Below are 56,225 nucleotides of genomic sequence, written 5' to 3' on the forward strand. Positions count from 1 at the left end.
CTTGGCAGATGTCACGCCGATGACAGGTGAGCGCTGCAGTGCCAGTTGTCACAGGATATCAGCCTGGCAGGTGGCAGCTGTAACCCTAGAGCGAAGTATTACTCTTTGTCTTCCCAGCTAAATCGGGGAGCTGTCGCTCCGCCGCTCCCGGCCCCGGCAGCCCTGCTCACAGCTCACCAGAGATCCTTGCACCGGGATGAACATATCCCTGCAGGCTGATTCTCACGTTCTTCCTCCTTATTTGCTTGTTTTGCCATTGAAAGATGCCCTGTTCAAAGACTATAAAAGTCACCGATGATTTTTTTGAGAAAATCTTACTCAAGGAACAAATTAAAAGCTTCAAATTCTGGAGACAGAATGAAACAGAGTTGAGAGGCAGCTCTGAAAGTATTAGAGACCCTGATAAAATAGACTTTATATTTTAGTTGGCCTAACAGTATTGCTGTTGGTGATGGGGAGGTACGATGTAGCAGAACCGCAGCAGCTAAGCAGCGGCCTTACACTTGCTGGTTCGCAGGATTTAAAATGTCCATGTATATTGACTTTCTTCTCAGACTGAGATAATGAGAGCTGTGAGATGTGATTATAAGATATTTTTGTAAGAAAAAGGTGACAAAAGTGGTCTGCATCCATATGAGGACAGCATAACTTAAGACTCTTCTGCAAACATACAACAGAGGGTTGATATGACAAAGACAAAAAAAAAAATTAACATTAAGCAGAATAGACGATAATTACTCATTGCTTCTCATAATACAAAATTCAGGAAAGCACTCAAGTGCTTTCCAAGGCACTTGAACTATTCAAGGTCATCCAATGGTTCAAAAGCAATGAAAGAAAAGTGTTCCTTCGCTTTGACAGCTCAGCTCATACTGAAATGTATTCAGTCCTGCCTGCTCAGCAGTATCTGTCCCTTGCTTTCTTGGGAATGTCTGAAACACAGCCACTAAATAAACCTCACACACAGAAGTCCTTGTAGTTCTAGTGCTGATCCTGCCAAGTTGCAGCTTTGTTTCATTTGGATGGTGCAGCAAAATGGGTTCTTAGAAACGGATCCTCCTGATACGGGCAGGGTGACTCAAACTGTGCCAAATTTGATGGTGGAATTCATTTCCACAAGGCCTTGTGGAGGCCAGAATCAGAAAGTGTTCAAAAAGGAATTAGGCAATTTAACAGGGGTAGGACTATTAGCGACAATAAAGCACTGTGTCCAGCTCAGGAAAAGCTACGGGCCACTCTCAAGAGACAGGACATGGGCTGAACAGACCTTCAGCTTCATCCAGGATGGCAATTTTATGTTCTTACATGTCCTCTTTACAGACTTCTAGCAGCTTTGAGAAGCCCACTACTGATGTGCTGACTCCTCAACTAATAAAACACAGCTGGAAAATACCTGGCTCACAAACTGGTATCGCAGCCTCAGAGCTTCGCTACACGTAAACCTTCATTTCTCCTTCTGACACCACAAAAACCAATATCACCTGCACCTCACATTGCTGGGAAGGGTTTATCCCGAATGCTGAAACTGCAAGGCTATCTCAAATAGATGGAAAAACAGCAGTGTCTGTTCTTTTACCCCACCCCAGACTCTCAGATACCACCCTGGGCAGCTGGATATGTAAGCTTGCCCACGACTGTGGCAGCAAGCCTTCATGTGCCTGTAATAAAGAAAGCACGGTGGTGGCAGCCAACCAAAACATAAGGGCTGCTGTTAGCTCCTGATCTAATTATACACTGACAGAATTTGGCTGGAGTTGGCATTCACTAAAGAGATGTCAAAGTAAATGATTTCACTCTATTATGCAGCAACGGCAACGTTAACCCAAGGGAAATTCCTGGAGGAGATGAAAACATTCATAATTCATTTAGGATGCTTTGTGAGCTTCTATCCTAAATGAGCAGAGGATAATCCACTACTCTGATGCCTGAATTTTGGAGGCACCTGTCTTTCCTTCTATCCTTTGGCAAAGGCAATAATTTGCCTGATCTGAAAAAGAGTTTGTGGCTAGTTGCCACTGCAGCAAAGAGCTCCAACTGCGTAAGCCCTGCCCGGGTCTCCCCATTGTCACCGCGATGGCATGGTAGGATGCTATATTTAAGACTCCAGGATGGGCACTCAAACATGGGGAACATTCTTTTGGGGAGAGTCATTCTTAGTGTCATCAACAGGGTGAAGGAAACGCTCCTTTGTCCCTTCTCTTTCACGAGGACAGGCGCTCCCACTGTAGTCTTCACGGGGTGAGTTCAGTTTATCTGTAAATGAACTACTGTTTATGGCAAGTTTTATAAGATCTACGTAGCAGCATCAGCTATTTCGTGTGATCCCTTGATCTGAATTGCACTTCAGAAATAGACTCTGCTTAGTGACTGCATCTGCTTTAAAGTGTCATTGCTCTTTTTCCAGTGTTGTTCTTACAAAAATACTGGTTTACTTCATGTTTTCTCACAAGAATCTATGCTGGTTTACTGGTTTGTTTGGAAAAAAATATATACTCGGATTGAAAAGTGTAGGTTTTGGCAGAGAGAACTCTGTATCTTTACAATAAACACTAGATCATAAAGCATTGAAAATTTTCTAGAGAAAAAATTAAAAAATTATATAGCAAAAATTAACTTGGATTCATAACTATTCATGAAAATGGAAACAAAGATCTGATGCCCGGTAGTCATTCTGCAGCTGAAATAGTCCTGAAGAGAGCAGTATTCTATAAAAGTACAAAGATAATTTTTCCATAAAAGCCTGTTTTATTTTCTCTTATACTTGCCAACATTTCTTTGTTCCTTCCAAAGTTAACATCTACTGCGGAAATATTATTGTGATAATTCTGTATCTTCATTTGCACTTTGGGATATTTTGCATTTACCACAACTCTGTTTCTCCATACAACTGTGTTTTTCCATGGACTGTTTTTAAGAAATTTGTTTACATGAACAGAAAATTGTACTACTAGTAAAAGCTGAAGTTTTTGTATTTTGTACCATTTTAGGATTAGAAAACAGTAAAACTAAAATCCAGGTGCAAAATTTGCCACGGGAAAATTTCAATAATGGAATATGAGCTAGGGAAAGATTTACAAGTATGTTCGAACAAATATTATTTAGCAGCAATTACATTTCCAAAGCTGTTCTTATAAAGTAACCTCAGCTCTTAGAACTTGAAAATCCGAACAGTTCAAGGATTGCAGGACAGAATGAGATAAGGAGGGAAACACTTTTAAAATCTACTTTTGTTTAATGTCCACTCGTCAGTCTGTGCCTAAAAGCAGCACGCTGCTTGTTCCTAGAGCAGAGGCTGCAGCAACAGCCTAGTTCTCAGCAGCTAATGCAGGAGATGGATGGGGGCCAAGAGTGCTGATGTTTGCTCCCCCAGTTTCACCTGTACAAGAGGGATCTCTCTGGGAAGGCTTCTCCAGTCTCTCTGGGGAAAATCCTGCTGTTCACTGAGCAGCTCCTTTAAGGCTAATTTTCTGAAGGATGCTGTTTTCTCCATGATTTACCAACCTTTTTCTAAGAAGCAATAACTGATCTCTCAGGATGCACTCAAAGGACTGGATGAAGCATTATCCTCTTAAGCTGTGACTGTTCTGTGAGCAGCCTAGATACGCAGACGGGAACACAGGCTGAAGTGCTCTGTTTCGGCCACGGCAACTGGAACCAGTTAGTTCCAGAAAATGCACTTGGATTTTCCAGCTACCACTGACACCGTGACTCCTGCTCTGCAGCCCGTGTGTTCGGTTCAGCAGTGCTGCCGTATCGAACCGCTGGCACATCCAGGCAGGGGCAGCACATGGTGGGATCACAAACTGGGAGCCAGGTCACAGGCTGTTTGACATCACAGCTACCCCTGCAGTATAGTTTCCAGAATAAAAATCTGCTTCTCTTCTAAATGTTTCCTCTATATCTCACTATATGTCATTCCATACCTTATTTTGTCCCTAATTTTCCATGTCCCTCTGATCTCTCTTTTCATGATGCTCCTCGTTTGTCTGCATGCTATATTGGGGGTCTGATCTAATGGAATTCTCTGGAAGAATATCCACCAGATTTAGAGCACAAGATCAGTCCTAGGAAAACAAATCTACCCACAAAATGCTGCCTACTTACTGTTCTGTTACAGCTTCAGCTGCCTTTAAAGACTTACTGATTTCTTCCTCTGATTCCATTTTTCACAGAAGCATCACGAAACAAACCCCTTTCACAGTCTGAGTGCCAGAAGGTCGTATTATTATAGGGACTTTCATTCGTGGGCCTTGAACGTCAAAGCAAACCAAGCACTTAGTGATAAGTCTGTCAAGGTGTCTTATTTGAAAGCCAGTTTATGTTTTATTCTATTCCAGCAAGAAAGTTCATTTTTGACTTCCCAGCATGGGAACCCGAACCTTCTCCCACCACAGAGAGGAGGAGCAAAAGGAGGAGAGGCAACAGAGCTTGCAAATGACCTCCACAACTAGAAAGAAAAAGTTCAAAACCAGGTAAGCCCCAGAGTTAAGGACAGGCTGAGTAAATCAGGTCCGGACAGGACTTTCTACACTCGGTACTGAGCATTCACAGATTTGTTGGATTTTGAGTTTATGAAATCATGGAACTTTGTCTGGATTCTTTTACATGCGTCTGCCTCTGGAAGTGAGGAAGAAGAGGCTTTCAGCCTTTCAGAGTTATCGATAGCAGCTGCCCTTGCCTTGACCTCCGAAATACCACAGTAAGTCAGAAACCGTTATAACTCAAATACAATCATTCCTTAAAACAAAAAACACCAGATCTCAAGTAAAATGCGGGAAACAAAATTTTATAGCCTTGGTACCTGTGATAATGGGTAATATTGCCCTGCTCCCAAGCAAGGGCTTAAGAGAAACCAGATTTCATAGGAATAAATGGAAAACACAGTCAGATTAATAAATTAATGGTAAGAGATGAAACTCCCTCTTTCCTAAAAAGTCTTGGCAATGATTCTGCCGTCCATCCTTCTGTGATGGCTGAACAACCTAAGTAGTTAGCAACATCCCTCCTCCCTTTAATCCTTCTCCCAGTTCCCTGCCCAAGATTAAAAGCGGTCAAATAGTGGGTTCCCTTCTTGTGCCATGAAAGTGTTATCTCTCATGGTAGCACTGCTGGTTCCTGAGGCATAATTGCCTGACATCCATACCCATATTGCATGCAAGCTTAACCCTTGTTCTGATTAAACAAAAAATATGTGCTATAAAACAACAACAACAAAAAAGAACAAAACAAAATAAAAGCATTACCCTAACTTCTGCTGGCTTTTATCATCCTCTGTTGCAGGGATTACAAGATAAGAAGAGAAGCTGCCATCCTAGAGCTAGAACAGAGGGGGCAAAAGAGAGTTCGGTTTGGGAATGACATGGAAAAGTTGGAGAAGGAGGTTATTAGGAACTGCAGACTGCTGCGTGTGAGAGCTGACCGGAAGGCCCTTCGGAGGAAGGTCAGATCAGACATCTCTCTTGGTAGCAAATGCCAACAGGATTAAAATTGCCAAGACTAACTAGCATTCTGGAGAGGACGCTAAACCTCATCAGGTGTTAGGACACCTTATACTCCTGCCACTGAAGCATTATCACACGTCCCTTTCGTAAAAGGAATTTGTGTAATTAGAACATAATCCCTTTCTACTGCCTTTATTTAGTCTATCCTTGTTGCAGGCTGTAGAAAAGGCACGTATGGAGAAGGAATACATCGAGCTGCGTTCGGGGCGACCGCCTATGTTCTGGATCCCCCTCAGAGTACACGCCGTCTGGGAGAGGATGGAAGTGAAGCTGGCATGTACAGTCCTGGCTTCCCCACCGCCGCAGGTTACGTGGTATGTCAGTCGACAGCAGTGACTCATGCTGCCCGTGGAGCTAACGGCCTCTGTGCGTTTCAGGAAGCAACCCAAGGAGTAACATCTGTGTCCTGCCAGAAGGAAGGAAGGGGCAGGCTCAGAAATCACAGAAAACACTTTCAATTCTCCAGTTCCACTGTCAAAACCAGTAAAGGCATCTAGTATCCAAAAACCAGTAAAGGCATTAAGTATCCAGTGGGCTGTGGAGGCGGTGGACAGCCCTACAGGGCTTCTTTTGGGATAGGACTGACATTCACATAGAGTTCCCTGATTCCCTTGGTGCTGTCCTCTGTTTTGCAGGCAAACTCAGGATTTAAGTCTCAGAAACCAGAATCTATTGCCAGCACAAAATCACTGCACACATACACACCATCAAGGTTTGGCTACCTTGGCTACCAGGCATTAAACTGCCATCGCTTCTACAATTTGTAAAATACAAACCAACTCTTTCATTTACTCACCAAACCACAGGAGAGAAAGTGTTATGGACCAGGCCTGACTGCAGCATTTACCATTAATAACAGCAGGAAATAAATGAAAGATCACCTCAAAAACAATTCGCAAAGTGCACTTTGATCAGTTTGTTAAAGTGATTGACCATTCCTCCCATGGAAGGTTTGAAGTATGCAAACATTTGGATTATTAATGACTTCGTAGGCAGCTCTCTCTGCTACTGTCAGAGCTCCTGAGGTCCTGTGTCCTTCCAGAACAACCTCTTTGAATTATTCAAAGAGCACAGAGAATATGAACCTCCCACAGATTCCCAGTGAACACAAAGAAGCGAGACATCTGCTGCAACTCCCTCACACAGCCTGCAAAGCAGGGAGCATAAACTGAGGAGGAAGGAGCGAGCCGATGCCAAGCTGCCCGTGGGCAGCCTGCAGGCAGCCCTAGGGACGAAGGGCACGCAGGACCACAGGAGGGGATGGATCTAGGTTGGCCGCGAGGCTGTTCTGGATTGATGTGGGAGACCTGTAAAAGAGGGAATTGTGTCTACTCCTCTTTTCTGTTGTGCCTCTGTTGTATTTGGCAAGGTTAATTTTAAAATAAAGTGTTAATTTTACCACTCAACTTCTCTGACTTTTCCTAAGCAGCATGTTTCCTTTGTGTTCCATAGGTACAAAAATGGAGTCCGTATTGATCCTCGCCTAGCCCCAGCAGGAAAGTACAAGATAAAGAACAAGTTTGGGATGCTGACCCTGCACATCAGCAGGTAATGTATGTGCTCTTGTCTGAGTTGTTTTTTCACTCAAATAAGACTTGCTCTGCTGAAACTCCCAGCTTGTGTATGCAAAACAAAAACGATAATTCTTCTGGAATCTGAGCCTGCTTGACATCAGTGTGTTGTGTCTGAGCTAAAGCTTTGCCATTAGGAAGCAATCTCAACAGCAGTTCATGAGGTTTAAAAAAATCTTAAAAAAGAAATTTAGACCCTTATTTGGTTTTGGTCTTTTTAGACATGGCCAAAATGTTCTCATTCAGAGTAAGGCCATGTGCATTAAAAGCATTTCACAAGCAGACATACCAATGTGATTTAAGATGGATTAATGTAACCAGAATTACATTAGTTCAACAGCTCTGTGAATTACGCATGTGATAAAGATACATGCATATCTTCAGTGGAACAAAGTGTTCCACAGGTCTTTTGCTTGTTCATCACTTGAAATGTTCTGCTTCTGTGTATCAAGAGAAAAAACTGACCACTCGGTATAAGAAATCCTTGTAATCGAAAGGAAAAGGAAGTATCTGCTTCTAACTTCTGAGATTAAAGGGGAACTCTTTGAATTTGTCCTGGGAAGTATGAACTGTAACTCAAACCTAAATAGGAGGGGAAATGTTTTTCTTCCAGATGCTCCATGGAAGATTCTGCTGAATATAGTGTTGAAGTTAAGAATCAGTACGGCGAGGCTTATTCATTTGCTACAGTGCTTGTTAGGAGTAAGTAGAAAATGTTCCTTTGATTTTACATTTTCAAATTATTTAGATTCTTCAAAACATTTTCAGTGCTATACATTATATCGTAGGAACATACAAACACTCTGGAAAAACAGAGAAGGAAGTGAGCACTCTGTTAATAAGAGAGGAGAATTTATCTCAGTTACCAGTGAGGGAAAAGCACAACTGGGTAAAATAATCCTTAACTACCACTAACTAATGTGTATATGGCTGATACAACGGCTTCTCTTTCTTAGTCACTTCTGGGCACAGGCAAAATCTTTCAGATTCCATACAGACACAGCTGTCCTTCCACTGTGCTAAAATTGTACTAAATTTAGGTACTTATTTCTTCTGGACTGGTATGAAACAGCCATACAGTTAAATACGTACCAGGCTTAGAAAGAGTCTGCTGCATTTCTAAAGATAAGTAAGAAACTGGTTAACAAGTACTGTGGCTTTCAAGGGGATCTCTCAGCACAATATTGCAGGGAATACCGGATTTCTCTCTCAAATCAGTAGCTACCAAGAGCAAATACAATTTTCTTCTTTGGATCTGTGCTGTTCTTAAAATAACTGGCACAGACTCCGTAGATACACATTCTGCACAAGCCATATGGTGAAGGAAGTAAACTACCAGGACTTAAAAAGGAAAATTATATCAAGCTTTAAGAAATATGCAGTGCAGTCTCATAGGATCATAGTTTAGCTCTTCATATTTCATATATATATATATACACACACATATATATAAAAATAACAATTTTGTCACAAAAAGCCTGAACAGAATAGACTTACAGAACTGTAGATAACTAAATGCTTCAGCAGGACTCACAGAGTCCAGGGAGTAATTCACATGGTAACAGATGAATTGGAAGGGAACAGGTTTGCTTTGGACATCTTCCTAGTCATGAAGAGATGGGTTTCTTCGACTGACTGAATTGCAAACCCAGCTTGAACTACTTTTTTTGCAGACAGAAAGGGTCTTCTTTGGTTTAGATAATATATTTATTGTTAGTGCTTTAATATATTCTTGGCTCTGTCATGGGTTATGTTATTATCATCCTTAGTCTTTGCATGCCGTATTTTGATCCCATCCGAATACCGTTTGGGGATGCATATGCCTACAGAAGAATGTGACTCCAGAATTGTAATAGAAGAGTATCGTTTATGATATCTTTCAGATCTTTTAATCAATCAATGTAAAAATTCAGCATATCTGGAAATATGCAGCACACACTTAGCAATTCTAAAGGGACATGTATAATAGCCCAGAAAACCTTCATTTGCTTCCCAGATTCCTAAATTTCCCTTACTCTAATACAGAAATACAGAAAAAAAGTTACCAGGTGTGTAATGCTTCTCTTCTACAAAGGTTCTTAAAATATGTCCAGAACTCGGGAACTGGGCCTTTGCCATAAAGCAGGAGCAGCTGTCTGAAATAAAAATCCATGGCAATAATCACATACTCCTCCCAATTCCCATCAGAGTCTTTAGGATCAGAGCAGGCACGATGATAGAATAAGGGCTGAGGTATATCACAGCAAACCTCAGATGGAACTGCTCTCTTCACCTCTAAGTGCCTGATTAAACTGTCCTTCATCAAGCCTGACCAGCGTTTCAAACAGCCTGCAAACATCGTTCCTTGTGATGGCGGGTGAGAGGCTCCCACTGTTCCTTCTCCCTTGAGCCTGCCTAATGCCATCCCAGTAACATGATTCTTCCTTTTGCTATTTGCATTTAACATTCTGAAAATAGAGACTACACCAAGGCTTTAATCCTGCCTCCACTGGAAACATTCCTCATCCCCCAGGCAGGCCGATGGCATCTCTTCTCCCAGCCCCACACTGTCTGGAATGCCCTTGATGCCAGGGGAGGGTCTCCAGGATCCGTGGTTCCTACAGCAGAAGTTCAGACATCACTGAGGGTCTCACAGGACCTGGGATGAGGCTGTGCTTTGCCTCTTGTGCTTTCTATTTCTTTCCTCTTCAGCTATTAACAGTCCTCATCTTTTGCTTGTGAGTGAGCTCTGCTATTGTCAAGCTTCATCCATTGAAAAAATAGGCATTATTTTATGGGCATTTCTTGCAGCTTATAAAGGTAACAAAGTGTCTCAATTTCATCCTGTTTTAAGTGCACCAGTTCTTAGATTTCAGCTCCAAAACATTCTATGCTGTGATGCCAGCAGTTCTCACAGGCTGGAGTAGGTGAAGCAGGCCAGCCTTCACGTATGATGCCTCCAAAGAATCCATGGCTGTTGAAGCAAGTGATTTTGTAGGGGACACACCTCCCTTGGCTCCAGGAATCACCTCAATGTCTCAGGACAGATATCCTTTCTTTTGGTTAAAGCTTTAAGTCTTCAAGAATCCCACATAAACCTTTGGGAATGCTGTTTAAACCCAGGGGTTGGGCCAAATTCTGCTTTCAGTAATGTTTATGATGCCAACACTTTTTTCTGTCGTGCTCTGTCTCCCAACAGGGACATAACTGAAGCACTTCAGTGATGGATGATCCCAGATTGTCATGCTTCTAACTTGGACAGTACCATCCTGGTACACTCATGCGACAAAAGTTGCAGCTCGCTGTACGCATGCTTTTATTCAGCATAAATTTCCTCGTGCAGCTTAAAAAGACAGAAGCCAAACTGAAAAAAAAAAAACCAACTTCCTCAGCTATGAATAACTGTGTGCACATGAGCATTCGAAGCAGTATCACTTCTACCACTAGTACAGTCATACACACAATTTCCTGCGTAGACACATCCTCGGTTGGTTGTGAAGGTCACCAGCTGCCGAATGAGTGATGTTTTACCATACGATGAGACTTTGAAGGTTCACATTAAGAGCTGGTTTGAGGGAAAAACATAATTTGCTGAGGATCACTGGTTTTTGAGAAGATAAAAATTGGCATGAGAGTTGCTAAATGTATTTTCTTCTTGTCTTATAGAATATTATGGAAAGGAGTCAGGATTTGATTCAGAAATATACAGAAGTGAGTAAATGACTTGTTATTATTATTTCTTTTATTTTTATAGCCTAAAGCAATTTGATTCTTTTTTTCTGATAGCTTTTCCTATTAGCCTGACTGCACATGAAAAGTGCAAGGCTCAGCTACCACCCTAAATACATGACAGTAAAACTACTACAAAGAGGAAGGCTCTGGGAAGTCTCTTTATCATGCTGACTTTTACTCTTATTTCACAGGGTCCCTTATGGCCAGAGAGGCAGATTTTGCTTTTCCACTGAAACCCTTATTTTCAAGAGAAAAGGAGCCTTTCACCCTCTCCTGTTACTTCTCTTCTGATTTACTCGAACACCAGCGAGACATTACCTGGTTCAGAGATGGTTTGTATGCAACAGATAAGTTTATATACACATACCTATATGAATATACCGTTTGAATTCATAGCTGTGAGCTAACGTTCACAGAAAATAATTAAAATTTAGGATTCTTGAACTGCTCTCAGCTCTTCTCAAGCTACAGATGTTATTATTTAATTTGTATGTTTTCCTAATTTGTAAAAGGATGATACCACTAAAATGTTTTGGAGGTAATGACTTATTTCTGCTCATAAGAACAGTCTAAAAGTCTAAGTTCTACAGAGCGGAAGCTCCAAATGCTTGTTAATTCACCAAAAAGCCAGTGGTTTTCTAGTGAAAAAACCCTTTTGGATATACTGTGCTGTTCTGCGGACAAACAAGAACTTCAATCTTAGCCAAACCAGTAATCTTTCTGAGCTCCTCAGTTTTGGAGAGCAGAAGCAGCACAGTAAGTCTGCTCCTGCCATTCCAGCACTACTGCCAGAGTCAGCTGTGAGGACAGCAGGGCCTAGTGAGTTGCAGTGATTTTAGGAGAATTTGGCTAGAGTGTGGCTCTCAGATCTGATAAAAATACACAAAACTGATTTAATGGCAAGGGCTTTAAACTGAAAGAGGGTAGATTTAGATTGGATATAAGGAAGAATTTTTTCACTCTGAGGGTGGTGAGGCACTGGCACAGGTTGCCCAGAGAAGTTGTGGCTGCCCCATCCCTGGAAGTGTTCAAGGCCAGGTTGGATGAGGCTTTGGGCAACCTGGTGTGGTGGAAGGTGTCCCTGCCCATGGCAGGGGGGTTGGAACTAGATGGTCTTTGAGGTCCCTTCCAACCCAAACCAGTCTGTGATTCTATGATTCTAAAATGCACACCGTGTGCCATGCTGTTTTCTTGGTTTTGAGCGCTGCTGGGACAAAAGCTCCCGCCTGCTGATCAGTAATGTATCCTCAGCTAGAGCTGGCATAATATTTGGCAGGCTATAGAGCATCCAGTTACCTGGTGCGAAGAGAACCTTTCACTCACCGATTCAGCCTCAGAGAGGCAGAGCAACAAAGCAGGATCAGAGTCCGTGACTGTAACTCAGGGGCATAATAACATCAGGAATGTCTTACAGATCCTCGTCCTCGTCTTGCTCTGTGCGTTTTTTTGCATTTGGAAATCTGCCACTCCTGACTCGAGTAGTTCAGGTGGAATTCCTTTACCCCTTCTCATGCTTCGCAGGTGAGTTGCTGCAGAACTCCGAATGTCGGGAACTAAAGTGCCAAGACCGGGAGGCTTCTCTGACCGTGTCACACGCTTACAAAGAAGATGAGGGATTCTACACTATCCGCGTCCCCTCACTGGGTGGATATAAAGAGCAGACCACTTACGTGTTTGTTAGAGGTATAAGCAGGAATCTATCCAACTTAGAACAAAAGCTCCTTTCCTAACACCTTGGCATAAAGGAATTCGCAACTTCATACACAAGAAAAGATCTCCCAATTTTATGCATGGATACAATTATCAAAATGTCCTTATTTTTAGTAGCGATTTAGATATTAGAAAATATGACTTGTATTACTGGCCCTTAGACGCTTAAAATTCAGCCATTGAATGAAAATTTTGGTACGGAGAAGAAAAAGAGCTAACCATTATCACTTGGTGTTTCTATAGATGCTGCAGCAGAAACAGCTGGTGCACCTGGATCCCCTCTCAACGTGCAATGCCATGATGTAAATAAAGACTGCTTGATTCTTTCTTGGGTAGCACCCAGTGATAACGGAGGTAGCCCTATCCTGGGATACTACATTGAAAGGTCTGTGTGTTGATCATCTTTGAGCAAAAAAGGCTCATGACTATGTTGTAGGAAAACCATGAAGGAACTCCATGAGCTATGTTTCATTTCAGGTGTGTTGCTGGGTCAGAGGACTGGGTCCCATGCAATGACAAGCCTGTGAAAACCTGCAGATACCCTGTCTTGGGCCTTGCTGAAGGACAGACGTACCAGTTCCGAGTAAAGGCTGTCAATAAAGCGGGCATCAGCCATCCTTCAAAAACCAGTGATCCAGTTACAACATATGACCCCAGCAAGGACAAGAGAGTGACAGGTTTGTACTAAAAACAGGAAAATTTGCTCCTTAAATACAATGTGAGGTCGCAGGTATAACCGAATGCAGTTTGTCCAGATTCTCCCCATTCTCACAAATGCCATTGCAACACACTGCCATGCTGAGCCTGTGCTGAACCCACCTTAGTACTGCTCTGAAAGGAAAAAGATCAAAACACCAGTTACAACGTTTCCTTGTATGTGTAATGAAATCTATACACTAATGCACATAACGAAATGACACTTTTTTTTTTTAAAGTCCTGAGCATCTTCTCTCAGTGGATAATATTGCCCTGTTTGACATTACAGTTATTCCATACGACGGAGGCAGGACAATTGAAATTTCCAAGGATGACCTGGAAGGTAAGTTCAAATTTATACTGAGCCAGTCTCTCAGACAGGAATGATTGTTCTACAACAATCAGATTTGTAATAACATGACTGCACTTAGGAAAATACATGGTGAAGTATCACTGTAAGCTGCACAAGGATCGAAAAGTATCCTAAACAGCACAAACTTTTATAACAGTCTTGAATTGTCTCTATGTCCCCAAAGGGTTTAAATCTCCTCCTTTATATTGAAGAATCTTACTTTACAGTGGGAAAACATAATCCTTTGTAAAGGAACTTCTTTTTCCTGCCACGTTATGTCTAAAACATAGCCTATTCTAACTTCCCATAGGACACATTAAAATTCCCTTGCCACCCACCAATGTTCATGCAAGTGAGGTCAGAGAAGATTATGTAGCTTTGGCCTGGGACGAACCAGATCCAAGAGGCAGAGAGCCACTGGAATATTATGTGGAAAAGGTAAGAAAATAGTATTGCATAGAAGGGAAATTGCAGAACAGAATCACTTATTTCTCAGATGGTCTGTAGCACAGGCAAGGCTATTCACTGTGTCAGTAACTGGAGAACCACAGCCTCAAAAATGGCTTGCTCAGCCTCTCTCCAGCCCCACAGTGCACTCGAGCTAGGATCCTGACTCCTGACATCAACTCAAGTAGTAGTGATTAACAAAGACTAAACAATTATGGTTTATACCACAGAAGAGCAGCAGTTTGAACAGGAAGACTGTTCCTGCCCTATGGGCCCTTAAGTGTGGAAAAGCTGTGAAGGACTGCACAATAGTTCCCTTTCCTGTTCCCAACTAATCATTCTGATGGTTAATTACCATCTTCTACCAATCTCCTTTCATGCAGACTCCTTGCCCACCCACTGTACCGTTTCTGCTGCAAAGGGGTCCTCTGTTGCCAAGGAAGAAAAGCTTGAGTATATCAACAAGAAATATATAATTTATATTTTTGTTTGGTTTTGTTTGTTTTTAAACTGCTTTCCTGTAAAGATCAGCTTTGTTATTGCTCAGGAGGGTTTTAAGCTTGATTTACAACATGAGTTGTAAATCACCACCTTTTTCTTTACAGTCGATTGTAGGCAGCAACTCCTGGCAAATGGTTAATCTGGATATGCCAGTTAATTCCCCAAGATTTGCACTCTTTGATCTTGTTAAAGGAAAATCATACTGTTTCCGCGTGCGATCTGTTAACAAGTATGGAATCAGTGAGCCATCCCTGCCCAGTGAGCCTGTAACTGCTGGAGCAAAACTGGGTAATTATTTCATTAATATGCTCTACACTAATGATACGGAAGAGGACACATACCATGAAAGTAACATGTGGGTTCCCCTGCCCTCGCTTTCCTTTAAACTTCATGGATATGTTTACACCGCAGTTGCTTTGATATCAGGAAATCTCTTAAAGCCTTAAATCCTCGTTTAATTACTTTGCAGTTGGTCAGTGCAGTGTAAATCTAACCAAGCAACGATGGGGGAATTACATTCAATAAAATGAGGACCAGTTGAAGCCTGTGTTTAATCCAAATACGCTTCCAGCACTGCGTAAGAGAGAGGTTGCACAGCCCAGTGCTGGAAGGAACGGTATGCCAGCTGAAGGAGCCTGTTTCTGGGGCTTCAGCTAGAACAGCAGTCTTGCAGGGCTGACTTGTTTTTTTTCTTCCTGGACTGAGCTGACAACAGTAAGAGATGCAAAGACCCATGCCCATGTTTCCATTATGTAAAGAGATGAGCACTAACTATTTCTTTTATTTTTTTATATTCTCCCATATTAAAGCTGCTCTAGTGTTCATTCATACTGTCCTTTTTTCTCAAGAGTGAAGCAGGTTCTGTTTCACAGTGGAGTCACATGAGAGTTACTGTACGACTCTTGTTTCTCCTCTGCTTCAGAGAAGCTTAAGTAGGTGTAACTGCAGAAAGCGATGGGCTGTAAGGGAGAGGAACATGAGATATGGCAAGCCCAAACACAAAAATACAGGCTGTAGACTGGGACAACATCCAAAGTATTCTGCTCTAATTTGAAAGTGATGCTCTGGAAAAGGTGAATAAATCAAACAGGTCAACAACACTTGTAATTTTTAATTTATGACTTTTTAAAACCTCCTGTTTTTCTCTGTGTTTGTTTGTTTGTTTGTTTTTAGCTACTCTGCCTCCACCATCTCAGGTTTTAGCTTTCAGAGACACCAAGACATCAGTTGCTTTGCAGTGGGATAAGTTAAAGGATGGTCTGGAGCCTCTTGGCTACTACATATATTGTCGGGAGACTGGGACAGAAGAATGGCAAACTGTCAATAATAAGCCCGTGACATGTAACGAGTGAGTTCAGCCATAACACTCCATTGGGAGAACACAGGGTGCCAACTTGGATTCTACTGTTTATGGCTGGAGTCATATTTCAGATAAAAAAAGAACTTCCTTCACTGCACACACAGAGGCACGCACACACACAAACACCTTCTCCTCTTTTAGCATCAAATATTGCTCAAAGTCTCACTTTTACACCCAAAGCCAGACTGACAGCAAAGTCTGCATATATCTTCATAGACTCTGGATCTGCAGATCGTAGATAAACCTTGTGGCACCAGCAGAACCACATTCCATTTTTTTTGCTTGCTTTCCAGTAGAGTAAATTGGTGTCACTCACACATAGGATTTAGAAAACTTCTCTAGCTGTGAGGGTCACATGTAAGCAAAAAAAATCCTTAAAAAAGTCCTATTTACTCTACCAGCAATGCCAGCCAGCAGTGTGACACCTCTCCACCTGCTCCATACTTACTGTCTGATTTATTGGTAGCCATTTCATGTGACACAGTGCACTTTAATTTGTAAAGGCACATAATGATTTTGCAAGTAACAATGGCTTATTAAATGTATTGCTGTCTGCTCAAAAGACTGGTTATCTGTACTTTGCACAGTCAAACACAAACATATTAATTCTCTCTCCTAGGTTTACTGTTCCTGGCCTGCAGCCTGGAAAAGAATATGTCTTTTGTGTGAAATCTGTCAGTGAGGCAGGACTAAGCGAAAGCTCACCAGAAACAGATCCCATCGTTGTGAGGCCAGCTATTGGTAAGTAACACTTACACGCACGTGCACACAAAAATTACATCTCTCACACCTGTATCTATCGTGCCTAGCTATTATTACATGTAGTGGTACACCACATGAGCAGATAAGCAAAGCAAAGCAACAGGGAACTGATTTTCTTGCACCCTGCAGCTTATAGTCATCAATTATACTTGTCAAGGATGGACACGGTTAATTAGCATTTTGACTTAGCAGTGTGTTACATTTTCAGCATTTGTTTGGCACTGGCACAAGTGGCCATTTTAAGTGCTCAATTATCCCGGTATCTTGAAATCAGCACTGTGAATTTCTCCAGGGCAATTACAAAATCCTGCCAACCACATTAGGCAGTATCTAGCCCTCCATCATTTTATTGACCCACTGCTTCCATCTTTTCTACCAGATAAACTACAAAGCAACATGCAAGAAACACCCTGAGACACATCCATCACTTTTCCTGTGACTTCCAAATAAGAACCTGGTCGTTTCCAAATAATTTTACAGTGCAAAAGTGCTATTAGAGGGCCTTAGAATCACATCTAGTACGAGCACACAGGGATTTCCTCAGCCCAGTTTATCCCATACCTACACCTCTTTCCCTGATCCCTGAATCCCAAACCGGCATTGAACAATCCCCTGTTTTCTCTCTCCCTTCGCTGCGCAGCTCGTCCCTCAGCACCACACGGGTTCGTTCTCCTGAGCTGTGGGAAAGCCGACATGACCATCGGCTGGAAAGCCCCGAAGCGAAAGGGAGGAACGAAGATTCTGGGTTATTTCCTTGACCAGCATGATACATCTGAGCTAGATTGGCACGAAGTCAATATTCAGCCAATTCCTCAACGAGTTTACACGGTATTCATTTCAGACATAATGCTGTCCTAAAGGACATAGTGGGAACCATAGCTGTAACAAGGGTTGAGCTGGTTTTCCTCTACCTCCCCTAGTCCCGAACTCTCTTCCTACCCTCACAAGGCTCCGGCCATGCAGGGCTGTACCAGTAACCTGTTTGCACTTCTGAACCCAAAGGTCAGCAATCTCGAGGAAGGTCACCTGTACAAATTCCGTGCCTGTGCAGTGAACATGGCTGGTGTTGGGGAAGTATCTGAACCCAGTGACTTGTTCAAATGTGAGGAATGGACAATGCCAGAACCAGGTATCTCTCACGTAAAAACAGCCAGAAGAACATTACCAGTTCTAGTTATCTCCTCACTCTTCTGTGAATCCAAGGGCCTTCTGAAAACCATAGGTCTGTATAAGGATGGTCCCTACTATAGAAAAGCACACAAACACTTCTGGGGAAGTTCTGATTCCGACATAGGCTCTTATTTCTGCATTACACAGACACAGCACCCAGGTATTTTTAATAATATTGTTTCCAGAGAATGAAGAATCTGGATCTAATATCTTAATGTCTTTGTATATTACACCAAAGCAATTCACACTAAGCCAGCTGATGTCTGCTTTTTTCTAGGAGTTACCTCTACAGTTAATTAGCAGGGAAAGCATCTCCTATGGCCCCACTATTCACTTGTTATCTTCAAACTCTCTGCTTTCTGTTCTCAGACACAGTGCACTGGGTTGCATTTTCTAATGTTACTGCCTGACAGCCTCCCCTTCTCTGAACAGGCCCTCCTTACGATGTGAAGTGCTCTGAAGTTAGAGACTCATCCCTGAAGCTACACTGGGAAGCGCCATTGTACATCGGAGCAGGCCCAGTTACAGGCTATTACATAGACATGTGTGAAGAAGGGTCAGAGGAATGGAAACAAATAAACAAGCAGTCCATAGCCACCACCCATATGAAGGTCTGTATATGCACTTAGTATCCAAGTGTTGCTTCTCATTTAGTCCTACCTTAATTCCTGTCGTTGTTTCCTGCAGGTTTCAGATCTGGAGACAGGGAAATGCTATATTTTCCGAGTAAGAGCACTGAACAAGGCTGGAATTGGACCTCCTTCACTCCCCTCGGATCCTGTGGTAGCTAAAACCAAACCCGGTATGCATCTGAAAGTGACAAGATTGTGCAAAGTTTGTAAATACTGTGATGATTCCAGTAAAAAACTGCTTTATGAAACATCAGCTACATGTTTCATTGCAAGAAAGAACCTCAGTCAAAATAAAGATTAGCAAATCAAACTGCCCAAATTAATTTACTCTAGCTGTACACTCTGGCTTTTTTTTTTTTAATTATTTTTTTGAGTTAGATGCCCAGAAGCTAAGTCCTGATCTCTTTTGGTAAGGAACGTTTTGTGGATTGTGTTTTTTAAATCATGCAGGCACAAATGAAATTGAACTTGGGGTTGATGAAGAGGGTTTCATTTATATGGCTTTTGAAGCTCCTGAAAAGAATGACTCCTCTGAATTTATCTGGTCAAAGGACTATGAAGGACCACCAGATGCTGACAGAGTTCACATTGAGGAGAAAGGCAATAAGTGAGTAGATAATGCACACCGAGATAATTAATTGTGGACTGTCAAATAAAGAGCATATTTAACACTGAGAAAAAAGTAAAGCCAAATGTTTCCCTCTCCTTCCACTGTTCAGCTAAAATACATACACACAGTTGAACTTCTGCAAATCTCTGTCCCTGATTCTCAGCTCTGGTGTCCATGAAACGCATTCAGTGCAATCTTCAGGTCACAAAAGGGAAGCATCAGCCATCATATTGCTGATGGTTTTGCCTTGCTCCTCAGTGTCACATATAAATGACAACAAGTGCTATATTTGATGTTCCAGGTGATTCAAATGTATTACATTCTGTTACAGAAGGCATAATTTTTGAGGAAAATGCATTTTTTCTTATTATTATTTTTATTTCTAAGATCTAAGCTTATACTGAAAGACCCATCAGAAAAGGATCTGGGTGTATATTCAGTGGAGGTCACGGATGTAGATGACGATATCTCTGCCAGCTGCACTTTAACAAAAGAAGGTAAAAACTAATAATTGACAAGAAGAAAAACCTAATGTGCCATAATTTTCTAATATTAGATGTTTAAAGGAAAGTTTCTCATAGAGGAATAGTAAGTGACTGACATCTCTTCATGAAGAGGCATCATTAGAAAGATGTTTCCCATTCCTTGAAGGCTCAAGGGCAGTTTCTTTTACAGTGCCCTAAGAAAAGATTCCATGCTCCTGGAAGGTCATTTTCCCATTGCAGTTCAGATTTCACACACAGCTACACTATCACAGCGATTTAAAACTTCTTTAACATGTTTCTTGAATTGATACAACCAACTCCTTATTCAGACGTAACTAAGAATTATCTTCATAACCTTTCCCGCTCCTCCCCGCTATTGAATGTTTTGTACTTATTATATTCTTCTTGACATAAATAAAGTTCATTAACAAATTAAATTAAATTGATACGATTAATTTGTTTTGGCCTAGTTGTACTAATCTAAATTCCTTGCTATTCTTTGAATTTCAGATCTGGACAAGTTACTGAAACGCAGCCATGAAATCAGGAACCCACGTAAGTTGAACCAGTGAGAAGCCACACGTGCAGACTGTGAAAGGGGAACCCTGGCATAACCCTGGCTGAGCCAAACTCTGCAGCTTGCCTCTGAATTCCCCTCTGGGCTTCTCTTTGTTTTGCAGTGATCAAGCTGATATCTGGATGGAACATCGATGTTCTGGAGAAAGGAGAAGTGCGGCTGTGGCTGGAGGTTGAAGAGCTGTCACCGAAAGCAGAGCTGCATTTAATCTTCAATGACAAGGAGCTCACAAGCACTCCAGTATGTTTTGGTTTGTTTCGTTTTTCATTCTGACTTACCTTTCGCTTGCTGAACAGGGAGATAGAGCAAATGGGTATGTTCCCAGTTTTCTAAATTCCTATCAGATATTTTGATGCGTGACTTTGGAAGAGTATAGGGCTTCGTTTGCCACTGTGCATAAACAGAAAGCCAACTGATTCTCAGGCTGTCCAGTCTTGGTGTCCAGCAATGCTGCAGCATTGAAGCTGCTAGTTCAAGGCAGCATAATATTCATCTGTATTCCTCGTAATATTCCAGCTTTCCTGTTACCCTCTCACTCCTGAGAGGCTGCCGCCGACAATCTTGCCGCAGCAGAGACTTCCCTTTACTATGGAATTTTCTGACAGCAAACCTCACCCACGTGCAATTCATCCGATACTACAAACACACACACCTGTGCAGGGCTGAGCGCTTTGTCTGGAATGGACAAACTCGACTCATTGCGGCGGATGCCAAAGAAATACCATCTCTCACAATGAGTCCGGATATTTGTCTTCTGCTTTACCAAGCAAAGCTGCAAACTGTCTCTTTGAACTGAATACAGATAAATCTAATGCATTCTAAGAGCGGATGAAAGTGACTTATTTCTCAGTCTGAGGCATTGGAAATAACACTGTATCGTGTTACAGTGCACTCCAGTCTTCTCAGACATTTAAAAAAATGTTCTAGCCTCTTCTTTGTCTTCCCATATCAAGTTAGTATTATAACATTTTAAAAGTATTTGGAATGACAGGACCAGAGGGGAGAACTGTTGAAAATAAAGAACAATATAAATCATTCACCTGTCAGTTAAATGCAGTGTAGCAATGCCAAGATAACAAAAAGGCCAAAGGGACAGGACTAAGCCAAAGAATTTCAGCGCTGTTACTGCCACATTGGGGTTTTTTAAAGCAATGTATAGCAAATTTATTGAAGGCTTTGTCTATTCTAAGAACTGTCTTTTCTACATCGGAGAACTGACATGGTTAAGCACCATCACAAAGTATTTGTCAAGCTGTAACGACAATATTTGCTTAGAGCAAACATGGCAGTAAGGAATAATCATGATATTTATGTTTAAGTGTCTGGCAGGTTTCGGGGTGTATGTATAAAAGGTTCAGTAGTGATTGCATGATGTCAAGAGGGTAGCAATATTACTCATTGTTGCCCAAATATGCAATCACACACCACAGATGTGTAATTAAGTGCAACGTTTCTATTATACTAAAAATCTTACAGATTCTGGTAAGCTGAAAAGTCTAATATCCAACAAGAAAGTATGTATTGTGTTACGTGGTTTGAACAGAAACTTTCTCCCAGAGAGAAGTTCTGCTGTAAGCAATTCTACTATACCTACGTACATCACCAAATAACAGACGAATCTCAGAATACAGAATATCAGAATGCTTTGGCTTCACCACTCCTGTAAGATGAGGGAAGTATATAAGGATACATATATAAAAGAACTGTAATGTCTGAGTGTTGTAGAAGATGCTGTGCCAGGATCTGACCTTGGAACAGTTCTGCTGTGGAAAAACTTCAGTTTATCATATTTCCTTTGTTTTACACAGACACATAAAATAAACTTTGTCAAAGGAAAAGGTCTCGTAGAACTGATAATCCAGAATTTCTGTGATGACGATAAAGGGATGTACACTGCCCAGCTGCAAGACGGAAAAGCTAAAAATCAATTCACCCTACTTCTTGTGGATGAATGTAAGTGGAAATTCAGGATCAAATATAGACTGCCATGCTCAGTGGAAAGTTTTCTAGGCACTTAAGGCCTCAAAGTATTTCCAACAGTTATAATGGCACCCTGGGAATGGGGAGAACAGATAGTTATTTTAGCACACATTTGAAGTCCAGGAATCATGTAAGAAATTATCTGAATTTCTCTTTAACATAAATTGAAGCTTTTGCTCTTATAAATAGGGTTCTTGAAGATAAATATGCCCTGCTAAAGCAAAATATCCAGTGGAATTCTTAGTTATTTTTTTCAAATGTTTCACATATTATCTTGCTGTGGAAACTGTCTGTGACTTGGCAGTAAACTGTACGACGTGTTATTACATGTACTCATTTATCTCAGGACAGGATCAGGTTGAAAATTCAGTGTATTTAACAGCTGGTTAATTGCACTAAACTGAACGCAATAAAGAAACCAGAGTCAGCTGTACTTGAAGACAAGTCCAAGCAACAAAGTAAGCTGAACGTGGAACATACAGGGTCGTTGTTTATGCTAGTACAGAGCCTGTTTAATTAATTAAAAATAGGAAGTAACAAAATTCTCATCCAAATACTTCCCCATAGAGTGTCTATCTCCATTTTCAAGTTTGCTTTCAAGTGACCTTCTGAAGCGTCCAAACTTTTTGAATGGGAAAAAAGTCTATAAAATGTCAAGTCTACTTGACTCCCTTTACAACCGGAGCAGAGAAACAGGCAGTCTTCCAGAGTGATTTGGCACATGATACATTCAGGATAGAAGAGCAGTTTCGTGAATTGTGCTCTAAAAGTTCCCATTTTTCCTCACTGATAATGAAGGAAGCAGAGATAACTGAAGTTACATGCGGTTGTCTAAAACAGAGGTAAATTCTATGCTCTCTGCCTTCTTCTGTGATTCTTACCTTTTAAACATTTTCACTTCAGGGTTTCTAGTCTGTCTTTTTGTATGGTCAAAACTCCTATTTCATTTCCTAAATACATAACAGTCAGGTCTTCAAAGACTCTTTTGCTTCAATGAAAATAAACGTTAGGTTCTGAGCAACCAGCACAATGAAAGAACGAAGGGTTCTCAGCAGGGACCAGAGGTAACCCATCCACTAGAGATGTCTTATAAACAAATATCACAGCTCTAATAATACCTTTGGTGATCAAAAATTTCTCAAGCGCTACACTGACTTTGACCATTGCTGTTCTCACAGGTTTTGCTAAAGTTGCAGAGGAGGCTGATGCAAAACGGAGAGAATGGAAGAAAAAGCAGGGTAAGATGAGCCGAAGGTTAATGACTTGCCGGAACTATGCCAACAGGGCAGCAAAACCTGAGCAAAGCTACTTCACTGACTGCTCTAAATAATTTTCTTTATCATCTTTTTAAAGTGAGCTATTTAAGCTGATTAACACACTAGGATGATTCCTTATTTTAAGATACTCTGCCCTGCTCTTAAAAATAAAAATAATTTACTTAAATATTTTAGCCATGCTAGCCACAATCCCCAGTACAGATCTTCTGCATCAGTGCTGTAGCACTGAACATTTTTGAATTCTGAAAATTTTCCAACCTGAATATAATTAAGATCCACTTGCCTTCCTTGTAGAAAACAGGATTCTCTCTGTAAGTTTAAAAAGAACCATGCATTCCACTTTCATTCTATCTCCCATCTTACACTCATGAAAAAAGAAGTTTATAAAACAGTTTCAGAGGAAAAATACTAGAGTTGGAAAGGTGATCTCCTTCTAGCAGGGATCAAAATATTCACTTAATACCAAATGTGATACCACACTGTAGGTCCAGTCTCCTGTCTTCAGAGATGCTTAGCACAAGGTGGAAGTGTATATAACATGATGTGTCCCCCAGTTTACCCTCCCGGAATCAGGAAGAAAATGAGGATGTACATGGCATTTCTATCCTATTGCAATTCACTTGGGAAATAAATATCTGTCAGCTCCTACACCGACTGGATGCAAAGCAGAGACACAAAGGGCTGATTAGGCAGCATCATTAACTACATTTTGAGATAGGATTCCTCAACAAGGAATTCCTCAACCTAAGGACATTACAAAACCAGCAATAATTATATGCTCTAAACTGCGGTGCTTATTACATGCAAAACTCGGCAGCGCGAAGCGTTCCCTGCAGCCCGCACTGCTGGGATGCACCAGTAGATGGAGGCACGTCTGTGGGTAACACTTGGGAGCTACGGAAATGCATGGAGAAAGACATTTCTTTTCTTTTACAGGTCCACATTTCATAGAGAGTTTGAAATGGAAGGTTACTGAGAACTGTGAAGTGCTCCTCACCTGCAAGGTACATACGGCTATGTGATGCAACTGCACAGTCTGAATCCCTTTAGCATTAAATTTGAGATGTGAATTTTAAGGGAAGAGTATGAGCAGTGCTCATCCAAATGCTTATTTACAGACCAATGAAAGTTAAGAGATAATTTATCTTGGACAGAAATTTTAAAAAAGAAGGAAGTTTCTAAGATTCTGCAGCAAACCTCTAATGCAAGTGATGTTTCATATTAGAAGGACATCAAGGCATTGAGAAATAAAATGCATTTGGGACCCTGACTTCTAAATGTTGACTTCAAACAGGCAACAAACCTGAGAAAGGACACCAGCTTCCAATGGTTCTTCAATAAGAAAGCACGAGCAGGTGGTGTGTTTGATCCACAGACTGGGATAGGAACTCTTCGTCTTAAAAAGGTGAAAATCACAAAGCAGAGGTTTTGGTGATCACATGAAAATGCAAAAAATATGGATGTGTTTTGGGTAGTCCCAGTAAATGACAGAAATTGAGCAAATGCTGAGAAAGGCAAAAAAGCAGAAATGATTTAACATTATAGTCCGATAGATCCGAATTAGAAATAGGATGTTTTTAACAGCGAGTGGCTGTTAAAGGTTTAAGGTGTCCTGAGCAGCTAAAAAGAAAAGCGTGGGCTTTTCAGATTTTCTCATCAGGCCTGGTTTGCCTATGCTGCAAATGAATTTTAGTAACAAAAAAAAAAAAAAAAGTTACTGAGTTCATTACAGAAGTGAATGAAATTTTCTGGCTTGACCTACAGAGATGGCCAAACGAGCCAACATAACAGCCCTTGTAATCCTAACTGTGCCTCAGAGAAGATACAGCTGAGGAAAGGAAGTTTGATGGTGCAGTCAGAGTTCTCGTGCAATCTCTGCGTGACTAATTCAAATCTTGTTTGGATTTAATTGTTCATCTTAATTTCAAACAGCTGAATCACCTATAGCAAACAAGTAGCTAAATGCATGTGAACAGGAACTCTGCTCACCCAGGTCTGAGGACCAACAGGAGCAGTGCAGGCTGGAAGTCAAGAGCATTGGCAAAAGCAACACAAGGAAAATTTATGGAGCAGTAGGCATCCGTCGCCACTGAGTTCCAGACGTACCTGTACCTTACACCACCAAGGGCACACAGCGGTACAGGGTGACTGAGGGCAAAAGCCGAGACGCTGGCTCCCTATGACTGACACCATACCAGTTTGTAACGAACCAGTGTCTGTCTATGACTGACACCATACCAGTTTGTAATGAACCAGTGTCTGTCTATGACTGACACCATACCAGTTTGTAATGAACCAGTGTCTGTCTATGACTGACACCATACCAGTTTGTAACGAACCAGTGTCTGTTCTAACCTTTCAAAGGAGGTTTGGGGCAAATTGTGCCCAAAAACTCTGCCCTCCTTTCTCATCATCCAACCAAATTCATAGAGAGGGAAGGAGAATATCTCAGCTGATCTCCTTTTTCCAAATCCTGCCCTATTTCAGTGATATATGAAATTTCTGTTGGGGGGGTGTTTGGGTTTGGAGTTTTGTTTGGTGATTTTTTTTTTTTATATATTACAAATGTACATATGTATTTGCTAGTTAACCAAAGCAGATGAGGGCCAATACAAAGCAGCTGTTTCAGATGACCGAGGAGAGGATTACACCCAACTTGATCTCACAAAAGGAGGTAAGAGAACCTTGTATCAGGCAGTAATGCACATTCACACCCCTGCCTGGGATTAATTTTGGATTTAAAAACAAATTTCATAAGTTTCTACCACATTGTTAATTACCATAGGACCTACATGCTTTTATAGGGATTAAAACCTGCATAAAAAGTTAATAGTCAAATTTAAAAGTTTCCTGATCTACTATAGCATGTATATATTTGCTGATCATTTTAAAAATCACAAATATTTCATGCGAGATCAGAGTCACAAAATGCACTACGTAAAACAGTCTTGTATTCTGCAAGAGCTACACAGAGCCCAAAGAACAGAATAAAAGTCTCCTTTGTATCTGATTTCAGAGCTTTTCTTTCCATCTGTCCATACTGCACTTTATGTGATAATCCACAGACAACTTTTCACTCCTGGAAGTTCAGCCAGTCCTCCAAAGCATCAGGAGAACAAAATTCCCTTTCCACTTTGCATCCCCCATAAGCGAAAAAAATTCCAGGCTGAATTACGACGACAGAATAGTTGTTAAATCGAGTGGAAAAACAATCACACGTTACTGCAGATTCCTGCTTCACTTTTCAGTGTTCTGAATATGCTCTGGAAACTGAAAAATAAATGGGTAGTTCTGACATTCTAATGTCATTTACATATATAGTCATTTATCAAGCTATGACCGCATGATAAATTCTGTCAAGGACCACAGCTAAAAGCTCAGTAATGTTTCAGTCACTTCAACTCAGCATCAGTCAGAAGATTCTGTTTCCCAGGATTAAACCCTACCCTGACATCTGGAATCTATCATTTAAACCTGCTACACAAATCTGCTATCTGTGAGGCAGCCTGTTGCACACGTTGAATGCTAAGGAAGACAGAAGCATCTAAATTTAGTAAGAAATGCCCAGCATCTAAAAATAAATGAGTCAGTGGTAAAAACTCCATTCCAAGTAAGCTTGGCAATAGAAAAAGACCATAACTACCAGATAGAATACATTCTAAACATAATGAAATTAAGTCGGTAGCTCAGATGTGATTTGCTAAATATTGTATTTACAGACACTTAAATCTTTATGTCTTTGCAGCCTTTGAAGACGTTCTCAAGGAGCTGTGTAGGATTAGTGGTACGTCATTTTCTTATCAGCTGATGGTAGTAACGAAGGGGAGTAAGGTGGGGTGCCACGATCAGAGCAGACCGCTCAGGAGCTGTCCCTAGGTTTGGATCAAGTACATGCCACTCAATTACTATTCCTTTAGTGTTAGAAGCACCTCCAAATTGTCAAGGAGGATGGGCAGTAAATGAACCCAGGGGCATAAAACCCTCTGCATTTACAAATTAATTCTGTAACCTTCACAGGCCGGCAGCCCGCTCCTTCTCACATCACTTGTTATCTGAACTTGGCCAAGTTATACTATTTCCATCCAGGAAACGTGTATTCCAGCCCCAGGGCTCTAGAAGAGATGCTGACATTCTTCTACCAGCTGTAAATAGATCCAGGGTCTTCAAGAGCTAAAATGCCATTCTCCTTGCAGCTAGCCACATTCTCCAGAGAGAAGTGTTAGCAGGTTGCTTGGGATTTTGTTTGCATAACATGTAAAAATTAAGCATTTTTGAACGTCCTCCTCAATTTCAGTCTTTCAATTATACCATTAGCTCTTTCTGCTACACCTCTGAAAATTCAGCCTACTGAAGAAGGCATCAAGATCTACACAGATGTGAAGTACTACACAGACTACATGAAGACAACTTGGTATCACAAGTAAGTCCCCAAAAGATATTTGCAAGGCTTCTGGAGTGCTGTTGCTTGTAACTGTTTATCATCAAAATTAAACATGCTGGGCCAGAGCCCGCAGCTTTTTAAGACAATGGTGGATATGTTTGAGTAAGGGCTAAAAAACACAACTCACTCTGCGTCCTGAAACATGTCTGGGAATTCCAAAATAAGCAGTCATGTTATTTTTACCTTAGCATTGAAGAAATATTTATAAGTGATCATGTTTACTAGAATAATAATGATGCATTTAAGGTACTGCTCAGTTACAGCCACCTTGGTTACAGACAGGAAAAGAAGTTGTTGTTTTTTTCAAATTCTTTATTTCTACTACTTTGTACTTTCCTACACCACTCTGTTGTCCTACTCTGAATAACAAATATTCCCAAACATTACAAAATTCTTTCCAAACACTAGCTAATTTAGCCTCATAAATTCTCCATAAAATAGAGGAATGGTGTTTTATTAGATACCACCTACACACATATATAAGGAGGCCAATTTTTAATAATGTTTAAGGGCTAAACGCTTACAAATATTCAACATCTAAATCCTATTTAATCTCCTAAATGAGAACTAAGGGGTCTTTTGTTGAGTTCGTAGAGCTTTGGCAGACTGCCTAAAAGCACAGCTAGATGCCCCCTGAGATTTTCAAAAGTGACCAAGTATGTAACTCCGTAAAATTAACAGTGAGGTCCTGCCTCCTGCTCCTTATTCTAACCAGTATAGGTCTAAAAAAAAGTTAGTGCTCTAATTTATACAGCTCTATACTAATTTATACAGCCAAATGCTACTGAAATGATATAATTTGTTTACACAGGGAGAAACAACTGGAAAGCCGTGACAGACTGAAAGCTGGGAGCACAATGAATCAGATCTGGCTTCACATTCTGAACCCAACAGATGCAGATAAGGGAAAATACACCCTGGAGTTATTTGATGGGAACAACTCTCGCAAACTGTCAACTGACTTGTCTGGACAAGGTAAGCTGAGTCAAACAATACCATCACAGGAATGAGGTAACTGGAGCTGCTTTCCAAGACTCCTTCAAATCATGGGCAGTGATTCCTCTCTCCCTTATCTGAGCTGGAGCCGCAGTGCCATGGCAGCACACGATGAAACTGGCTTAAGAAGGACAGTGAAGTGCTCCCAGAAGTCAAAGGAAACACAAGAAGAGAACTGTGCAGCAGAAAGCACCGGAGCCTTTAGGGAGCCTTGCAGCCACAGCATAATGTGCTCCTGGTTTCCCCAGGAAAACCAGGTTTCCCCTGGTTTTCCCCAGGATGAGTGGGAGGGCAGCTGCTTCCTCCACAGGCCAACAGAGCTTACAGGCAGCATCTTACAAAAGAGAAGGTGGCTTCAGGTTTACAAAGACTTTTCCAAACTGTTCAAAGTTGGGTTTTTTCCCTCCCCTGGACTCCTCTTTGGAAAGAGAATATTAGACCCCACTCAATTTCAGTAGTATAAAAATAGATTCACATCTCCTCAAGGCAGCTACAGATACTGTCTAGATGATAATTATACACATCTATGTGCACAAACACCTGTAATTCCAACATGGATGCATTATGTTGAATCTACTAAGTCAAATGAAAGAAATGGCAACTTTCCCTAAAACCTTTTCATTCCTTGCAGCCTTTGAAGATGCCCTGGCTGAGCACAGAAGGCTGAAGTAAGTTCTTGCCTAAATATTTTTGCAGCAAAGTCTATTTTGAGTGTCATATTCTCTATTGACAATACAATGCCTAATACACAAAACCACTACAATTTTCTCTCTCTCACTTTCAGGGAAGCAGCAGTAGCAGAAAAGCGTAAGTAAATTAATTTCCTTCCTTCTGTGCAACAAGTCAAGTGGCACGCTGATAAGGAAAACTAAATGATCATCTTTTTTCATTCCCAGGTCGTGCCAGAGTTGTTCAAGGTCTGCCAGATGTTGCCACCATCATGGAGGACAAGGTAATACTGAGTAAATGTTCGAATAATTGGCCCTTGCACAGGCACAGAAGAATAACTGCTGTGGAGAAAACTACTTGTTTTCCCCTCCTGTATGTTCCCAGGAGCTTTCCTGAGCCACTGCAGTTGCTGGAGGTGTGAAGTGGTACCCTCCACAATACTTGTATCAGCCCCCTATATCGTTGATGGTGCTTCCAAACATGCACGTGCTTCTGCACATACAGGTGCTCTTTGTAGCACAGAACCTCTTTCTTGCAGATTCCGGGTATTACTGCTTCCTAGATCTGTTTCACAGCCAGACCCTTTCTGTTGTCTTCCTATTTCATAGGATTGGACTAAGGCCTTTAAGTCCTGGACCGGATTTTCCCATCATATCAGCGTGCTGCTTACATTTCTGAGTCACGTTCCCCTTTACTAGTACATAGGGAGAATAAAAATCCTGTAAAGTAATTGCAACCTCACCACGTGCCTATTGAAGTGTCACTTCTACAGTGTAAGAAAGTTATAAAAAGACAGTATCACAAATATGAGTCAGGCCCAGTGAATTCAGCCAGGTTAATCCTGATTATATTGGAGGATATCAGGAAAAGGCATGGACAGTCTTGGAATCTCACCTGTTGAAAATTTAAGAGAATTGATTTTTATTTTTCTTAATTTCTCAACAACTGAATTTCCTTGCTCATTTATATCTTCACAATCTATTTCTGCTGTCTGTTTTACAACAGACCCTGTGCTTAACTTGCTGTGTATCTGGAGACCCTTACCCAGAAATCACCTGGTACAAAAACGAGAAGGTTATCGTCTTCAAAGATCGTTACAAAATGGATGTCAAGGGGACAGTTGTCACGATTACCATAGAGAAAGTCTGCAATGAAGACACAGGGAAATACAGCATCTACGTCAAGAACAAGTATGGTTCTGAAACAGGGCAGGTTACTATCAGTGTCTATAAGCATGGAGAGATACCGATAGGAATGGAAGAAGAGGAAGTCCCGGGTGGGATTAAAATGAAATAATGAAATTGAATTGCTCAATTATGTCTCATAAAAGGAATTTAACTCCTTCATACTCCTTTCAGTGTCTCTGCCCTAAAATTCAGGCTTGTGTCTCTATTTTTATTTTAGTACTATTGTATTATTTTTATTTTGGTGGTTGTTAGAAAACGATTCTCGAATGTGTGTGTGTACAAGTGCATGTTCACCTTACAGAGAAACTCTTTCCTAGTAAATCCTCTGGGAAATACCAGAGGATTCACATATGACAGCCAGGCTTTCAGTGGAGTTTTTTTGTATTGAATCACTACACGTTAGTGATTATCTTGAAGCTGACAAATGCTTGTGCGTGTGTACTATTAAACTTGTACCCTTGGTGACACCTCAGCACTGTTGTCAAGTACGTTCATCTTGAAATCAGTTGTCCTGCATGTGGGAAGTCGGGAATTTTCCTAAGTGCTGTGCTGAATCAGGGCCTTGAAACCTATGCCATATGGGAAGAAAACAAGGCAGTGACATTTTCCAGGCTTGGTTCTTTAGAGAGGAACACATCCAGCTTCTGTATTTTCTGACACACAGTAACACATTTACACAAAAGGACCAAGTGAACGTCTGCAGAGGTGGACCCAGAGCCTTCCATCCTGCTGAACACCTATTTTCTTTAGAATCAGAGAGATCTTTAGGTTTATCAGTTATGTTAGATTACTCTGGATGTAGAAAGAAGTGTGGCCTCTCAACTGCTCTGAAGCCACAGCTACACTCCCAGCTTCTACCAGTAACACTGTATCAGTGAGAGATAAAAAAGTGATTGTATTCCTAATAGAGTCATCCAGCTAAATGCATTTATTCAGCAAAATAGCATCTTACCTTGCTCCACAAGCTAGTATAAACTGTCCTCACAATAGCAGTATCTTTCCCCATTATTTGAGGGACACTGGTGTTCCAGTGCCAACATAAAAGAGCACAGCAATCCTGTACAGGATTGCCAATCATTTGACCAAAGGCAGTTACATTTCAGACATTACTTAAATTAAATGTATATAATTTATATTATTAAATTTAAGACTATTAAAAAGTGAGAGCTTAGCTAATTGTCTAGATTTATCTCACAGTGAATGAAGAAAAGCAGATGGCATCACTAACATTACCCTATGGTAAAACAGATGAACCATGTCCCAGAGTAACTCCAGTATAAACATGGACCTTTTAGAGCCATGTGTGTTACACCCCACACATAAACATGGCCTTATTCATTACCAGCACCTCACCCTTGCAACTCAGGTATTATCATATGTACAGGGAACTACAAAACTGGCTCTTTATGTGCAACTTTTTTTTAAATTACACACTAAAAAAGAAGTTGTGAATTTGTAAGAAAAAGTTCAGCATTGGTTTTCTATTTAAATAGAAGAATTACTGACCAGTATGGGGTGATAAAAGTTAACTTAGAAAGGTCACCCACCCCTGGGATACAGGCTCTATTTGAATTAAGCAATGTAATTGCAAGACACACAATCTAATGAATGTATTCCAAAATCAACAGTCAGGCTTGCACAGACAGTAAGGAATATCACTCCATAGCTATAACAAGTGAGGAATTCTTGGTGCAATCAGTGAGAAGAAAAATAACACATCCCATTTACTTCTTTCATTTCAGTATCAAGCAATGTTCCATGTTTCATTTTACCTTTAATCTTCTATTTATGCAGTGATCATTAAAAAAAAAAAAACAACAGACCAACTGAATTTAATGCAGATTGAGATGCACATTACTGACATCTACTGGATAAAGTCATAACTGCCTGTCCCACTCCAACACGATTTTCCCTGTCCTCAAGCAACCGAAGGCCCACAATTTTGGCAGAAAGAGCTGTGATTTATTCCCTTGGATAAGGTCCAAGTGTCCATAGAAGAGAATATTGTGATAATTAGGAAGTTCCTGCTGCAAGATGGTAATTATCTCACATCTATTGTAAGTTATGCCATTTTACCTAAAGAATTCTATCCAAAACACAGAAAAGGCATTAAACATAGAAGCTGTGAACAGAAGAAAACAAATTAATCCATGCAACACTTTACAACGATTATGACTAATTACCTGAGTTCAGTAACCCACAATAAACACAACATCCCAAACCAGGTGGTCAAGGTAAGACTTGCTACAAAGCAGAATGAACTTGAGGTTATGATCATTAAGAATAAATAAACGATTAATAATTGTTGTTTCATGGTTAATAATTAGCCAGTCATCTCACAATTTGGGCTGGCCTTTCCCTTTCCATAAATAGCGTGTGAATGACCAGGGAGAGCCCTCACTTTCCTGCTAGCATCACTGCCCTAAGCTGCGTTACAGCACCCACGATGGCGTTCAGTGGGACCTGGCAGGTCTACGCTCAAGAGAACTATGAACCATTCCTGAAAGCTCTTGGTAAGTGCCTAGTTCCTCCTGAAATAATTTGCTCGGATTGAAACACACACTTTGCCTTACCTTTTTCATTACTCTATTATATTGTTTGTTTGTTTGCATTGCAAACTACCCTCTGCCAGGTAAGGCTGTCATGTCTAATTCGGAAATTAGAAGAAGTTGAAAATCGTACAAATCGATGTAGAAAGGTTAGAGATAACCCCTAAATCCCTATCTTAACATGAGTCCCTCACGAAGAAGAGGTATATCAGAAATCATCTTGTTTTGATTAACACGTAACTTTATAAATACGTTTATCTAGAAACCAGCCATCAGTGACACGTACAGATTCCCAACGCGCTATTAGCAGTGCAGGCACTTTCTACAGCACTGGTGCTTAACGTATGTGATAGCTGCTTAGTAATCCATAAGGAATAGTCTCATTGGTTATGACGTAATAGGTGCCTACATTAATAAAAACGCACTTACCCTCTTGACGATCTTGACAAAACATTCACATCGGGGTTTTTAAGGGTATATAAGAGATATCCAGTAGAATAAAATTCAGTTACAGCTGAAAAGCCTATTCCTACAGCATGACGCCCGACCCAATCCCTCTACTGCTACAGATGACACTCTCAAATCATACCAGAGACACCCCCACAAGGTAGTTTGGGGGTACTTGCACTGTCGCAGCTCTGACTAGACAGATAACCCCCACCTCCAACGGCCCTGGGAACAAGTGAGGGAAACAAAACAGCACACACACGGTTTTCTTCATGAAGAAGTGTTATCACATGGCAAGTCATTACTGAAAATAAACAACACATGTTCTGACTAACAAATATAGTACCAAAATCTTTACAGACTAGATGGAATGGACCAAGATGTCCATAGAGAAGTGAGGAATTCAAAATAGGATTTATCTTTTAACTTGGACATCACTTTCTATGACTGTTTGTATCTTTTGCACCTTTATTAGAGAAAATAATTTGCTATTTCATATCGACACACTACTTCATAAAAGAAAAAGTCTTTTTTTACCTTTTTTACAGCATTGCCAGATGATCTTATCAAAGCCGCCAAAGACATTAAGCCTGTTGTTGAAATACAGCAAAAAGGAGATGACTTTGTTGTGACATCGAAAACACCCAAGCAATCTGTAACTAACTCGTTTACGCTGGGAAAAGAGGCTGAAATCACTACTATGGATGGCAGAAAGCTAAAGGTAAGACTTTTCAGGAACAATTGCATCTCTTTATTCATCCTCAGACTTCAGTTTCTGAAACTTGTTTGGACCATTTTCACTCCCATGCACTTCTACCATTTCAACAAACAGAAATGCTTCTCCTAAAACTCTTACTAAAATGCTGTGGTCTCCAGTTTAAATTAGCAGATGTGATTATGAAGCATTGTATAATTTATTTCCTATTTATTCGAATTGAATTCCAAAATCTAAAATTTTTTACAATTTTTAAATCTGCTTCAACAGTGTACTGTGAACATGGTAAATGGGAAACTTGTGTGCAAATCCGAAAAATTCTCTCATGAGCAAGAAATTAAAGGAGGCGAAATGGTGGAGGTAAGTGCTAGAAAATAATGGCATATTAAGAAAAATGCTGAAGGAAAAGGTGTTCCATGTTAATTAGCTCTTAGTGTAGGCTCAATACCCTACAAAAATCCTGGCCCCCAAATTACTACATTACTTGCAGAATTCCTTACAGGTGCTTAAATCTGCAGACGGAGAATTTCAGTATTTCAAACTAACCACAGTTAGTGGAAACTATTTATGTTTCTTATTAAATCCAACTGCCTTAGCTGACATTCCTTTAAACATTGCTCATATATTTGATGCATCCTGCTCAACAAATCTTTTGTTAATCACTATGCTGGGGCCAATTCCAGGCACTGAGACGTGAACGGCTTTAGCTGCTGAGCATGTGGCAGAAAGACTCCTTGTAAATTCCTCCCGATTAATAGAGCAGTGTTTCCACCCTTAGCTCCAGCCACAGCACTAGCTTTGAAAGGCAAGTCAAGGCTGAGCCAAACCTGGAAATTTACAATACATCTGTTCCACCTACAAATCTTCAAAGTTCTTTAGTTAGTTCTAAATCGTTCAGTACTGACAAAGAGCTTTTCTCTACAGAGTTGAGCTCATTAGGCTTCTAAGAAGTGTCCACTTGTACAAAGACTACAAGAAGGACAGCTAACTACATTAAAGTTATATGTTTTGCACAGACAACTTCCTAAGATCATTTTGAGTACATCAAACTACTTTTCTAACATTAAGTAAGCAAAACAACAGGCAAAAGAATGCATTGCTACATCAGAGAGTGGATTTCTCTTACAAGAAGCACATCTTTCTTGTAGTATCTAGGATAGCCCTCCAAGCAAAGTGATAAAATGTAGTTGATGAGGGCATTTATGTTTAGATTTTCCATCTTCAGAATTAGTTCTGTAAAAAATCTTTCCTTGATATGAATATTATACACATATTTATAGGCAGGTACTGTAAATGTATTTTCTTATGGAATAAGATGGATTTATAAATGAATTACAGAAACTTCTAGCCACTTAGCTATAAGCAGATTTCCTAAAGTCTAAACAAAGTTTACGCATATTTTTCTTCTACAGAAAATGACTTTTGGTGGAGTGACATTTATCAGAAGAAGCAAGAGAGTTTAAAGACAGATCACCATCTTTGTGACATCTTTACACACCTAAAATAAAGTGGTTTCCACAAGATGTGATCTTTGTTACCTGAGAAAATGGTACAGAAGATAATTATGATTTCTATTCTCCTTTCACACACGCACCACTTCCCGTTATTATAAGATGGTTTTACCTGAGTGCATTTATGGATCCTTTCTGTACTCAAAGTGACAGAAGTCTGCCTCTCAGATACCCAATCCGGACATTAACTGGAACATTACAATTTATCATAGCAATCCTTGGGAGCAGACAAAAGCTGATAGAAATGCTTACTGATTTCTTAAATAATGAACATACTCAGCTTTAGTTCTTTCGTCTAGTAAAGTTCGGTCTTCTACTAAAACCCTTTCTCTATAACCTAGCGAGCAAAGAACAATTACACATTTGTTCAGCTGATCTGCACCACGTGTCTGTAACAGGAATAGAAACAGTAATGTTTTAAAAGCTATGAAGTATTTAACAGTCATAAACAATTGCAAAGTAATAACAGGAATGACTGCTTTTAAACTGAAGTGCACAAGAGTACAATTAAACAAAAATGAGGCACTACAAAAGTAAAGGAATTAAATACTCTTCCAATTTGCAATGTACTCCCAATATCTGCTTGTCATGGCTCGAGTTTGTGAAGCTCAAGTACAACTAGACCATTATGTTCAGATTATGTGTGTCTACTGAAGTATAAATGCCCAGTATGAAGTATAAAATACCCTACTTCACTGTTCACTGCTGATCAGATCCTAGTATTCTATTAGCAGTCCTATTTCATACTTATTTAAGTCACTGTAGATTTGTTAGAATTGGTCTTGGCTGTAAGACCTCCACGAAAAACTTGCTGGACTGATTACACCATTTAAAAACCTCATGGGGAGGTTTTATCCCAGTTAAGAGTGCTGAGTCTACATTTCCAATGCTAGAAGGGTGGTTTGTGAGGGGGAAGCTTGTGTTTTAGTAAATAACATTTGCAACATGACATAAGCAAGCTGGGAAGTGTATTCTTACTCTGGGATAAGACTGTCTTCATGGGGAGTTTTACTGGCATAACCGTGCAATCATTATTGTGCTCATTTTGCTTCCCAGGCAGTTCTAATGCTAAGGAGGCTTTGGCAGACTAAATTAAATTCCATGGGAGTTACACATAAATAAGACCAACAGAACAGAAATCAAGATACTGGTAAAACTCAGGAAGAAGGCTGCTCTAAAGCACCCACACTGCAAAAAGCCATATAAGAGCCTGAAACACTTCTGTTTGGAAGTTGCTGGGTAACTGCTGCTAACTACACAATGAAACACTACAAAACAGAGCACAGTTTTCCAACAGCAAACTCACAGAACACTGCAAGTCTTCAGTGACCCAATGCTGTATCTGTAGTTGTAGGATACAAAATATGAGACACTTCAGTTTCATTTCTATACTAACGCAAAGACCGTTCCTTACTCTGAATGCTACACTTCACAGCCTGTGTCCTGGTTTGGGCCGGGACAGAGTTAGGGGCCATATTGTGTGCCACAACCAACGCGGGGCCCGAAGGGTTGAGGTAACCTTGTGGTCTGAGTAGATGCAGTGCTTATCACCCACAGGTCTCTTTCCCTTTTCCCCTTTAATGCTCTTCCTGCAACAAGCACTGCACCTACTCAGACTACGTTATCAAAGCAATGGCAGACTGCCCCGTGCAAATCCTCACTTGGATGTGTCTGCAGTCTTGGAAGCTTGACTACGTTCTCTTACAGGGGTAGGAGGTCGTTAGGAAACAACAATTATTCACTTTGATACATTATGACATAAAATGGGAATGATGTTAAAGCCAAAGGTGTGTATATTTGTTTGCTTTTTAAAAGAAACGAGAAGGTCTTATTTGGGTTCAGTAACTACTCAGATATTGCCAGCTCACGTGACATAATCTGCTCTGCAAACTCGCTTCTTCCCCATTCAACCCCTTATCAAAGTTCAACCTCAATACATGAAAACAGGTATACAAAGGTGGCTTAAGTCATAGCTTGTAGATGACACACACTAAACCCACACTAATCCTATAGAATTTAAACTGATGCTAAACCATTTCAGTTTGAAAGCACTACAAATTCTTAAAAGAATATTTCACCTTACTTACTTCACAACTGCGGCGATTTAGCATTTCCAACAACTGTGCCAACCTTTTCAATCCAACAGCAACATTCTTCTGCCACAGGACATCTCAGATTTAGGTGAAATATTCGGTGCAGTTCCTTACATGAAGCAGTCAAAACCCGAAGGATTTTGATCAGATTGCGAACCTTGCCACATTGCCCGAAGTAATCTATCATTTCTGGATGACAGACTCTTACAGGTTTGTATGATGGCACTGGATCCACTCTTCCACAAAACCAAGTGAATTTTTCTGCAAAAGACTTCATGAGAGTATTTATAATCTTATTTGGATATTGTTCAAAACTGTTCATTTCCAATTCGAAAAGCTCTGCAAGGGTAATCCTGACAGCAAGGAATTCCATCCATCACCAAACTCCATTCTTTGGCGATTCCATTGTTTTTCAGAATGTCTATGGCAGGGATTTTTTCTGCTTTGGCATAGCTGCTTTGTCACACACTCCCACCATAATTTCAGTCTCTGATGTGCTTTCTTGGCTTGATTTTCACATTCTTTTGATGACTTGTGTAAGCGGATCTGTGTATGTATCGCCCAAGGTAACACACTCAACCTGCTGCTAGCATACTTAGTACAGAATAATGTTAACTGTAAATATTAAATGAGAAAAACATTGTCAGAGACTCCCATCTTTTTTCTGCAGAGTCCTGGACGCAGACCACTGAGCACACAACCACCATCATTTTCTTTTTTTCACACGAGCAGCATGTATAGTTGACAAACATCTCCAGTGTCAGTGATTGAACTTCAGCTGTCATTCAAAACCTGTAGAAATGTCAGGCAATTGAGCGCGATATTGCCAGGATACGACGGCAGCATCCACCCACCAGTTCTCATTCATGTTCTGCCATTAAAAAGTGAAAATACACTAGTAACGGGTAGGGCTGCTATAAACTCTTTACATCTTTTTCTCTCATCTGCAGTTCGCTGAACATTCCTCACTCACACCAGCACTGCTCCAGACACCGCTTTATTGAGCTCACCATCAAGTCACTGCAGCCGTTCGCTCACGCATCGGCCATTTACCTGCCTATATACCTCGAGTCACGCATTAAGGCGTTAAGGAATAATCCCTCTCCCCCCCTACAACAAAAAGGGCTGCTCCTTTGCGAACAGTGCTGCTCTACAGCTGCCCAACGGAACTCCCGGGGCACAGCCCCGCTGTCAGTAACGGGGCGCAGAACTGCTCCCTCGGGCCACGGGAAAAGCCCAGACACCCCGGCCAGCCGCCGCGTCAGCCCTCTGTGCTGGCTGACTGCACACGAGCAAGCCGAGGCGCCGAGAGGCGGCTGCGTGAGGCTGGAGACACTCCACTCGCCTCACGGCAGCGTTCCCGCCTCCATCTTGCCCGCGCGCTTCTCCTTCCTTCGGCGGGAAAACGCGGCGGCCGCCGTGGCGGCGCAGCGCGCATGCGCGGGCCGTGCCCGGAGGGCGGGGGGGGGCGCCCCGGCGCGAGCTGCGACAGCGGGCGGCAGAGCTCTGCGCATGCGCACACCCCCAGCGAGCGGAGCGCGCAGGCGCCGTGAGGGCAGGGCCGGTTTTGGCGCCGGCAGCCTTCGCGGAGCCGCGCCGGAAGCCGCTCGGGAAGTCTCGCGAGAGGCGGCGCGCGGGCGGCGGTGGCGCTGCGCGCAGCTCTGGAGGGTCGCTCGCCTCAGCCGCTCGGCTCCCGCAGCGCCTGGGCCCCGCCGCTCGCTCGCTCCCTGCCCCGCCGCCGCCATGTCCCGCTACTTGCGCCCCCCCAACACCTCGCTCTTCGTGCGCAACGTGGCCGACGACACCCGGTGAGTGGGGGCGGGCGCTGGCGGGGCGCGGGGGCCGCGCAGGCTTTGGCGGGCTCGCTAGGCCGCGCGGGCGGCTGCGGCCGGCGGGGCGCGGGGGCCCTCCCGGAGCGGGGGGGGGAAGGAGGGAGGCCGACCTGCTCCCTCCCGCCTTACCTCTCCCCCTGCCTCGCCTTTTGCGCCCTTCTCCTCTCCCGCCTCGCGGTGCTGCTCGGTTTCCCTCCTCGCCGCGAGGATCGGTCTCAAAACAACGTCTCGAAAGAACAAAGCTGGGCCAGAAGAGAGTGGAACTGCCGCTCCCGCGGTTGAGTTCGTCCAGCGGGAAATCCAGGCGGGATTCGCATGTCCGCTCGCGGGATAGCCGCCCGTGCCCCTTAGCAGTGCTCAGCAGCCGCTGGAGTTCGGAATGCTCCTTTGAGACACAGCGGTTGTTATGGAAGGGAGAAAACAGCGCTTTCGCGGGGGCTGTCCCCAAAATTCTTGGCGTAGTTGGTTCCGTTAGTCTGGTAATTGCTACCAGTTCGGGTGGAATGTTATTGCGTTAATTATGTGCTGTGTTCTCTTACGACACTCAGCACAGAGGGGGGAGAACAATGCTTTTTCTCCGATTTAATAATTGTATTGTAGCAAATATTCCATAGGGACTAAATAGTGCAGCAACTTAGTGAAATAATTTTTCGTAGCAGATTAAAATAATTTAAAAGCGTGTGTTGCACAGGTTCTTATTTATTGCTTGGATGTTTTTAGTGAACTGCTAGATTTCTCCGTTTCTGTTTTGCAGTTTATCTTTTTTGTGTTTATTATTAGCCGCGAGACATTTATAGAGCGTGTTAGTATAGAATGCATATGTAAGTTAGAGCACTCATATGTTGTTAATTATTGTAGAATTTGTATGGTATGGAGGTCCCTGTAAAGTCTAGTTGTATCAAATTCAAGCATGAGTTTTCAAACTTGCTGCCTGGGCGACTTGCACCAAATTTGTTCAGTAACTAACAGTACCATGGGCACAATGGAATTAATTAGGAACCTTATCGTGGTCAAAAGCGCAAATGGTTTCAAATTAAAATTTTATTTAATTTTTAGTGAGTTTTCTTTCCTCTTGCTGGTAGTTTATTTTACTGTAAGAACAGTCAGAGAGGACTCTTACTTCCAGACTTTTTAAATGTGGGTCGTATGGAAGTTTTCACCATGAGCTTGTGATTAAATGGTACGTTCTTCTGAGAGGTGGTTTCATTGTGAGATCTTGATGTTGGTTGTTGTGGTTCCCTTCTGCTGTCGTTGACTATATGCGCTGCAGATGCCTTCCCAACGGTTGTGAGAGAGGAGTGAATAGTAGTAACTCTTTTATACCACGTAAATAAGGTATTACGTCAATCTTTCTCATACAGGTCATTGTCCTCAAATGACAAAAATACATGTAAAGAAGCCGATGTGGTAAAGAAACCTCTCTGTTGAGGAGACAGTAGTTGTTCCAAGTATAGTTACAGATCTGTTCGTCAGTTTTGTGCTCAGCTCTCTTAAAGCCACCTCTTTGGAAAAGCTGTCCTAAGGGCGTGAATGGTTGCTCACTCAAGTTTTGTTCTATTTGATGTGGTTGTAAGTATTGATTATTCTATGGAAATGAGTTTATGTGACTGGTTTATTCCTGTACTGTTTCTCTGGATCTTACACTTGATGTTTGCATGTTGCAAAAGCATTGTCAAGTTACATGAGGTACTTGAATAACAATAATTCTTGGATCCTTCTTTTCACTTTCTGCCCACCTTTGCTAGTACATCCTGCGTTGACTTGACTAATGCGTGTCACTTCTCAGTTTACTCTTCTGTTGTGGAGTTTTGCTGAACACTGGTTTCAAAATGCCAGAGTGTATCTTAAGCATCCTGTGTCTGGAGTGTTTCAGAAGAGCCTAGTGTGTTCTTAATGATAAACTGCTCAAACAAACACCGTTTTTCCCCAAAAATGTTTTGCTACATGCATCTTCTGCCAACTGCTTCCAAAAAGATGGGTGGGTCATATTGATGATAGATTTTTTAATTTTTTTTTTTATATTCTTTGGTGGATGTTTTGTAACACCTTAAACAGTAAAGAAACATATAAGATGTTTGTGATGTTCTAGGTCTGAAGACTTGCGCCGTGAATTTGGTCGTTATGGGCCTATAGTTGATGTATACGTTCCACTTGACTTCTACACTCGTCGTCCCAGAGGATTTGCTTATGTTCAATATCCTTTCTTCAGATGGCTGATTAGTGAGGGGTGTTGAAGTTTGCAATTCAAGTTTGTGTCAGAGGTAACAAATCTAAATGAAAAAGCAGTTTACTTGTGTGTTGTATCTAATGAGTGTCTTACTTATTTTGTGGTGTTTCGTTATTTTTTAAAATTAACTTCTCTCAATTGTTCTTTGCCTTTTTGCGAGACTTAAATCAAGTCCAGTAATATAAAAGCTTGCTTATGTCACTGAAATTAATACTATATGATTTAAATGAAAATTTATCGCTGACTCAAAATTGTCTAGCACGTTTTTATTATCACTGGTATGTAAGTAAACTTGTGCTTAGCAAACTGTGGCTGGTATTCATTGTTAATTTAACAAATGGAAAATGGAATCACTTGATCAAAATCAGATTGTATAAAAAAAAAAATGAGGTGAACTTTCTTTAATATTGTCCCCTAATTTACTGTCCTCTGTTGTTGCCTCAGAATGTAAAGCTGTACAGTAATGGCGACCCCAAAGAGAAAGCATGAAAGAACCTTTAGAGTAGAGTTCAACAATTAAGGCAAGTAGACAAGCCAAAGACCTCTTAAGGATCAGGCTTGAAGAGAAGGGAGAGTTTGGGAAAAGAAAAAATAAAGAAAAGCTGGAAGAAGGACAAGCCATAATGGGAGACAAAGCTTCGCTTTATCTACAAAAGGGGGAAAAGGTTGTTATTCAAAGTAAAAGATAAAGCCATCTGTCATTTTTGGCCAAGCATCTCATGACAAGTCCTTCTGACAAGCACTTAAAGAGTTAAAGGTCAAGATGAAGTTGAATGGTGGCCAAGATTAAAGGAGCCATACCTGATGTATCCTACAGAATAACAGTTTCTCTTCTGTTTGTCACGTAAGCAGTGGTTTGATGAATGGTTCTGGTTTGGTCCATTGACAAAACCTGTGATATCTCTCTCGGGAGTGCTGTTGTAACTGTGGTCTGGAATGAAAGTGCATCTGGTCTGGGTTTGTCGAGATATACAACATGATAGCTTAGTTTCTGGAGAGATGCTGCTGATGATGAACTGAGTTCCACAAGGAGAAGGGCAATTCCTGCTTTCGGGTCACCCAGCTGGAAGAAGGTGTGTACGTTACAGCAGTGGTCAGTCTTGCAGATTAAAACTAGTAATGTCTGTGTTACGGAACACCTGACCTGACGGTGCTGTAGGGTTTGATGTATGCTGGTATCTCGGACTGCTGGGGGTCTGTATACCTGGCCATGGCATTACATGATTTAAACTTAAAATCAGTTGGTGGGGAAAAAAAAAAATAAAGGAAAGCCTTATCTCAATTCTAAACTTAATAGGCACGTGTTAATTTTTACTGTCAGTATGCCTAACGTAACTTAAGAATTAGGGCTTAATTTTAGTAAAATCAGTGTAGAGAGAATCAAATGACTATTAACAAAGATATTTTGAAAAGGATACCGTTTGTTTTCCATGCATAAGTACAAGGGGGAGAAAAGTTAGAGCATCACATAGCAGCTGCTTGCTGATGGATAAGTTTATGGTCATATGAGATTTTAATTTTATTGTAGGAGTTCTCAGACAGCTGGTGGTTAATTAAAAAAACCCAACTTACTAGTGTGTACTGTAGCATGAGCAAAGGAACTTAAAAAAACCCAAAACAAAAAAAAAAACCTGTAAAATTAGAAAATAACTGATTTTTTTTTTTTTTATTTTAAATACCAAATCTGTAAACTGCTCAAATTCCCAAGTACCTTAACACTCACCACATTCGAAGATGTCCGTGATGCAGAAGATGCTCTCCATAATTTGGATCGGAAGTGGATTTGTGGTCGGCAAATAGAAATCCAGTTTGCACAGGGGGATCGGAAGAGTAAGTGCCTTGCGTGTGATTGTAGCCTTGGTGTTTAGTGCTGGGTGACATGACGTGGTGTTAATTGTTGTGATGTGTTCTTACTGGTGTGTAAATAGTATGTGGGTGTTGTGCTTTTATCCAGTAACTATTAATGACTCATTTTAATTAGAAACAGATAGCTAAGTCTAACGGTCACTTACCACAGTCTGATTCTTGCTGCTAGCTGGGAATTCTGAAGAGCTCTCTGCGCGGCTCTGTCAAGCTTTCTTTGCAGAAACACACTGTTGGAAATTCTCCCTGCCAAAACGAGTAGCCCAGTTTTAATGTATCGCAATGTTTATGTTGTGTCGAAGCGTATTGGTGATTCTGTGTTGACATTTCCCAGTGCAGTCCATTTTCCAGGGCTGAGATAATGTTTTCATTTGGCTTCAAGATAAAAGTAAATCTCAGTGTGTCTCAATTTAATATGGAACAGAAGTCTTATTTTCTGAACAGATAATTGATAACTTAAAATAACAGATAACATATTTTCTATGTTATTCATATACATATTCTTAATGTAGAGATAGATACAGATATTATATAAAAATAAAATGTGCTGTTGGCAAACCTAGCACGTACTTGTTGATCTAAACCAGGATTATAATACTTGTGCAGCTTGGGAGTAAAAGCACCTTAAAGATCTTTCAAAAATTATCAAAGAAACAACCTAACTGTCCAAGTTTCCCTCAAATTCACACATTTAACTTCTCTTGCAGTCGATGGTAATTATATGCTCTGAAGGACAAGCCTCTGTCCTGTATATAAACATGGGGATTTCTTCTAAGTTTCTGAACAAAAATTAACTAAATCTACCTTTAGTACTGTGAACAGCAGCACTTAAAACACAAAAATTGTAGCCATTTAGTACAGAAAGTGTTCATTACGGTACGATATATCTCAAATACTTTGAGCATGGTCTTTGGGGTTGAATGAGAACGGGATTTAATACAAAGGAAAGAGCTGTGCTGCTTAGAGAAAATACAACAGGAGACTATTAAGTTTCTTCTTCATTATTTTAATAATTGAGCTACAGAATGAATGTGCATTGTTGTACTGGCAGGGGGTTGCTTTTAGAATCAAACTTCTTACTGTGTGGCATCCATTGCTGCTTCTGTGTAAGCTGTATTTTAATCATTAAAGACTGTGGATCAGATGTAGTGTATGGTGCTGTGTGGTCAAGAAAATCGATGTTTAATTAATTCCCTGTTAGCTCTCACTTTTTTTGTAAATTCGGGAATGTTAGAATGTTTCAGTCATGAGTTTAGCCTGTTGTACCAGTTTCCAGGTGGCCTGAAATCACCTTAGCCAGTTCCATGTTCTGGTTTTATGGAGCGTTAGTCCTTTCTTGTTGTTTTTTGGTGTGGTGGTTGGTTGTGTTTTGTGTTTGGGGTTTTTTTTTCCTCTAGATTTATAATGCCTATGAAGCCGCATTAATTTTTGTCCAGTGGTTAAAGCAGCAAAAAGCATACAGCAATCTCGTCTGTCCTTTCCATAAACATGTCTGCTAGATTCATTAATTGGGCTCTCTGCTAAATACCAAATATGTGGATCAGTGGTGTCACTAAAGGGAAAGCAGGACATCTTTTTTAACCTCAAATGTTAAATATTGCTATTTTTTACAGCACCAAATCAGATGAAAGCCAAGGAAGGGAGAAACCTGTACAGTTCTTCTCGTTACGATGACTATGACAGATATAGGCGGTCTAGAAGTCGGAGTTACGAAAGGAGACGATCTAGAAGTCGTTCTTTTGATTACAGCTATAGAAGATCATATAGTCCCAGAAAGTAAGTGTAGTGTGTGTTTGGCTTCAACTGCACAGCGGTCTGTTGGAGGAGAAACACCATATTGACTATCTAATTTTTAAAACTTTGAATAATCTGTTTCTGTACTTGCTTTGTAATTACTTGTGGGAGTTACGTGTCTTGCATGCTACTTCAAATCAGAAATACTGAATGAAATGATTCTGTGCTTCCTTGGAGAATAACTAAAAGCAAGTGCACAGCTTGAAAAATAATTTATTAAGCGTTTGTATGCATACATGGGTATTTGTCACCGTTTACTTTTTCTGATGTACCTTTTTAGCAGTAGACCTACTGGAAGACCTCGTCGTAGCAGAAGCCATTCGGACAATGATAGGTAAAACACTTTTTACACCCTTTAATTTGAAAACTAGATCACTGTATTCTTTTAACTATAGGTTTTAAAAAAGTTTCTCCTGCAAAAACGGTAAACAATTTTTAATGTACTAGATGTCTAAGAATAGTGTTTTTACATTCAAATCTCCTCTCTCCCCTTTATTCTGATAGGTTCAAACACCGCAATCGATCTTTTTCAAGATCTAAGTCCAATTCAAGATCACGATCCAAGTCACAGCCCAAGAAAGAAATGAAGGCTAAATCACGGTCTAGGTCTGCATCTCACACCAAATCTAGAGGCACCTCTAAAACAGATTCTAAAACACACTATAAGTCCAGCTCAAGATATGAAAAGGAGTCGAGAAAAAAAGAACCAGCTAGATCCAAATCACAGTCAAGATCACATTCTAGATCTAGGTCAAAATCCAGATCAAGGTCGTGGACTAGTCCCAAGTCCAGTGGCCACTAACAATGTATCCATGTTGGTTTTAGGCATGTAAGATTCATTTACACACAGTTCAGTTTACTTAAATTATCAGGAATATGATGTTGCAACAGTGCTAAAAAAAAAAAAAAAAAAATTTCTTTGTCAGTTTTCCCTGTAGCCGACAATGGTTAAAATTAAAACAGTGTTGAGAAGCCACTGAGAGAGAGCGAGAGAGAGAATGTCCACTTGGTTAAATGTCATGGGCAGCTACTGATTTGGTTGTGGTGTCTCTATGTATATTTTTGTAAAGATTTGCATTTTTAATGCTTAGATATTGGTGATGACTTGATTGATCGTAACTTGCACCATTGTCCTATTAAAAATGTCATACCCGTAGAGAAATTGGTACCAGTTTGTGCCGAACGGTTAAACCAACTGTTTAACTGGTTCCTGAATGCTAAACTCTTGTGCTAGGACAGAAAACTGGACAGCTGTAGTGCACCACTGGCTGCTGTGAAATGCAGACTGGCAATTTGACGTTTCTGTTGTTCAGAGGCAGGTTTCTGCGTTCTCCGTGCCCACTGGCACAAGTAGGGTGGTCAGTGGAGCTCTGTGGAGAGAGACTTGGGCGATTGCTCTTTAACCCTGCCATCGGAGAGATGGTACTAACATTTTATGTACTACATGGGGAGAGAGTTGGGCTTGGAAGCTCGATCGGAGGTTGTGCAGTGTCGTGACTTGTCAGGATAGAGGCTTCACTGCTTTTGACCTGGCTGCTAGTACTGAATGTGTGAGGAGAAAGAACACCTTGAAATGGGAAATTCAGATTTCAGCAAATGGCAGAACAACTAAATATTAGGTCGTGTGTACATTTTATGCAGTTTTTGTATCTATTCTGAATTTTAGTGAGCAGTTAACCATAAAATTGCTTAGTTTTCCTGCTGTTAGATCCATGTAGATTGTTTCGAGTTGTGTGTGTACAGTATATAAGAACTAAACTTTTATGCCAATGACTCCTGTGGTTAGTTGGTGTATTCGTAGATATAAAACCGTAGCCATCTCTCTTCTTGAGTAACAAAGGCTTGCTTTTACACATCAAAAACTATTTGGCTGAGCAAGTCGGAATCACTTCTTCCTCAGAACCAGTAGTGGTTTGGTTACAAAGTTTCATTTTAGTTAAGAACAAATGTTTGAAGTTGAATATGAACAAGAGCTGCATCTCTAGCAATTTAGTTTATCACTAATGCAGTATATTTAGTAAATTGAATGTGAAAAATAACAAAACCAGTGTGTAATCTTACCAGTATTTCTCTAGAAGGCAAGATACTTTGTTAAGAAAATGGCTTTTGGCATTGTTTTTTCCTATTTACCTTCAAAAGCCAGCATCAAACACCTTGTGTTCCTTGCCCTTGTGTAGTAGCATATAAAGACATCGATTTCAAGAAGTTCCTTTTTAGAGAAATGTTTTAGGTTTGGGGTTTAGTGTTTTCAGCAGGGCCTTTGAAGAAATGCAGATGGCTTTTAAATATTGGCAGTGGAACGTGCTTAGGGGGTTGATTCTAGAATCTTTGTACGTTTGGTAGTATTTCTAACTTTTTCTTTCCTGTTTGCAGTTAATGTTCATGTTCTGCTATGCAATCATTTATATGCACGTTCCTTTAATTTTGTAGACTTTCCTGGATGTATAGTTTAAAAACAGCAAAAAGTCTATTTAAAACTGTAGCAGTAGCGTGCAGCTCTAGCAGAGGAAAGTTGTGGGATTAAACTTTGTATTTCCTTTCTTATAGAGGCTTCTAAAAAGGTATTTTTATATGTTCTTTTTAACAAATATTGTGTACTACCTTTAAAACATCAATGTTTTGATCAAAATAACTAAAGACCCAGCTTATTTTCTGCTTGCTGTAAATTTAGCAAACATGCTGTAATAAAAAAATGAAGGAAATACTGATCCACTGGAATTATTGTAGCTTTAGAATTTGACTCCAGAGCATGGTTAGGAGTAGAGCTATGCATCCCTTATGGAGTAAAATCCTTACTATGGTATTTCAGTCAAGTCAGGAATTTAACCATTCAATGTCTGAATAAATATCATTTCACATTTTAAAGGGGTACTAGACAAAATAAGAATGATAAGCATATGTTTTAGGCTAATATGTTGAAATTTCTTTGCCATTAACTTTCATTATTGCTGGATGGACTTCCCTGCGGTTATAATTCAGATATTGTCAGCCAGGTTATGAGCTACTTAAAATCAGCAACTGGAGATTCATGTAGAACCAAATTTCTAGTGTCATCTTATCGATGTATATTCGGCATACCAAAAATTGCAGCAGTGCACCACCAGCACTGGTTCTTTTTGCTGATGGTATTTGAAATTCGAGCTGCCTCCTGGCACTTGTAGTATTTACAACTTGTTCCTCTTATGCCACTGAATGAAAACAACTCTGAAAAGCACTTAATTGATAAACTCACTTCTACACTTCTGTGTGTTGAGCTGCGAGTATCTTGTAGCTGTCCATAAAAATGGCTTGTAAGGGCAGAAAACCCCACCCTTTTTCAGCTTTCTTAAATGAGTACAGTCTTCAAGACAAAACTCCTACTTCAGTGGTCCACCTGACCGTGTCGTAGGACAGCATGGTGACGATTTTGTCAGCAGCCTGCAAGGGATTGCTGCGTTTGATGTCTGTGTTAGTCCAGCCAGAATTAGAGCTGGACAGGTGGGAAGGAGGGAGGAGAACATCCTTGTGTCCAGGCTAAGGTTCTAATCTGAGACTGCAGAGTAACAGAAACTATACCTTAACTATTTTGTCAGCATGTCCTTATATTGTGTGTCTCAACATTTATGTATAGCACAGTTTAATTTTTGTTTTGAAAATCCAATTCATTGCAAGTATAATGTAGTATCTGACAGTTCTGATGGTTCTTTCTTTCTCTCCCAGAGGTAGGACTAAACTTTGACTTGACTTGTGTATATGAACAAGCCAGAAAAGCCGAACACAAACCCACGATGTTTCAAGAGTGCATGAATAAAGATGTTGTCCTAGTTCTTGCTCCCATGGAAAAATTGTGAAGAAGCTGTTCTGTGGGCCTTTCAGTTGGGGACGAGTTAGCAGGATGTGGCCAAAAGGGCAGGGAATGTTTATGCATTCATGCAAGTCAAGCCACAGCCCATCTAGATAAAACATCTCCCTTCCTTGATGCAGGTGTCCTAGTCCTGCTCCAAAAAACAGCAGTAGCCTGTCTTGTGCAAGCTACCTGCAGGTTATGCACAGCTGGAATGCAAGAACATAACGCAGGCTGCAAAAGATCATGTATAGGCATCTTTCTTTTGGAGTCTCAAGAACGGTGGGAATTATGTTTTTCTGTGGTAAACTAGATTTTGTCATTCCTGCAAAATTTGTAGAATTGAAGTAGTATGTAAAAATTCTGCTGAAAGGAACGGCTGTGCTCCAAAGTATCTGCAGCGTGTTGCTTTATCTCAGCAGTCTTAGAAGGCTCTATTGGAACTTCTTCTTTTTCACCTAAAGTCCATGCACCCAACTGGTAATTAAAAAGCTTAAATTTAGTGGTTAAGTAGCTGGGTGTTTAAATTAGGGACTGTGATAGACTGGTCTCTGAAAGCTAAATGTTATCCTTTCTCTGTCTTCTAAAGATGTTTAAATGTACAGTATAATGGCTTTATTCAAAGTGGAAATTTTCAATTTCAATGTTATTTTGAGCTCTCTTCTTGGAAAGAGCTGCTTTTTTTTTTTTCTCCTTTCTGTTTAGTCTGGGGTAACAGCTTGAAATATGTTCAGAGAAGGGCAATTGGATTGATTTACATTGCAGCACTGCTACTTGATTTTTTTTTTTTTGGCAGGGATGTTGCAGACTAACATTTTGAAGTACAAAGGGATAAACTTACACATTTTTAGGACATAATCACCCATTAATAATTGCTGGTTTTCTCCATTTATCTTGTAACTTGCTTAAAAAGTTTGTAGTCCATTGCTATAATATTTGTCTAAAGATGCTCTTACTGATGAGACTATTCTAGGAAGGGAAGACTCTGTACCCTGTAGTGTGTTTGATCAAAAGATGCTAATGTTTTATTCATACACATCCTTTCTTCTTGAGTTTTGTGTTCCATCTGTGCAAATAACCCTGTGAATTGGGAATAAAATGTACAAGTTTTGACTATAACTCGAGAGCACCTTCTGACTTCCTTAACGCAGCCGTAGTCTGTTGGGATGGAATACCCGAGGAATTTCCCCTAGCCCAGAGCCTTGAGCAGTGAGCCACTGGCAGAGGCTGCAGTGTGGTCTCGGCTGTGCTTGGCCAAGCTTAAGCTGCACCTACTCCGACTGAAGGCTTATCCCACTTAGTCCAGCTTTCCTGGGCAGAGCCGAGGGCTCCGCAGTAGCCTTGGCTCTGGTTTTGTGAGTGATCAGTGTTAATTTGCAAGCCCTGTGTTCACAAATCCCTGGCAAGGCATGAAGGAGAGGGCTGTGGTTGAGGAATCCCCTTGGTGGTGCAGTGATTTCCAGCTTGTTCTGACACTCAGCCTCAAGAGACACACAGAACAGGGCCTGGGCTTCTCAGGCTGCTGACTTTTACCAGATAAGGGTAACCTTTTAATGGTAAACCTGGAGTTTCTCGCCAGTTCAGGATATGAAAGAGGGCGTTTAAATCCATCAATACATTATAGAACTTGAGCTGCCAAAATGGTGTCATTCCAGTACCACCTTAAAATAGACAGATGCTTTTAGGGGGTGAAAAGTTTACTTTATTTAAATTTTTCTTGTTTCCAATTTGTACATATACCATTGGTCATTGACAGTTTGAAGTCAAGTGTACACAATTGTAACTGGGATACAGTTCATACACTGGTGAAGGTCCAGGTGACAAAGATACAAGTTTGAAGCCTGCCAATTCCATCTCATTCTGATCAATAGATTTGTAAACATTGAACCAGCTGCCAATGCCTTTTGAATGTACAGAAAGACACCTCGAAGAACATTTCACTATCTGCAAAACTCCCTTTCAGTTAAAGCACTTTTTTTAGCAATAAGGGTATTTTTAAATAACCTTGGATCCTGTTATCACAGTTCAGCTGTTTGTTACAGGATCAACTGAACGGTGATGGCACTGACAGCTGCCTCTGGCCCCATTCTGAAGATGACATATTCTAGCAAATACTGGGACAAAATAATGTGGATTTTAGAAACAGACACACTGTTGTTAACACCTCAGTTTCATCAACCACCCAAGCTCAGCCATTTGCATTTCTTGTGAAACATCCAATTTGATTTCAAACACCTTAGTTTTAGTGTGTTTTGATGATTACATAACACACTTCTATACATTCAGAACATGAGTATCTTAAACTTGCAGGTTTTTTTAAAGTTTTTTTTTATTTTATTAAAAAATTCTAAATAAGCCTCTTTTGCACTGAGTTTACTTTAAAAATGAGCTCACAACGAAGTCAAACGTGCATATTCACTGTATGTTAAGTGCAAGGGCACAGCCACAAATGTTTTGGTTTTTTAAACAAAATATCTTTTTTTAAATCAGGCCATGTACTCAACATGGTCGTCTTACATTCAGTTTTGTACTAAAAATACTTCTGTGCAGGAAAGCCCAGCATAAATTTACATATGCTACAAAGTTTTACATTTATTTACATGGCTCTGTCTTCCCTAAGAAAACATTTTAATACCTACCACAAGCTACTCTAACTTAAAGCAATTATTACAGGGTAACCAACTTAAGAGCAGTCTAAGTAACTACTCCACGTTTTCCACAATTTAAAAATGTATTTTAGAACTCAACAGTGCAATGGTAACGCAAAGGATTTTTTCACTTTTTTGGCAGTCATCCGGCAATGCAATGTCATTAGTTGGCACAGTCTGCCCTGAGATTCCAACGACGGGGCGCTAGAGCTGCAGAGAGGCAATTACAGATTTGCCCCATGTTTGCTTTCATCCTTTCAACAACGTGCACCAATAACGTTTCCTAGATCTCAGTTTTAGTCACAGGCTTGAAATGCTTCTACACCAACCCACGAGTGCCAAACCAAGCTCACAGGTACAAGCGAGACAATAGTCTGTGGTTTACCTGCTGCCTAGGTGGGGGCTGCCTCTGCTCAGCAAATCTCTACAGAGTTTTGATTTAACCAGCAAATTTTACACAAGTTTGAAAAGCAGTGAAGTACCTGACTAAAGCTTTCAGTGCGTTTTTTTTTTTTCCAGTTAATGCTGCATTAAGTTAGGTAAAAGCTGGTTTTTCAACATGATACCAAAAAGTAATCACAATTCCAATTTTGAGAGACAGCCCCATTTACTTTTAAAGTAAATACAATAAATGGTGACTGTTCAAGACTTGATTGGACTGATTATAGAGAAAATACCTACTTCACAGTGAACACAGCACACAACTTTTGAGGTAAACAGTAGGGGAATGTAAACATCCACCCCTTCTCCAAGTGACTAACTACATGCAGCAAGAACATCTGGTTCTCTCTACCTGTGTATTGGGAGTTACGAATAACAATTCTCAAATTTGAAACCCTGTAAATTTAAATAACTTTAAAAAATATAAAAAGTTACATCTCAAGCCTGGACTTTAAGTAATGTTTTAAGCTGAAATGTCATTATTTCTTTATCAGAAGGTTTAAAAGAAACAGGTACCCAGTGGCTTGGTGGCTTAGGAAGAACACTTGGTGAGGGTGGCTCACTGAATTTTGCTCCAGCGTAGTTCTGATTGGTTTGAGGTGTGAAGAACAGGTTGCGATTCGATAAAGCAGGACTCCAATTTTGATTACTGGGGAAATGAACATTGTTCTTTCCCCCTTTTTGCATGGCCTGCCATGCACCAGATGATGAGTTGCATCCATGTCCTCTTTCTTTCTTCATATAGGTCTTCATCTGCGAATTCTGGTCTTTATTCTTCTGCCTGTTTTTAAGTTGTTGATGGTTCTTGGTGATATTTCTAGATTGGGGAACTGGAATGTTGAATCTTTCTCCACCACCCATTTTCAACTTAAATGTCACCTGTAAAAACAGGGGGAAAAGTTGGTAGAGTTTATTTTTTTTTGTAAACAGAAAATATTTCAGAAAACTTTTAGATTCTAAGCAAGGCAACTGAAATCAATCTAACCAAAACTGAGATCAACTGAAAGTAGTTTTTTCTCCTTTACCGGACGCCACTTCAGTAATACCCAAGAACTTAGCTGACACACTCATGAGAACTGAATTATAGTTCATCATATCTTCTGAGTAGGAAATTACTGACTCTACAATGGCTTAACAACTCTGCTGCTGACCAGCCAGTCATATAGCAATCCATCCTTCAGGAACTGTACCCCAGTCCCCTTATCAACAGTCACAGCTTTGTCTGCCTAGCTATAAAAAAGCTCATCCTGCAGGCAGCCCAGCTATTAAATACACCACTTCTGTTCTCCTCAGCAAAAGGTGTTACTGGAAGAATGTGAAAGACTTGTTACTTGCAAAATACAGTGCAAAATCTAAGGTGTTAGTATTTGATCCTGAAGACATTTAAACCAAGCTTGTTACATCTAAAGATCTGAGCAAAATTTGCACTGATAAAGCCACTGCCCAGTCTTTCTGATAAGTCCAAGAATTACTCTGATAAACCCAAAGTGAACTGAAAACGACCTCAAATGGAAAGCAGCCCTTTGTAACTGAACTTCCAAAGCAGATACTATCTGCCAGCCAGATACTATCACAAAGTACTTGGCACCTTCATAGTGACTCTCCTACAGTATACTATTCCCCTCCCATCCCCATTTACCTTTCAGTTGTCTTCTCAGATTCCACAGTCTCCAACTCTTGCCCCCTTTCTTGTTTCCAAGCCTGAAAAAGTAGGTGCTGCCTTTTGCTGGACTCCTTCCTTTGGCTAGGAATAGAAGTTTTCATGGGCCGATCTGCTGTATTCAGCCAGGTAGCCGAGCCCAACATCAGATTCTCGGCACAGAAGCTCCAAGGGAGAAGTCCCACTGCATAAATGAGAATAAAGTTTGAACTCAGGCTAAGGAAACAATTGTTTCCCTTTCAAATTAAAAAATTATCAAAATAAGATGAAATAATTCAGAGAACTCAAAGTCAGTCGTGTCTCTTACTTGTTAAAGATGACAATCTGCTTCAAACTTAAAGCAAAAACACATTACGGTAATATTTATCTTACTCTAATTATATAAAATTCCCCATCATACTTAATATTTCACAAAGAATAGCACTCTTATTATATATCTTAATAAATAAGGAAAGGCAAGCAAGAACTGTATCTTTTAATAGGAGAAAAAAGTCAAATACAGTGGCACATACTTAAACTCTTAAGCAACCAGCGCTTCAGCGCATCACTGAGCACAAAGGAACCCTCCCTGAAAGCCGCCCCTCGAGAATCGCCCGGCTCTATGGGGCCGCCCGGCATCCCTGCGCACCCCCAAGCTGACCCCGGGGTCCCGACGCTTCCCGTGAAACCGGGCGCACCCTCAAACTCCTCCCCAGCCGCTACAACAGCTTTTCTCATCTGTCAGCTTATTTTTCACCTTCTTTAGCAAAGTAATTCCTTACTAACTGTTACAATAATTTCCTGTTTAGCCCATGACTCATCCTTTTTTTTTTTTTCCCCCCAAGATTTTGATCTTAAAGCACTCCGATCTGTTCACTTCCCCCTAATCGATCTGTCCCTCTGTCAGGGTCACCAGCACTCCCTGTCTCCCCAAAAGCCCCAGGAAAAGCCGCTCATCTTCAATTCCACCTTTCGCCCTGCTGCGACTGACACCAAGGGCCGAGACGCCGTCACCGGCACATCAGCCTGGTGATCATCACGGGCTCGGCGCTCCGGAGCTCCATCTGTTCGCGCTCAAACGTTCTCCCTTCTCCTCTTACCCACAGCCCCTGGTGCCCCGTCCCGCCTGTCGCCGCGGGAATCCCCTTCCCCAACAACGGAGCAGCCCAGCGAGCACAACATGGCGGCGGCAGCGCCCGGCCGTTCCCGCACCGCTCCTCCCTTACCGACTTCCGTCCGTCTCGTTCGCCCACAAGCGCAGACACAGGCGGGCCTTTACGAACCGACTCCTGCTGCTCCTCCGCCGTCACTTTCCGACACCCCCCCCGCAAAGCACAGCCCAGACCGCCCCACCGACTCCTGCCGCTACCCCTCGATCTCCCACACAAAATGGCGGCCGCTCCCCTCGGCCGTATAACACCCTCACCTTCCTCCCCCCCTCCCCACACCGCGCCGCTCCAGCCAATAGGAACGCGCCACCCGCTCCCTCCGCCAATGCGAGCCAAGCCCCGCCTGTTGCCGGGAGGGGACGTGGCAGACTGGCCGCCGCGGGTGGGCGGGGCCGGAGTTTGAATCTCCTCCGCGCAGGGCAGCTCGGGAGCGCGGGCGGGGCTGCCATCCCCGGGCGGGAGCCGGCCCTGAGGGCGCCCGGCGGGGCTCTCCCACCCCCGGCCGCGCAGGCGGCGTCCCTCCTCGCTCAGGAATTAGCACAACAAAAAGGGAGGGGGGAGGTGGGAGGTGGCCGCACCAGCTGTCGCCTGCGGCTTCAAAGAGGTAAAATTAACAAAAAAAAACGCCCCTGCGGCTGTGAGAGGGTCCCCGGGAGCGAACAAAGAGCCCAACCCAGCCCCGCGGGGATCGCCCGCAGCTTTCGGGTCACCGCACGGAGTGTGTCCGCGGAACGGGTCCATCACCCTGCACCCGCGTTTATTTGAATTAAATAATTTTAAAGAGAATTTAGAAGGATTTTCAGTGCCAAAATGTAGGGAAATGCATGAAGGGAAAAAGC

General features: G+C 41.2%; 4 protein-coding genes across 9 annotated transcripts; 3 read left to right on the top strand and 1 right to left on the bottom strand.

Annotated features, from left to right (window-relative positions):
- Nucleotides 1–4,365: 4,365 nt before the first annotated feature.
- On the top strand, nt 4,366–30,744 carry MYOM3 (myomesin 3). The gene is made up of 36 exons (XM_009989056.2): nt 4,366–4,472; nt 4,625–4,699; nt 5,281–5,440; nt 5,658–5,815; nt 6,954–7,049; nt 7,686–7,774; nt 10,718–10,762; nt 10,975–11,115; nt 12,305–12,466; nt 12,737–12,878; nt 12,971–13,170; nt 13,479–13,532; nt 13,852–13,979; nt 14,594–14,777; nt 15,663–15,837; nt 16,469–16,590; nt 17,252–17,439; nt 17,614–17,740; nt 18,214–18,392; nt 18,469–18,583; nt 18,864–19,020; nt 19,411–19,520; nt 20,019–20,063; nt 20,189–20,325; nt 21,894–22,038; nt 23,244–23,303; nt 24,279–24,346; nt 24,637–24,747; nt 25,929–26,016; nt 27,088–27,126; nt 27,657–27,762; nt 28,595–28,758; nt 29,411–29,447; nt 29,564–29,586; nt 29,676–29,731; nt 30,454–30,744. The coding sequence occupies exons 1-36, from the start codon at nt 4,366–4,368 to the stop codon at nt 30,742–30,744; spliced, it is 4,284 nt and encodes a 1,427-aa protein (XP_009987358.2).
- Nucleotides 30,745–33,015: 2,271 nt separating this feature from the next.
- Nucleotides 33,016–35,809, top strand: LOC104381360 (fatty acid-binding protein, liver). The gene is made up of 4 exons (XM_009989057.2): nt 33,016–33,148; nt 34,180–34,352; nt 34,617–34,706; nt 35,759–35,809. The coding sequence occupies exons 1-4, from the start codon at nt 33,016–33,018 to the stop codon at nt 35,807–35,809; spliced, it is 447 nt and encodes a 148-aa protein (XP_009987359.2).
- A 3,848-nt stretch (nt 35,810–39,657) lies between these two features.
- SRSF10 (serine and arginine rich splicing factor 10) lies at nt 39,658–50,621 on the top strand. Of its 6 annotated transcripts, XM_086626287.1 has the most exons (7): nt 39,658–39,758; nt 41,872–41,976; nt 43,736–43,839; nt 45,486–45,648; nt 45,947–46,000; nt 46,171–46,272; nt 49,366–50,619. In XM_086626287.1, the coding sequence occupies exons 1-7, from the start codon at nt 39,694–39,696 to the stop codon at nt 49,382–49,384; spliced, it is 612 nt and encodes a 203-aa protein (XP_086482413.1). In that variant the 5' UTR covers nt 39,658–39,693; the 3' UTR covers nt 49,385–50,619. The 6 variants fall into 6 exon arrangements, with proteins under 6 accessions (XP_086482413.1, XP_086482409.1, XP_086482410.1 ...); XM_086626283.1 differs by having other exon boundaries at nt 46,171–50,621; XM_086626284.1 differs by having other exon boundaries at nt 45,950–46,000; nt 46,171–50,621.
- Nucleotides 50,622–52,223: 1,602 nt separating this feature from the next.
- Nucleotides 52,224–55,607, bottom strand: PNRC2 (proline rich nuclear receptor coactivator 2). The gene is made up of 3 exons (XM_086626289.1): nt 55,444–55,607; nt 54,218–54,422; nt 52,224–53,457 (listed from the first exon to the last, which is right to left on the bottom strand). The coding sequence occupies exon 3, from the start codon at nt 53,437–53,439 to the stop codon at nt 53,017–53,019; it is 423 nt and encodes a 140-aa protein (XP_086482415.1). The 5' UTR covers nt 53,440–53,457; nt 54,218–54,422; nt 55,444–55,607; the 3' UTR covers nt 52,224–53,016.
- Nucleotides 55,608–56,225: the final 618 nt, after the last annotated feature.

Source organism: Tauraco erythrolophus, chromosome 24 (genome assembly GCF_009769465.1).
Source record: "Tauraco erythrolophus isolate bTauEry1 chromosome 24, bTauEry1.pri, whole genome shotgun sequence".
Classification (NCBI taxonomy): domain Eukaryota; kingdom Metazoa; phylum Chordata; class Aves; order Musophagiformes; family Musophagidae; genus Tauraco; species Tauraco erythrolophus.

What these genes read in the sequence shown, in the direction of transcription:
- MYOM3 (XM_009989056.2), top strand. Translation starts at nt 4,366, where the DNA reads ATGGGAACCCGAACCTTCTCCCACCACAGAGAGGAGGAGCAAAAGGAG. An exon ending in CACTTACGTGTTTGTTAGAG is followed by an intron (nt 12,467 to 12,736) that starts GTATAAGCAGGA and finishes GTGTTTCTATAG; the next exon opens with ATGCTGCAGCAGAAACAGCT. An exon ending in CAAGGACAAGAGAGTGACAG is followed by an intron (nt 13,171 to 13,478) that starts GTTTGTACTAAA and finishes TTGACATTACAG; the next exon opens with TTATTCCATACGACGGAGGC.
- LOC104381360 (XM_009989057.2), top strand. Translation starts at nt 33,016, where the DNA reads ATGACCAGGGAGAGCCCTCACTTTCCTGCTAGCATCACTGCCCTAAGC. An exon ending in TGGATGGCAGAAAGCTAAAG is followed by an intron (nt 34,353 to 34,616) that starts GTAAGACTTTTC and finishes CTGCTTCAACAG; the next exon opens with TGTACTGTGAACATGGTAAA. An exon ending in AAGGAGGCGAAATGGTGGAG is followed by an intron (nt 34,707 to 35,758) that starts GTAAGTGCTAGA and finishes TTTCTTCTACAG; the next exon opens with AAAATGACTTTTGGTGGAGT.
- SRSF10 (XM_086626283.1), top strand. Translation starts at nt 39,694, where the DNA reads ATGTCCCGCTACTTGCGCCCCCCCAACACCTCGCTCTTCGTGCGCAAC. An exon ending in AGAGGATTTGCTTATGTTCA is followed by an intron (nt 41,977 to 43,735) that starts ATATCCTTTCTT and finishes AACACTCACCAC; the next exon opens with ATTCGAAGATGTCCGTGATG. An exon ending in TGCACAGGGGGATCGGAAGA is followed by an intron (nt 43,840 to 45,485) that starts GTAAGTGCCTTG and finishes TATTTTTTACAG; the next exon opens with CACCAAATCAGATGAAAGCC.
- PNRC2 (XM_086626289.1), bottom strand. Translation starts at nt 53,439, where the DNA reads ATGGGTGGTGGAGAAAGATTCAACATTCCAGTTCCCCAATCTAGAAAT.